This window comes from Aristolochia californica, unplaced genomic scaffold (genome assembly GCF_029961685.1).
Source record: "Aristolochia californica isolate CCGP_79_NKW_82.1479 unplaced genomic scaffold, dmAriCali1.0.hap1 SCAF_4, whole genome shotgun sequence".
NCBI classification, from domain to species: domain Eukaryota; kingdom Viridiplantae; phylum Streptophyta; class Magnoliopsida; order Piperales; family Aristolochiaceae; genus Aristolochia; species Aristolochia californica.
This window is the reverse complement of record NW_027182103.1, coordinates 22,104,842-22,176,930: the sequence shown is the minus strand read 5'-3', so window position 1 is coordinate 22,176,930 and position 72,089 is coordinate 22,104,842. Positions and strand designations below refer to the sequence as shown.

Genomic DNA, 72,089 nt, shown 5'->3' with positions numbered 1-72,089 from the left:
TGTTTCCTGGAAGCATTTTTCAAGCTGAAAATTCAAACAAGAAAATTTTGGCTGAAACTAATTTTTTTCAACAACTATATGTCCATGTTAGTGCATTTTCTCAAGAAACGTTGGGAAAATATTTTTAGTAAAAATACGTATGCATGGACCATTAGTGCATCTTGTTTCCTGGAAAACACATTTCAGGCAGAAAATTCTCACTTGGAAAACTTTGTTGAAACAAATTATTTTCTATATCTATGAGGCTTTGTTAGTGATTTGTTTGTAGGAAATGTTGGAAAAGTATTTCTAGTAAAAATACGTCTGCAAGGACCACTAGTGCCTCAAGTTTTTTGGAAAAACTTTTCTACCTAAAAATTCTTATCAAAATTCTTTTTTTGGTAAAGCAATGGTTGCCAAAAAAATTGCTTTTTGCAATTATAAGGCCTTGTTAGTGTATTTTTTTAGCAAACGCTGGAAAAGTATTTCTACTAAAAAATCATCTCCATGGACCATCAGTGCCTCATATTTTCATCACATTTCAAGCTGAAAATTCTTACCAGGAAAATGTTGTAAAAGGCAAATTTTGTTGAAAATAAATAAGTTTTACTGCTATAAAGCTTTCTTAATGAATTTTTTAGAAAAAAGTTAGAAAATTATTTCTAGAAAAAAAAAATCATGTCCAGGACCATTAAAGCCTCATGTTTTCATGAATAACTTTTCTTGTCGAAATTTTTTGTTTTAAGGAATATTTTGCTTAAACAGATTACTTTTAACAACTACAAGGCCTTGTTAGTACATTTTTTTCAGGAAATGATGGAAAAGTATTTCTTGTAAAATTTCATGTCTAGGGACCATTAGTGCCTCATATTTCTTAGAATCACTTTTCTCGCTGAAAATTCATTCCAGGAAAATTTTGAGGTAAGGCATTTTTTGCGAAAACAAATTACTTTCTACAACCACAATGCCTAGTTAGTGCAATTTTTCAGAAAATATTTGAAAAGTATTTTTAGTAAAAATACGTCTCGAGGGACCATTAGTGCCTCATGTTTCCTAGCAAAACGTTTTTAGCTAAAAATTCTTACCAAGAAACTATTGTGGGAAAGCAATTTTTGCTAAAACAAATTACTTTTTACAACTATAAGACCTTGTTAGTGCATTTTCTTAGGAAGATAGGAAAAATATGACCCTTGGGACCATTATTGCCTCATGTTTCCTAGAAATATTTTTCAAGTTGAAAATTCTTACCTGAGAAATTTTGTGGTAAAGATATTTTTTTTTATGAAACAAATTACTTACTACAACTATAAGGCCTTGTTAATGGATTTTTTTGGAAACACTAGAAATGTATTTCTAGTAAAAATATGTCTCCAGGGACCATTAGTGCCTCATGTTTCCTAGAAACACTTTTCAAGCCAAAAATTCTTACTAGAAAAAATTTTCTGAAACAAAATACTTTCTACAACTATATGACCTTGTTAGTGCATTTTTTCATGAGACATTGGGAAAGTATTTCTTGTAAAAATACATCTCCATGAGCCATTACTGTGTCATGTTTCCTAGAGAAAACTTTTGAGGCAGAAAATTCTTACCTGGATAACTTTCCTGAAACAAATTATTTTCTACAACTATAAGGTTTTGTTAGAGATTTTTTTTTTCAAGAAAAATTGGAAAAGTATTTATTGTAAAAATACATCTCCATGAGCCATTAGTGTGTCATGTTTCCTAGAAAACACTTTTGAGGCAAAAAATTCTTACTTGGATAACTTTCCTGAAACAAATTATTTTCTACAACTATAAGGTTTTGTTAGAGATTTTTTTTTTCAAGAAATTTTGGAAAAGTATTTCTAGTAAAAATACATCTCCAAGGACCATTAGTGCCTCATGTTTTCTGGAAACACTTTTCTACCAGAAAATTCTTACCAACAATCTTTTTTGGTAAAGCAATTTTTGCTAAAAAAATTGCTTTATGCGACTATAAGACCTTGTTAGTGTGTTTTTTAGGAAACGTTGGAAAATTATTTCTAATAAAAATAAGTCTCCATGGACCGTCAATGCCTCATATTTCCATGAAACTTTCATGAAACACATTTCATGCTGAAAATTCTTACTAGGAAAATTTTGTGATAAGGCTTTTTGTCTAGAAAAAATGACATTTTACTACTATAAAGCCTTGTTAATGCCTTTTTTTAAGAAAATTTTGGAAAGGTATTTCTAGTAAAAATACATGTCCATGGACCATTAGTGCCTCATTTTTCTAGAAATCACTTTTATTGTTGATAATTCTTATCAAGAAAATTTTGGTGTAAGGAAATTGTTTTCTGAAACAAATAACTTTTTACATCATTAAGGCCTTGTTACTGCCTTTTTTAGGAAACTTTGGGAATGTATTTCTAGTAAAAATATGTGTCTAGGGTCCATTAATGTCTCATGTTTCTTGGAAACACTATTCAAGCTAAAAATTCTTACCTGGAAAATTTTGTTGTAAGACAATTTTTGCTGAAACAAATTACTTTCTACAAATCTAAGGTCTTGTTAGTTCCATTATTTAGGAGACATCAGAAAAGTATTTCTAGTAAAAATACGTTTCTAGTGACTATTATTGCCTTATGTTTCTAGGAAACACTTTTTAAGCTGAAAAATTGTTACCAGGAAAATTTTGAGGTAAGGCAATTGATGCTAAAACAAATTACTTTCTAAAACCAAAAGGCCATGTTAGCACATTTTTTCAGGAAATATTTGTTTAATTTATGTCCCCATGAATAATACTTCAAGCAAGGGGAGAGAGAAATAAATAAGAGAAAAACAAGAAAGATTCTTGGGTTGAGAGAGAAGAAGGTAAAAATAGAAGAGGTTTGGAGAGAGAGAGCTTCACACGATAGAAGAGAACTAAGAGACTTGCTTGCTTGATTTCTGAGTTACAATCACCTCTTTTTATAGTTGAGGAGGTGATAAAGTCCATGTACAAGTAATCTTATGACTCCTAATTACATTCCAACAAGAACTCTCTATGTTAAGCCTATCATGATAATATTACATTATCTATCTAAGAGACTAATTTAACTCAACTTATAACTCTTCTTTAAGCATGCGAAACAAGATAGATAGCCAGCTCGTGGTATCTTTGTGGGTCCCACTTGATCCTCAAATCTTCTATTTAATTCCAGCTCATGTTCCTCACTCTCAGCTCGAGGCAATGTTAAGCGCCTAGCCAAAACTACCCAAAAGATCAACCTGTTAGGAGCGGAAGACATAGGTACTTAACCCTAGGACAATAACAATACAACCCGCCTACCTGAGCTGACGACCACGACGGCAATAACATAGCAATGAGAGCCGGGTCAGGATCCCATAATCCCTTACTGCCCAACGCCAGAGGAGTGCGGTCACCCTGCGCATGCGGGGACTCAAATGCGGGATGTAGTGCTTGCTCTGATACCAAATGTTAAGCACCTATCCAATACTACCCAAAAGAGCGGCCTGTTAGGAGCGGAAGGCATAGGTACTTAACCCCAGGACCATAATAGCCAACTTGTATGAGGGCCCTTGTTGACATCTCTTGATCTCATGGTGGATCACACCAGCTAGTGTAGCTATGGTGGGTTCCACATTGTAACACCCCCTCAAGCGGGGGGTGACAAAACATCATAGATACCTAACTTGTTGTACAGGGTGGACAAATTTTTATGAGTGACTGGTTTGGTGAGAATGTTTGCAACCTAATTCTATGAAGATACATGCTTAAGAGATAAGATGCCTGTAGTGAATTTTTCTCGTATGAAGTGACAGTTTATTTCTATATGATTTATTCTCTCATGGAAGACTGGATTAGATGTTATGTGTATTGCAGCTTGATTATCGCAATATAGGGTCATAGGAGCTTCTTTGTAAAATCCCAGTTTAGTAAGAAGAAATTTAATTCATAGGAGTTCATTGACTGTGTGCCATGGCTTTGTACTCTACTTCTACACTAGATCATGCAAATACATTATGTTTCTTGCTCCTCCATCTAACCAGGTTTCCTCCAACCATCGTACAATATCCTGAAGTAGATTTCCTATCATCCGGCGATCCAGCCTAGTCTACATCTAAAAAACCTTTAATGTTGAAGTGTCCATGATTTTTGTAGAGAAGCCCTCTTCCTAGTGCTCATTTGAGATATCGTAATATTCGTTCTACTGCTTGCCAATGGCTAAGTTGTGGATTGTGCATATATTGACTTACCACACTGATTGCATATGAAATTTTTGGCCTCATTACGCAGAGGTAAATGAGTCTTCCCACCAATCTTTGATATTTGCCGACATCTACCTCTTCTCCGGTACCTCCACTAATTTTGTGTTCGAGTCCATGGGAGTTTCTGTTGGTCTGCCTCCCAGCATTTTGGTCTCCTCCAGTAGGTCAAGGACATACTTCCTTTGATATATTATGATTCCATGTCTCGATTGTAGTACTTCAATGACCAAAATATATTTGAGCAGTCCGAGATCCTTTGTCTTGAATTCAGCACATATCCATTCTTTTGTCTTCTGGATGCCCTCGGGATCATTGCCGGTTATAATAATGTCCTCAACATATACAGCTAGAAACACCTTGCCCTTCGGTGTGTCTTTAACAAATACAGAGTGTTCTTGAGAGCATCTGTGAAATCCGGCCCATATGAGTGCTTGGTTAAAATTTTTAAACCATGCACAAGGCGACTGTTTCAGACCATAAAGATATTTTTTTTAATTGACATACGGACTCCCCCTCAACCACATACCCAGGTGGTTGCTGTATATAAATTTCATCCATGATATCCCCATTAAGAAAAGCATTTTTTACATCAAGTTGATACTACCATGAAGAGTTAGCTGCCAGAGATAATAACATATGTACCGAATTCAATTTGGCCACTGGAGAGAAGGTTTCTTCATAATTAATGTCATAACATTGTATATAGCCTTTAGCAATAAGACGAGCTTTCAACTGAGCTATGGACCCATCCGGATTGTGTTTCACAGTAAACACCCATTTGCAATTGAAAGGTTTCTTATCTAATGAAAGTGGGACTATAGTCCATGTCTGATTTTCATAAAAGGGTTGCATTTCTTCATCCATAGCTGCCTTCCACCTTGGATGTTTGAGAGCCTCCTGATAGGATTGTGGAACAGGTATGGAGGAAATAGCAGACAAAACTTAACAACAAATAGGGGATAGATGATGATGAAACACAAAGTTTGTTATTGTTGAATTTATGTAAAAGATAAATACTTCATAGACTTCATTAACTTATTATAATCAGAGTACATGAACCTCTATATATAATATAGGACGGTAGTAGAGTCCAATTACAATAAAACTTCCTTTGTACCAATTACACCCAAACACTAACACTTGAAAATAAGTCCTAGCATAATTAAATAAATCAATATAGATAAAAGACAAACATAAGTCAAACTAGAACTCTTCTAAGAAGTGACCATAAGATAAAGATGTCTTTGTGAGTCCTTCTTGATATTCCAACTTATGTGGTTAGGATACCAGCTTGTGGTAATCATGGTGGGTCCTACTTCCTATGTTCTCAGGCCCATCTTGTGGGCCTTCCTTGGTTGTGTGATCCATCTTATAATACTCTAGGATATGTGGGCCTCCCTTGGTCATGTGGGCTTGGGCCTATCTTCCAACACTCCCCCTCAAGCTGAGGGTGAGAGAACAACATGATCTCCTAACTTACTACAAATGATGTATAGAATCTTTTTGTATAAAATGACACATCTTCCAATATGCCTTTGTTTTCCAACACTCCCCCTCACGCTATTGTGCCCTTCCATGAGGCCCTGATAGCATAATATAATGAGAGTAAAAATCACTCCTAGCTGGTAAGACATTGCTCCATACTCCAATCCTAATGCTGGATGTAGGGCACACTCCACCTTCTGTAGGTAGTGTGTCTATCGACATTGCTCTGAAGTGTCCACCATCGTGTCCATCCACAAGACAACGACACTCAAGTGGTAGGAGTAATAAAAGCCATTACAGGGGGTAGTGGGTTTATTTATAATGGTCTCCCAATCCGGACACAGACTCTCATGGTATCCCAACTGTGATATTTTTTAGAGTTAAATTTATCATAGTGTCCCAATCCGGGCACCGACTCTCATGGTGTCCCAATCGTAATATTTTTGAGAGTCAAATAAATTATGGTATGAGAAAAAGGTACTGAGGTCACCTATTCTTCAATGATAATCTCTCATCCAAAGAGACATAATAGCAATAGCTGTAATGTTACATGACCATCTTCCAACGCATATAGCACGAAACAAAATAATAAACCTTGTAGAAGGACCCATGAAATAATCATAATCTGATATACAAATTTTTTCTTAGTTGCATAAGCTTCATCTTTTTTGCTCCCCCTTTCTTCAATATTTTTGTCACATAAACTCATCCACAACATATGGAATAAATTACCTCTTTCTTGTACTTTTTCTACTTCTCCCCTACCAGCTGGGATGTAATGGCAGTGATCCCAGCTTGAACCAAATATCATAGATGTAGAAATAAGCACAAATAACAGAGATATATAAATAATACCACATACTAGGGAGAAGTAATAAATTTTTATGATATATCAACTCAAAAAGTGTTGCAAAACAATGGGCATAAATTCAGATTTTTTTATGCAACAACATACTTGCATGACCTTTGACTCTTCCAATGTGAATATATCCTTAAAAATAGATCATATTGACATGAAATTTTCTCCTTATGAAACTATAATTAAATACCTTTCATCCAAGTATAACTTCTCTTCACAAAATATAATTATCAGAAGATAAATAATCTAATAGATTTTGGTCTCTTTCATCTGGCCGAACTAAGCATTGTTTCTGTTAAAAGGATAGTCCCACATACATTAGTGAGTATAAAGATCTTGTATTTATTAGATGGGAAAAAAAGGTTTCCTAAGTGGCTAATCATTTTAGGATAAGGCCTTGGACCCAATTTAACATGGTATCAGAGCAAGGTTCTCATATGTGGGCATCCACCCAAATTATCCATGTGCCACCATGTGAGGGCCTCTACCCAAATTATCCACGTGCCTACACGTGAGGGGGAATGTTAAAAGGATAGTCCCACATACATTAGTGAGTATAAAGATCTTGTATTTATTATATGGGAAAAAAAGGTTTTCTAAGTGGCTAGTCTTTTTAGGATAATGCCTTGGACCCAATTTAATTGTTTATCCTTTTTTTCCAGAATGACCATTGACTCTTCCAAGATCAATATCTCCTTATACAAACATCATACAGAGAATTGGTTAAATAGGTAATAAAATATACTTACTTATATTTATTTTTATATATAGTTCCCCATATAAAGTCTCTTTCTTTATAGCATAAAATACCTTGGAGGTTGAAGCTTTCTACTGCTGCTAGAACCTCTTTTTCAATCTGACCTTTGCTGCTTCAAATATCGATATATCTTTGTAGATAACTAGGATAAAAAATTGGTTGAATAGGTAAAAGAATAGACTTACAGATATTTATTTGGATATATATTTCTCCATTTAAAATCTAGTTCTTGATAGCATAAAATACCTAGGAAGTGGAAGCTTGCTGCTGCTGCTCGAACCTAGACTTATGGAATTTATAGAAAAGAGAAATATTTCATAGACTTCATTAACTTATTATAATCAGAGTACATTATAATAGAAGAAGGTAGTAGAGTTCAATTACAATAAAACTTCCATTGTCCCAATTACACCCAAACACTAACACTTAAAGATAAGTCCAAGCATAATTAAATAACTCAGTATAGAAAAAAGACAAACATAACTCAAACTAGAACTCTTCTATAAAGATGTCTTTGTGAGTCTTTCTTGATCTTCCAACTTATGTGATAAGGATGCCAGATCGAGGTAATCATGGTGAGTCCTACTTCTTATGTGCTTGGGCCTATCTTGTGGGCCTTCCTTGCTTGTGTGGCCCATCTTATAATACTCTTAGATATGTGAGCCTTCCTTGGTCGTGTGGGATTGGGCCTATCTTCCAACAGTTATGGGATGAGAAGTAGAGGGCATGGTGCACGATCTAGGCTCTTTCCAAATTTCAATAAGACGAGTATCATATTGTGGGACAAAAATAACTGGAGAAGATGGACTAACCTCAATAGGATCCAAAAACTCAGCAGGTGTGGAGTCAGCCAGTGTTTCTGGGGGCTGAGTTGTTTCTATAGCACGGGCACACCCGGTAGAGGATGTTGTGGACTCAATAGTAGAATGAGTAATCCAGAGATGACATGGACGAGTCAGTGACTCAGTGGAGTAGTGAAGTACCTTAGCCAGTTTATGTTCTTTTAAATTCATGAATGTCAAGTAGGGAGCCCACGAGGGCAGTATTGTAATAATCTTAAACACTATGCTCGAGCCTTTGCCTTAAGAGGTCATCGAGAAGACAGGAAAGGGAAGAAGAAAGTTACAAGGGATCTGCGTTCTCCTTCAACAAACCAGGGTCAACATTCCCTTGGAAACCACGGTGCAGACTCCCTTTGACGAGCCTGGTTATCCTCATTCTATATCATCCATCTATCCTCTTCTCTCACGTTAGCCATTCCATTCCGTGTTCCTCACAAACCCGTCACCATAGGTAGACCAAAAAGGTCTCGGCGTCCTAGTTCTACCCTTGATTTACAAGAAGACCTCTCCCATCGTCGAATTACTCGATCCATGGTCAAAGACTATAACATCTTGGTATCAAAGCAGGTCAATATGGGAGAATCATCCAACAACGCCGAGTTGATAGCTAACATCAGAGAAATGATGCATGTTGAGAGAGAACAGAGCGACGCCAAAGCAACAGCAAGACAAGAGGAATCCGAAGAGCGTTTGGTCACATTGTTGGACAGTAGGGTCACCCAATAGGTACAATTAAAAATTGACAATTTATCTAATAGACTATTTGATATAATTGGGGGAAGAAGTTCCAACCCACGGGAGGGGGAAAGGAGCCCTACGGCCAGGAAGGGGTACCAGTATGTTGGACGCATAGAACCACTAGCGTCAAGGGGGAATTTGAGTCCCAGAGGGGGGACCATCCCTAGATACACCAAATTGGAATTCCCAATTTTAAGGGATCAGAGGACCCACTGATATGGCTCTACATGTGTGAGAAATTGTTTTCTCACCAACGAACTGCTGACAGTGACAAAGTGGGATGGGCGCCTTCCACATGCTCAACAAAGCACAGCTATGGGGTCATCAATTAGAATTGGCGTATCTCGAATTAAATTGGCAGGAATTTAAAGATTTATGCTCCATCCGGTTTCGGCGTCCGACTCAAAACAATCCCCTAGGGGACTTGGTGTTGCTACATCGAATTGGCACGGTAGAACTGTACCAAAAAGCCTTCCAGAAGAAATTGGTTAGGGCTAGCAAGGTAGTCAGGGTGGACCAGCAAATCAGCTTGTTTATAGCCGGCTTGACAGAGGCCCTTCATCTAGAAGTGGAGCTCCTTGCTCCTATGGATTTGGCTAGAGCAATGAATTTGGCGAGAGCACTTGAAGCCAAACAAAAATTCCAGGCAAGCAAACCTCCATGACGGGGAGGAAGACAATCTACAAGCACCCTACACACAGCAACCCCATGGTACAACTCAGTACCTTCCAATTCTCCTGAAGCTTCCAAGACAAGTCCATCTCAATTGGCATTCATTAGAAAATTGAACAGGGCAGAGATGGAAGATAGAAGGTCCCGAGGCTTATGTTATAATTGTGATGAAAAATATACCTTTGGACATCAATGCCTGAAATTGTTTTGGTTATAAGTAGAGGATGAGGAGGAAGCCCTTGACAACACCGACCCAGTGGAGGAAGAAAACGAACCTGAAATTTCTCTCCATACCAGTACTGGCCTTCAATCCACCAAAACAATGCAACTATTTGCCTTCGTCAATGAAAAACCACTCCTTAGTTTGGTTGGCTCTGGCAGTACTCATAATCTCATAAGCTTCAAAACGGCTTAGCAGTTACAATTTCCAGCGTAGCCTCATCCAACAGCTTCAATTTCAATGGCTAATGGAGAAAAACTTCCAAGTTATGGGATCAGTAAGGCAGTGTTGTTTTCCATTGAAGGTCATCCATTTGAGGCAAAATTTCTGATCATACCACTAGCAGGATTTGATATGGTTCTCGGAATTAAATGGCTGCAAGCTTTGGGGCCCATTTTGTGGGATTTCGCAGCCTTGACCATGAGCTTTGAGATGGCAGGCCAGAAGTACACTTTCCAGGGTAGTAAGACTGAAATTCCTCCACACTTACATGTACTCCAGCAGCAGCAGCCCTCGGCCACGAAGTTAAAAAATTTGTTGGAGGATTATGACGAGGTCTTTCAGCAACCAAAGGGTCTCCCACCTCTGAGACAGTGTGAACATATAATTTCACTGAAGGATAGTTCTGATGTTGTTGTGGTGCGCCCCTATCGATATCCCATCTCCAAAAAAATGAAATAGAAAAACAATGCAAATTGATGCTTGAGCAAGGCCACATCCAAAGAAGTACATCCCCTTTTTCTTCGCCGGTCTTGTTAGTCAAGAAACAAAACAACACTTGGAGATTTTGCATGGAATATAGGGAATTGAACTCCAAGAATATCAAAGACAAGCTCCCTATTCCAGTTGTGGATGAGTTATTGGATGAATTTCATGGAGCACAAATTTTCACCAAGCTCGATTTGCGCTCAAGCTACCATCAGGTTCGTATGTATTCTCCAGATATTCACAAGACAGCATTTCAAACACATCATGGCCACTTTGAATTTTTGTCATGCCCTTTGGTCTCTCCAATGCTCCATCAACATTTCAGGCTTTAATGAACGAGGTATTTACCGATTATCTCTACAAATTTGTGTTAGTATTCTTTGATGACATACTAATTTTCAGCAAGTCTTGGCCTCAACACTTAGAGCATTTGCAACTGGTTTTTCAATTGATTCAATCCCACCGGCTTTATTTAAAGAAGACCAAGTGTACATTTGGGAGAAAACAAGTAGTTTATTTGGGGCATATTATTACAGCGTCAAGGGTGACAGTGGACCCAAAAAAAATTACAGCTGTTACACAGTGGCCTCCACCAACCAATGTCTCAGCTTTACGGGGGTTTTTAGGCTTGGCTGTATATTATAGGAAGTTCATTGCCAACTACGTGAGCATAGCAGCACCCTTGTCCAACCTGCTACGTTGCAATGCAAGTTTGGCATGAGGAGGCCAGCACAGCCTTCCAAACGTTAAAAACAGCCCTTGCCACAACACCGGTCTTACAATTGCCTAATTTTAAAGAGCCTTTCGTGGTTGAATGTGATGCATCAGAAGGTGGTATCACGGCATTGCCGCAATAATCCAACCATCCCATTGCCTATTTCAGCCAACAACTGTCACCACATCAACACAAGTTACCAGCATACGAGCGTGAACTGATTGGCTTAGCAAAGGCAGTCCACCATTGGCGTCCCTATTTATGGGTTAAATATTTTCTTATCCGTATAGACCACTACAGTTTGAAATATTTGCTAGATCAACTTATTTCTACATCACCTCAGCAGTAGTGGATCAGTAAATTGTTGGGCTTTGACTTTATGGTGGAACACAAGGCAGGTAAATTGATTATAGCAGCGGATGCTTTGTCACGCAGATCAGAAGACTCACTACAATTATCTGCCATAAGTCATCCCATGCCAGTCCTCTTGGACACCATCAAGGAGGCCCATAGGAGCTCATCAGAACTACAAGACCTCAGTCAGCAAATTATAACTGGCAACATGCCATCCGATTTGACACTTCTTGACACCCTCATTCTCTATAAGAGCCACATCTATTTGCCCCATTCTTCTCCTCTCATTGCTACAGTGGTATCTTCTTATCGTGAAAGCTACCAAGAAGGCATTCAGAAGACACTCATGCGGTTTCGCCATGATCTTTATTGGGCTGGTATGAAGATCTCCATTACCTCCTATGTAGCTGCTTGTCAGGTGTGTTAGAGGAATAAGGCGGAGAATTTATCACCAGCAGGGGTACTACAACCGATCCAGCTTACCACTCAGGTATGGGTGGACTTATCCATGGATTTTATTGAGGGACTCCCGAGGTCTTTCAAGAAATCTATTATTTTGGTGGTCGTAGACAGATTATCCAAATACGGTCATTTCATTCCATTGGAACACCCATACACGACAGCGTCAGTAGCACAAGTCTTTTTTACACACATTGTGCGCCTACCGGGCATTCTGGAGTCCATTGTCAGTGATCGGTATGTTTTTTTTACTAGTCAATTCTGGCGGGATCTCTTCAAATTCGGCGGCACCAAACTCAATTTTTCCTCAGCATATCACCCCAAACTGATGGCCAGACCGAAGTACTTAACCATACCATTGCCATGTATTTTCGGTGCTTGGTTGGTGATAGACCCAAAAGATAAGTGGACTGCATTCTGTGGGTAGAATATTCGTACAACACCTCTTTCTACACGACTTTACAAGACACCCCATTTCGTATAGTGTATGGCAGAGACCCTCCCAATCTACTTTTATATGATCATGGCTCCACCAGAGTCGATGCAGTGGACAAGGCACACATTGATCGAGATCAGTTGTTGGCCATTATTCGCCAGTGCCTCAACCAAGCCCAAGCTCATATAAAAGACTACAATGACCAGGGTCACCATGACATTCAGTACAACACAGGTGACTTTGTTTGGCTCAAACTCCAACATTACAAATAGGCTTCCGTAGCTGGACACAGGCACAAGCTCTCGCCCAAATATTTTGGGCCATTCAAAATTACTCAGAGTGTCGGGGAAGTCACATATAGGCTCCAATTGCCTCAAGAAGCCAAGATCCATGATCTATTCCATGTGTCCCTCCTAAAGCCCTTCATAGGCAGTGCCTCACCCACACTCCTGCTCTCCCACCCATGGAGGATTACCAAATATCTCTCTTGCCATTCAAAATTCTGTAGGCTTGCCAGAATCCACACAGATGAGAGGTGTTAGTTCAATGGTCTCCCATAGATGCACCCCGCAGTATTCCATCAGGTCAACCACACATTCAAGCTTGCGGACTACCTCATTTTTCAGGAAGGCAGTGATATTGTGGACTCGATAGCAGAACGAGTAATCCAGATACAACGCTGACAAGTGAGTGACTCAGTGGACTAGTGAAGTACCATAGCCAGTCCATGCTCTTTTAAATTCATGAATGTCAAGTAGGGAGCGCACGAGGGCAGTATTGTAATAATCTTAAACACTATGCTCGAGCCTTTGCCTTAAGAGGTCATCGAGAAGAAAGGAAAGGCAAGAAGAAATTTACAAGGGATCTGTATTCTCCTTCAACGAACCAGGGTCGGCATTCCCTTGGAACCCAAGGTGCAGACTCCCTTTGACGAACCTGGTATCCTCATTCTCGCCAATCTATCTCTCCTCTTCTCTCACATTAGCCAGTCCATTTCATGTTCCTCACAAACCTGTCACCATAGGTAGACCAAAAAGGTCTCGTCATCCTGGTTCTACCCTCGATTTACAAGAAGACCTCTCCCATCGTCGAATCACTCGATCCATGGTAGGAGACCATAACAGAGGAGAACCTGGTATGGAAGATAAACCTGGAGGAGCATTATTAGAACAATATGGATAGTCTTCAAAGAATTTGACATCCCTAGACACAAGTAAATGCTGAAGAGTGAGATTATAGAAAACATAACCCTTTTGTGTGTGAGAGTATCCTTCATAGATTTTGGATCAAGTTTACCGTGTCTTGGGGAGGAAATATGAACAAAACATTGAAAGCCGAAGACTCTCAAGGGCAGTGAAAAAAGATCATCATTAGGTAATAAGTGAGAGTAGGGAAATTTTTTTCCAACAACGGAAGAGGGTAACCGGTTTATAAGAAAACATGTGGTAAGGACTGCATGTGGCCAATAAAAGTATGGAACTTTCATGGCATATATTAATCCACGAGCTGCCTCATGAATATGAAGGTTCTTCTGTTCGGCTACACCATTTTTTTGAGGGGTGTAGGCACATGATGTCTAGTGAATAATGCCATTTTCAAGACAAAACAAGTGAAGATCTTTGGATGTGTATTCTTTAGCATTATCCAACCGAAGGACTTTAATTTTCTGCCCAAACCGAGTGAGTACCATTGCATGAAAAGATTTAAATATCAATGGTATTTTAGAGCGCTCTTTAAAAAAAATAACCAAGTAGTACGAGTGAGGTCATCAATAAATGCAATGAAATATTTCACTTGTGAAATGTTGGAGACACTCAAGGGTCCCCACATAGTATGAATTAATGAAAAAGGAGAGACACTTTAATTTATGGACAAGGTGAGTATGTAGACCTCTAATTTTTACACATTTTACATGCTTCACAATGAAGGTCTGACCTTGCTTTAGGAAAACTATGATGAAGAGATTGGGTTGACGGATGTCCCAACCGGTTGTGCCATAACTTGGTTTTAGTGTCACAGGTGGATGTAGTATTTATTTTTGGCACATCTAGGTAGACGAACCCCCCCTCCCCCCCTTGTTCACAAAATCCACCAATCACCCACTTCGTTGTAAGATCCTGAAACACACATGAAGTGGGTGAGAAAGTGATAGAGAAATTAAAATGTTTGGTGAGCTAACTAACTGATAAAATATTAAAAGGGAAAGTGGGAACAAAAAGGATATCAGTGAGCGGAAGTGATGATGTAACAGAAGTGGATCCTTGCCCTTTAACATTAATCTGTGAACCGTTAGCAATGGTAACAAATTTATATTAAAGACAAGGAGAAACTAAGTATAGTAGATGTCTGTTACATGTAAGATGCCCGGAGGCTCCTGAGTCAATTATCTAGGAAGAACAAGAGGCAGAAAATATACCTGAAGCGAAGGTGGTAGCGGTCGGTGAAGAAGTACTTGGGGAGGACCCATTCATGGTCTTAAATTTCTAGAATAGTTCATAGTTTTCATCAGTAAGTGTATTCTTTACAGTTGTTGTGGTAGACTGCTCCACTTTTGTATCACTTACTTTTTGGAAGATAAGCTCAAGCCCACACGACCAAGGAAGGCCCACATATCTAAGATTATTATAACATAGGCTACACGACCAAAGAAGGCCCACAAGATTGGCCATGATTACCATGAGCTGGCATCCTTATCACATCAGTTGGAAGATCAAGAAGGACTCACAAAAGTATCTTATCTTATGGTCACGTCAAAAAAGAGTTTGAGTTTGAGTTATTTTTTTCTTTTATCGATATTGAGTTATTAATTTTGTTAGGACTTACCTTTAAATGTCAGAGTTTGGGTGTAATTGGGACAAGGGTAGTTTTATTATAATTGGACTCTACTACCTTCCTCTATTATAAATAGAGGTTCATGTACTCTAATTAAAACAAATTATTGATGACAATGAAGTATTTCACTTTTCCATAAATTCAACATGGTATCAGAGCAGGTTCTGTGAGTTGACTTGGTCAACTCACGGAGGTAATGTGATCCTTTTCTCTAAACCCTAAACCCTAAATCTAGGTTCGTAGTTATTTTTTTAAGTCCCTATACCTATAGTTTTCTTTGTATTTTTTTAACTTGATATGGAGTTTTTAATACTAAAATATATATATTGAAGGAAAGATAATTTAGTCTAATTTCCAAAGAAAAATTATTTGTTCCAATTGGAGTTATCTACAGAACGATATCAACATTTGAATGAGTGAAGGTCAGATTGAAAAAAGGTTCTAGCAACAATAGCAATCTTTAGATTTCTAGGTATTTTTTGCTATCAAGAACTAGAATTTATATGGAGAAATATATGTCAAAATAAATATCTATAATTTGTTTCTTTTACCTATTCAACCAATTGTTTTATCTGAGTTATCTACAAAGAGAAATCGATATTTGAGGCAGTAAAGGTCAGAATTAAAAAGAGGTTAGAGCTACAGCAGAAAGCCTCAATTTCCAAGGTATTTTATGCTATCATGAAAGAGACTTTATAAGGAGAATTATATATAAAAATAAATATACGTAAGTCTATTTTCTTACCTATTCAACCAATTCTTGGTACGATTTTTTTATAAGGAGATATTATACTTGGAAGAGTCGATGGTCATTCTGGAAAAAAAGGAGAAACATTACTTTGTTCGGCCAGATGACAGAGACCAAAATCTATCAGATTATTTATCTTTTGATAATTATATTTTATAAAGTGAAGTTACACTTTTATGAAAGGTATTTAAGTCTACTTTTATACTGAGAAAATTTCATGTTAATCTGATCTATATTTAAAGAAATATTTCCATTGGAAGAATCAAAGGTCATGCTGGTATTCTGTTACATTGATAATCCGAATTTAAGCCAATTATTTTGTGCCACTTTTTGAGTTGATATATCAGAAAATATGTCACTTCTCCTTGGTTTGAGGGCTTATTTATACATCTCTATTATTTGGGCCTATTGCTACATCTATGATATTTGGTTCAAGCTGGGATCACTGTCATTACCTCCCAGCTCTAGGGGCTATAATTTATTCCATATGTTGTGGGTGAGTTTATGTGACCAAAATATTCAACAAAAGGGGAGCACAAAATTTGAAGCTTTTGCATCTAAGAAAAAATATTTATATCAGATTATGATTATTTCATGGGTCGTACAAGTTTTATTATTTTGGTTCATGTTATATGTGTTGGAAGATGGTCGTGTTATATTCACCTGCAACTATTATGTCTCTTGGGGGACATTATTATTGAAGAAGTGGTGGACTCATATCATCATTTATTTTACCCCGTCAAAAATATCAAAATTATTTTTGGTTGGGAGTCCATGACGGAGGAACTTCATCCCGTAAAAAATATCAAAATTATTTGTGGTTGGGAGTCCATGACGGAGGAACTTATTATTACATCTATGTTATCCTCCCCCCCCCCCCCCCCCCCCCCCCCCCCTATACTGGCTTTTATTACTCCTACCACTTGAGTGTCGTTGACCTATGGAAGGACACGGTGGTGGACACCTCAGAGCAATGCCGATAGACACACTACCGATAGAAGATGGAGTGTGCCCTACATCCAGCATTAGGACTGGAGTATGAAACAATGGCTTACCAGCTAGGAGTGATTTTTAATCTCACTTATATTATGCTAGTAGGGCCTCATGGAAGGATGCAACAGCGTGAGAGGGAATATTGGAAGATGTGCCATTTTATACAAAAATATTCTATACATCATTTGCAGCAAACTGGGAGTTCATGTTGTTCTCTCACCCCCAGCTTGAGGGGTAGTGTTCAAAGATAAGCTCAAGCCCACACGACCAAGGAAGGCCCACAAGATGGGTCCAAGCCTATAAGAAGTAGGACCCACAATGATTACCTTGAGCTAGCATCCTTATCACATCAGTTGGAAGATCAAGAAGGACTCACAAAAGTATGTCATCTTATGGTCACGTCAAAGAAGAGTTTTAGTTTGAGTTATGTTTGTCTTTTATCTATATTGAGTTATTTAATTATGTTAGGACTTATCTTTAAGTGTTAGAGTTTGGGTGTAATTGGGACATGGGTAGTTTTATTGTAATTGGACTCTACTACCTTCCTCTATTATAAATAGAAATTCATATACTTTGATTACAACAAGTTATTGATGTCAATGAAGTATTTCACTTTTACATAAATTCAACATTACTATGGCTTGGTTAGCCTTATTCTAATTAGCCTTAAAACATATTTCTCGAGAGTGACCCAATCTACCACATATAGAGCATTCCTTTAGGTGAAAGCATGTGTCTCTAGTGTGGCCATATTCCTTACAATGGGTGCATTCCTTCCCATCTATTCGGTCAAAACCAGTAATTCCACCTCTTCCTCTTCCTCCTCTATAAAATCTGCCTCGGCCTCAGCCTTGGTCATATGGTGTTCCCCTTTGTCCAGAGTACATAGCGAATGGTATTTCAGTAGTAGAGGGAGAAGCGTCTGGAATACAGAGAAGTGTAGCACATACATCATCAAAAGTGGGAACCGCGGAAGAGCTAAGAAGGTGAGTCTTAGCAACTTCAATATTTTTTTAATGTTAACAGTGCATATGGCAGTTATTAATGCCTCTTTCTGTTTATCTTGGCCAAAGATATTTGTAGAGGTTGGTTGGGCCAAATTCCATTCTTGAAGAAAACCTCGAAAGCGGGCCATATATTAATGTATATTGTCTCCTTGTTTGGTGTCCTTCTTTTTGGCATATCCAACATTTACGCTCGGGGACTTCCCCTTCTAGCAATATGCATTTGACCCTTTACTGGATGTGGTTGGGCCAGAGTTTTTTCTTTTCCTAAAGTATCTTTTTTTTGGAGTATACCTAGATTTTGAACTACTTTGTATCCTAAATTTTTTCTTATGAAATTTTTTAGGATATTTTCTTTGCTTTTGGTTATAGGTTTTCCAACCATAAGCTCCTACATTTTTGTTCTGGTTGGAACAACATAATGTTTTCTTATAAGTTTTACTACTTTTCTTTTGTATTTTTTGAGTTTCACAGAGATTTGCCAACATGTCTCGTACAAACTTGTGTCTTCTTCCAAAAGTATAAAAACCTAGGAAAGCGTCCATGGTTAAAGCAGGAAACTCTGGGTTGTTTTACCAATATTTTGCAATGTAGTCTTTTTCGAAAATAGTTGCAAAAGGTTCTAGCAATTTTGAATAAAAGATGGGCAGATAGGGTTTTTTATCATCTTTTTGTAGTTTATAGAAGTAACTTGCAAATTTGTAGTAATACTTCTCATAAAAATAGATGTTACAAATCTGTAACTTATTTAGTTTTTGAAGAGTTTCAAAACGTTTTCTTTGTTTAATATACTCATTACGAGCTTCTAGGGCTGGATGTATTCCTAAAATTATTTTCATATCTTAGCCACTAATCCTTTTAGTATTGAGGCTATAGATGTTGATGTAGCTATTTTTTGGTCTTCGAGAAGATTGTCCCACCAATGAGCTACATGACCCTGTAGGGCATGGGTAATAAGTTAAATGGAGAATCTTTGTCCCATGATTCATGCTTATTAGCAGCATTGCTGATACTTCTTTCCCATTCTTTGAGGACTTTTTTTCCATCCTTGGAACAATCCAAGTTGAGATAAAATCCCAATGGGTTTATGCTATCTATGGATTGATGTCCTTTAGTAGCATGGGAAGGATCGACATTTGTGTATTTTATCGAATACCTTTGTTCTCCCAACAAGATTTTAGAGTGGGAAAAACTTTCTCTTTCTCAAGAATAATCCGTTGTTTTGTGGTGGAAATTGTTTGTCATATAGGTATCTTGTACCCTTGATGTTTCTACTTCATGTTGGTTGGTGTTGCCTCTTCGAAGCACCTTAAATCTTTTACAAAGATAATTTTCCTTTTTGTCTTTAGCAGAGTAGTCTTTTTTCTTGGTATTTTCTATTGCAACTTTGTCAGAGTCCCATGCCTCTGGTTCACTATCTTGTTGTTCTTTTTGTTTACTAGAGGAAGGTTTTTTCCTCTTGAACATAATAAATCGATTGGCGACTGAAAGTATTATATTATGCATAAACTTCATCATCAGTAGAGGAAGATGCTTTTGAAGCAATCCTAAAGGCAAATGGTTCTAGATCTTTTCTTCTACTTGCTATGCAAGGTGCAATGTACACTAGGTTTTTAAGCCACCGGTAATGTCAGAAAGGCCTAAAGGTAATGGAGTTTCGATATCAGTTACATAGAAAAAATCATTCATTTTTAAAGAGATATTTCTTGAAGCTCTCTTTGTATTCTCAAGATTATGCATTGTAGTGTATGAGCTCTGTTGTTGATTCTTGTCCATTCAGAATGAAACTCGATGTGAGCAATCATTGTATCTTCTGTTGGTCGAAGATTATCTCTATTTTGCAGAGCGTGAATTCTTTCTACTCATGCTATTCTTAAACGATCTAATAGTCTTTCTCTATTGATCATTTTTATAAAGCTTTTTTTTAATTATTTTGATCTTGCGTCTAAATTTTTAGACGCAATCATTATATCTCATCCACCAATAATGATACATCACTTGGGATGGGAATGTGTCATCTTCAGGTTGAAGAGTATCTCTTTGTTGTAGAGCGAGAGCTAGGCTTTCTCTACAAAATTCTAGGCGATCTAATAGTTTCCACCTATAGATCATTCTGGTGTCCAAGGTGTAAAAGGGGTTTTATACGTTGATGGACTAGAAGAAGAACCTAAATGTTCTTTTAATGCTAAGACTTCGCTTAGGAGTTCTTGCATTTTATCTTTGTTTAGATTATCTAAATTTTTTTTTAGTTCTGTTAATTCTTTAAAGAAAATAGGACTATTTCCATTGTCAATTTTTTCTACAATATTTTCTAGGATAGTTTGACATTTTATTATTTCTCTATGTCTATGTTCATTATAGAGGAAATTAACTTTTTGTTGTAGATTGTCAATAGCATTTTCTAACCTGGTAATGGTCTTTCCATAAGACTCTAAGGTTTGGTTGGGCCTTGGGTTGCCTATTCCTTCGAATTGGGAGCTGGTGGAGGTTCTACTAGAAGAGGTAGAGGGCCTATCCTGTTCGAGGGAAAAGTTGGGCTTAGTGTTTGTAATCACTAGCTTTCCTTCTATCTCCCTTATGGTTTTTCAGGAGAGGGGAAGGTGTCTAGGAGCCATAGGTTGGACTACCCATTCTGTTGACCATGTTAACTCCCTAGGGTCGAGTTCTTCTATGGTCAAATTTCAGAATATCCAATATTTTTGGATAGTTCCATGATTTTCTTTGAATCCTTAACTGGAACCTTTCTTGTATTGATTTCTCTTGCAACTACACATATGCATTACTCTTCTTCCTGGTTGAATGCCATTTTTCTACTAGTTATCTGTGTAGATTTTTAGGGACAAGGTATCTTGGATATGCTTGTCATCAAAATCTATTTGTAGATTGGGCCAAGTTGTAAAGGAGACTGGGCCTAATCCTAAGTTGGTTCCAACTCCTCCGAGTAGGGCCTTTTCAAAATTATTCCTCACTGACTTATCTACGATAGCTACTATGAAAGGTAAACTTTGGTTGATTCGTATCAAGGGGTCTAATCCTATACGAACTAATCCATAATTGGGACTACATTGATGCACGGTTCAATACATTCTATTATCAAAACCCCAATCATAGGCATTCCAGGTTTTTCCAAAGGGCCAAGGATGTTCTGAGAAGGTATTTAATTGGTGGACAAAATTTGGGCCACCCATTGAGGTTCTCCCAGAGCCCATTCAGGCTCAATTTAAATTTTGGACTAAATCCAATCCTGAGCATAAAGATTTGGGGAAAATCCCAATAGATGCAGATTTGTTCATATTATTTATGACTTTCACCATCCCCTAGATTTTGTGATGGGACTGTAACACATCCTTCATTCAAGAAGGACTGCCAATTTTATAGAGAATCTTCCATGTAAGGTAGTGGAACATTTTTCCATAAATTGATACAAAGTTCGCAAAAATTAAGTCTAATATTCTCCATAATGAGAATTTATTGGGACAAAAAATCTCAAAGGTTTATTATGAACCCAAGAATATGTTCAACAATTACAAATTAAGGGCCAAACTTCTATCAATGCCCAAAACAATCCAGCTGTCCTCAATAATGGAGGATTTGTTCAGCCACCTCAATTATAGAGACATCTTTCATAGTTTCTATTGGTGGATTTTAAATGTTATCAAATTCGTCTTGTACTTTTCCATCTTGCTCTTTCTATATAAGGAGTTATGTATTGTTTTGTAAGGCATTACTTTGAGTTTGCGCTTGTGTCCAAGGTTGCTCGATGTTTGGATATTATTTAGTGTGTTTTTTTAAATTTAAGTATAATATTTCAATTTGAATATATTTTATATTTCCTCTATTTTTTATTCTCTTTTGTTGTAAATAGACCATTAGTGCCTCATGTTTCCTCGAAAAAACTTTTCTAGCTAAAAATTCTTTCCAGGAAACTATTGTGGTAAAGTTATTTTTGCTTAAACAAATTACTTTCTACAACTATAAGGACTTGTTAATGCTTTTTTTAGGGACGTTGGAAAAGTATTTCTAATAAAAATATGATCCTTGGGACCATTACTACCTCATGTTTCCTAGAACATTTTTCAAGTTGAAAATTCTTACCGGGGAAATTTCGTCGTATGGATATTTTTTATGAAACAAATTACTATCTACAACTATAAGGCCTTGTTATTGCATTTTCTTTGGAAACGATGGAAATATATTTCTTGTAAAAAATACATCTCTAGAAACCATTCCTGCCTCTTGTTTCCTGGAAACACTTTTTAAACAGAAATTTCTTTCAAGAATTTTTTTGTTGGAACAAATTACTTTCTACAACTATATAACCTTGATAGTGCATTTTTCTTGGAAACTATAGGCAATTATTTATAGTAAAAATAAATCTCCATATACCATTAGTGCCTCATGTTTCCTGGAAAACATTTTTAAGGCAGAAAATTCTTACTTGGAAAACTTTGCTGAAAAAATTATAATTTATCACTATCACGCCTTGTTAATGCCTTTTTTAAGGAAACATTGGAAAAGTATTTATTTTTAAAATACATGTCCAGGGGCCATTAGTTCCTCATGTTTCCAAGAATCTCTTTTCTTTTTGAAAAATCTTACCAGGGAAATTTTTTGGTAAGGATAATTTTTGTGAAATAAATTACTTTCTACAACTTTAAGGCTTTGTTAGTGCATTTTTTGGACACGCTGGAAATGTATTTGGAGCAAAAATACGTCTCCAAGGACCATTAGTGCCTCAAGTTTCTTGGAAACACTTTTTAAGCGAAAAATGTTTACTAAAATTTTTTGCTGAAACAAATTACATTTTACAACGATATGACCTTGTTAGTGCCTTTTTTCAGGAAACGCGGGGAAAATATTTCTAGTACAAATACATCTCCATGGACCATTAGTGCTTCATGTTTCCTGGAAAAAACTTTTTATGCAAAAAATTCTTTCGGGGAAAACTTCGAAAAAACAAATTATTTTCTATAACTATAAGGTTTTTTCAGTGACTTGTTTTCAAGAAACGTTGAAAAAGTATTTCTAGTAAAAATACGTCTCTAAGGACCATTAGTGCCTGATGTTTTGTGGAAAAATATTTCTACCTAAAAATTCTTTCCAGGAATCATTTTAAGTGAAGCATTTTTTGCTGAAACAAAATAATTTTTGCAACTATAAGGCCTTGTTAGTATTTGTTTTTTAGAAAATGTTGGAAATGTATTTCTACTAAAAATGCATCTCCAAGGACTATGAGTACCTCATATTTCCATGAAACTCTTTTTAAGCTGAAAATTCATTCCAAGAAAATTTTGTGAGAAGGCAATTTTTGCTGAAAAAATTACATTTTACTAGTATAAGGCCTTGTTAATGGCTTTTATAAGGAAACGTTGGAAAAGTATGTCTAGTAAAAATACATGTCCAGGGACCATTAGTGCCTCATGTTTCCAAGAATCACTTTTCTTGTTGATAATTCTTACCAAGAAAATTTTGGTGTAAGGCAATTTTTTTTTTAAAAAAATAACTTTATACATCATTAAGGCCTTGTTACTGCCTTTTTTGGAAAAATATGTCTCCAGGGACCATTAGTTCCTCATGTTTCTAGGAAACAAATTTTAAGCTAAAAATTGTTATAGGGAAAATTTTGAGGTAAGACAATTTTTTCTATGACAATTACTTTCTACAACCACAAGGCCTTGTTTGCGCATTTTTTTCCAAAATGTTTGAAAAATATTTCTAGTAAAAATATGTCGCGAGGGACCATTAGTTCCTCATGTTTCCAAGAAACAAATTTTAAGCTAAAAATTGTTACAGGGAAAATTTTTAGGTAAGACAATTTTTGCTTAAGACAATTACTTTCTACAACCACAAGGCCTTGTTTGCGCATTTTTTCCAAAAATGTTTGAAAAATATTTCTAGTAAATATATGTCGCGAGGGACCTTTAGTGCTTCATAGTTCCTAAAATAATATTTCTAGCTAAAAATTCTTACCAGGAAACTCTTGCGTTACAGTAATTTTTGTTGAATTAAATTACTTTCTACAACTATAAGTCCTTGTTATTGAATTTTTTAGGAAATTTTAACAAAGTATTTCTTATAAAAATACAACCCTTGGGACCATTACTGTCTCATGTTTCCTAGAAACATTTTCCATGCTTAAAATTCTTTCCATGGAAATTATGTGGTAAGGATATTTTTTATGAAACAAATTACTTTTTGAAACTATATGGCATGTTGTTCATTTTTTTTTCTAAAATTTTGTAAATGTATTTCTAGTAAAAATATGTCTCTAGGGAATATTAGTGCCTCATGTTTCCTGGAAACACTTTTCAAGCAGAAAATTCTTACTACAAATTTTTTTGTGAAACAAATTACATTCTACTACTATATGAACTTGTTAGTGCATTTTCAAAAAACATTGGGAAAGTATTTCTAGTAAAAAATTTGGCTTCATGGACCATTAGTGCCTCATGTTTCCTAGAAAACACTTATCAAACAGAAAATTCTTACTTGGAAAACTTTGTTGAAACAAATTATTTTGTATCACTATAAGGTTTTGTTAGTGTTTCTTTCAGGAAATGTTGGAAAAATATTACAAATAACAATACATCTCCAAGGACCATTACTGCCTCATATTTTCTGGAAACACTTTTCTACCTGAAAATTCTTACTTAGAATATTTTTTTTAAATCAATTTTTGAAGAAACAAACTGCTTTCTACAACTATAACGCCTATTTAGTGTATTTTTTACGGAAATATTGGAAATTTATTTTTAATAGAAATACATCTCCATGGACCATCAGTGCCTCATATTTCAATGAAACACTTTTCAAGCTGAAAATTCTTTCTAGGAAAATTTTGTAATAAGGCAATTTTTTATGGAAAAGTTACATTTTAATACTATAAAGCCTTGTTACTGTCTTTTTTTTTGGAAACATTGGAAAAGTATTTCTAGTAAAAATATGTGTCGAGGGACCATTAGTCCCTCATGTTTCCAGGAATCACTTTTCTTGTTGAAAATTCTTACCAAGAAAATTTTGGTGTAAGAATATTTTATTCTGAAACAAATAACTTTTTACATTATTAAGGCCTTATTACTGCCTTTTTTAGGAAATTTGGAAATGTATTTCTTTTATGCACGTAATAACATTGCTAAGTTATTTAGAGTTTAATTAATTGTTTTTCTTTACTTTCTTTATTTTATTACAGTTAAAGAATTAATTGGCCACAAGAACATTTTTGTAATATTTTATCTTGAACCTTGTAAGGGTGAACCCTATTTAGGGGGTAAGAGTAATGAGAAAAGGAAGCATTGATTTAGGTTAAACAAGGGTTTTGAGTTCTCCTCAACGAGATCAGGGGTGTGCGTTCTCCTTAATGAATGTAGGGTTTTCAAGCTTCCCTTCGGCTTGACTTTCGTTTTTCTATTCTTCTTCCATACGAATCACTGTGTTAGATCTGTGACCATAACAATTGGTATCATAGTTAACATGGGGAATTCCAACAATGGAGAGTTAAGAGAGTTGCTGATTAGAAGGCAGAATATGCTCGTAGAGCCACAGGCAGAAAATGAGACAAGGTTCGCTCAGATCATGCAACAGTTGGATCAAATCCCAATGCTAAACCAGAAACTCGATAGACTTGAAAGGGAAATCGTTACTGCAGAAAAGAAGACCATACAACCTAAACTCAGCGAGCAAGAAAAATTTATAGCACACAATGGTCGAACAGACACTGTTTCAGATGGGAAGAAAGGCCATGGGCCAAATAAATTCAAAGAGAAAATATGCCGAGCATGGAAATCAGCCATCAGGGACACATAAATTCCAAAATTGGAGGGGTATTCAACAACCCCCTTCTCACGGGATGCAAAATGTCTCCCAAAATAGGAGACGCAAAAAATCCGAGAGACCTCTATCTCGAAAAATCTCCAAGCGAGGAAGCCCCAAAGGGGTGCTGTTCACCATCAAAAAAAGGTCTGGTGGGCTTTGGCTTTAGGACTCTCCCTCTCAATCTCGCCCTTGACAGCCTAGCGGAAAAAAATCTTCAACGTATTTAGGGGTAAGTTTCTGAAACACCCTCGATTTTATGTCAAAACAATTCTTCCATAGGGTTGATGGGGCTCAAATGGGCTGATTTTGGGGATGGGGGTTTTCTGTTCCATGAAGCAGAGCAATTTTGATGGAATTTGGGTTTTTTGTTTGCAATTCGAGATGAAATTTTTTGCGTATGCTGGGAATGGTAGAAAAATTTCATTGGGTAATTTATTTTTCTATTGATGAGAATAGCACCAGTATATCTGTTCTTTGTCAAATTGAAAATGTTGTGCTTAAAGTTTCTTGTGATATGTATGCTGATCGGCCATTGTTCATGTCATTTCTTCAATCAGGTGTGAGTTCAGGAAATGAGAAGGTAGAAAAAGTGGGAAAAACTGGAGAGACTGGTGGGTTGAACAATCTGACGAATTTTCAACTTGCTGCTGCTATTGTAGTGCAAAAAGGGGCTCAAGTAGATAGACTGGTTGGAGCTAATCCAGAGGAGAGAAGGAAAATGGAAGATGATGGGCAGCTGTTTGTTGAAATGCCTGCAAGAAAGGTGGAGAACTGGATTTCTATGCTTAGCAATTTGGGTTTTTCTGGAAATGGTGGAGAATATGCTATGGGGGGTGATTTTTATTACTGTTGAGGGTAAAAAATTCAAATTCTGAGTGGAGACTGGACAAAGTATAGGTGCTATAGTTTTGGACACTATTCCAAGTGAAAACAAAAAGGAGTCAAAGGGTGTGGACAATATTTCCGATGTACACATCCGGCAGATTGTCATATTAAGGAGTCTTTCATGGTCACCCCACAAACTGTATTTGCAGAAGTTAAGGCCAATGCTTGCAATGAATCGATTGTTGTAACTTCTCACACTAATGAAGTGTCCGATGATTCCTGTAATATGCTTCCAAGCCATAACCAAAAACCTTCAATAAATGGCATTGACATAATTGGGGTGTCACAGGAAAATGAATCATCAATCCAAGAAGAAGGGCCTTCAAATGTCGAGCCTGCTGCATTGGAAATACAACTAGAATTATATTATGGTCCCAGATCAACACGAAGATTCACCGGGGAGGACGAGGTGATAATGAAGAAGAAGGGAGTGAAAGGGGACAAAATCATAGAGAAGAACGGAGAGGGATAACCCGCCTCTGAGGGAGTCCATAACCTACGGCCCTGAGGGAGACCGCAACCTAGGGTTCCAGGGGAACACTGACCCTAAGCTCAAAGAGGAGACCTCAAATCCTGTTTTAGATTAACTTTTTATTTCCCCATTCATTACCATACGTTGCATACAAATAGTTCACGCCAACAAGAGTTTAGGCAAAAATTACAAAAAAGCCCCTGAGGCATATTTAAACCCAAATAGCATAAAATAGAAAATAAACTAAATAACTACTTAACTGACTCAGCCATGGTGTCTTAGCCTGACTCGGCTCACTATTTGGTCCATAAAAAATTATCTTTTGTACCATCTGCTATCAAAATACATAACAAATTATCTTTTGTACCATCCGCTGTCAAAATACATAATCTGGGTGCTGGCCAGTGTGAGGAACTTGGACTGGCTCCAACGAGTGAAAACTGTGACTGCAGGGTGGCTATTCTCATTACAGCCGGGTATGCACATAACAGGCCACTTGAAGAGGCTTATGGGTCCTTCAACAAAATGATGTCTATTGTGCCAATGCAAAAAATAGTGCTGCCAGACAGCCAAGAAAACAGTGTTGCTGTGGTAATGCAGAAAATAATGGTAGTGTAGAAAATAGTGCTGCAAATTGAGATGGGAGGTGCAAAGAAAAATTTTCACTCTATTTCAATGGGAAGGCTTCCACTTGCCTAGGCTGTGAGTGCCAACTTCACTATTGCTGCTACAGTAATTCACCAAAGCGCACTAATTGCTCTTCATGAGTCCTCTCAGTCGAATTACAACAATATTGATGCTACCAACTCTAGAGGCGACCGGGGCTTCCTAGAGGATATTGTTTATACATTATGTATGTAGAATGAGGAGACAGTGATAGTCCTGAGTTTAGATGCAATAGTGGCAAGGGGTGCAAATCTCAAATGTAGGACTTATGCAGCAAAATTATCTATAGTAGTGGGCAATGCATATAGTTCTGTGCAGGATGTTGCTGATTCTTTCTACACCGGGAGACCAATAAATGTAATTTGGGATCTTGCTGCAACCTTGGTTTTGGGTTTGGATAATAATGGATCCATAGAGGAAGCTTCTGGTTTTGCAGCACATGGGTTATGCAGAGCTTCACTAGAAATGTTTGGACTGCTTCCAAATACTGAAAAAAAATCCTGCTGGGTGGTTGTTCTCAGAGCAGGTTAGTCCCAGCATATGCCAGCTGATGAGGCTTTTGCGTTCTTCAAAAATATGAGGTTTGTAGGTGTTAATCTTGAGGGTATTGCTATTCTTTTTTCCTCTCCACTTCTGCCCAATTGAAGGACTCCGAGAGTGGTCTGTAGATTCTTGACTTGGTTCATACAAACCATATTCCTATGAGTAGAAATTTAATAGTCACAGTGGTTGCCAGGCATGCCAAATATACAACAATCATATTTTATGAAGTTAAGTTATACTTGGATGAAAGGTATTTAAGTCTACTATCATAAGGAGAGATTTCATGTCAATCTAGTCTATGTTTAAAGAAATATTCACATTGGAAGAATCAAAGATCGTGATGGTATTCTATTGTATTGAAAAATCCGAATTTATGCCCATTGTTTTGAGTCACTTTTTGAGTTGATATATCAGAAAAATATCTCACTTCTCCCTGGTTTGAGGGATTATCTATGCATCTCTGTTATATGGGCTTATTTCTACATCTATGATATTTGGTTCAAGCTGGGATCACTGCCATTACCTCCCAGCTTGAGGGGGAGAAGTACAAGAAAGAGGTATTTTATTCCATATGTTGTGGATGAGTTAATGTGACCAAAATATTCAAGAAAAGGGGAACACAAAAGATGAAACTTCTGCATCTAAGAAAAAATATTTATATCAGATTATGATTATTTCATGGGTCCTTCTACAAGGTTTATTATTTTGGTTCATGTTATATGTGTTGTAAGATGGTCGTTTTATATTCAGTTGCAGCTATTATGTCTCTTTGGGGACATTATTATTGAAGAAGAAGTGGCCTCATATCATCATTTATTTTACCCGGTAAAAAAAAACATCACGGTTGGGAAACATTGATGGGGGATACCCTGTAAAAAAATATCACGGTTGGGAAACCATGATGAGGGATACCCTGTCAAAAAATATCAAAGTTGGGAAAACATGATGGGCCCTGTCAAAAAATATCATGGTTGGAAAACCATGACGGAGGAACTTATTATTGCATCCATGTTTTACCCCCCCCCCCCCCCCCCCCCCCCCCCCCCCCTGAATTGGCCAGTTGGGTCTCAAGGAAGAGAGCACCAATGTGAGGGGAGTGCTAGAAGATTGGAGGACTACCATTTTATACAAAAAAATCTTATACGTCATTTGCAGCATACTGGGAGATCTTGATGTTCTCTCCCCCCAACTTGAGGGGGAGTGTTTGAAGATAGGGCTCAAGCACACATGAACAAGGAAGGCCCACATATCTAAGAGTCTTATAAGATGAACCAAACAACCAAAGAAGGCCCACAAGATGAACCCAAGCCCATAAGAAGTGGGACCCACAATGATTACCATGAGCTGGCATCCTTATCACATCAGTTGGAAGATCAAGGACTCAAGAAAGTATCTTTATCTAATGGTTACATCCTAGAAGAGTTTTAGTTTGAGTTATGTTTGCCTTTTATCTATATTAAGTTATTAAATTATGCTAGGACTTATCTTTAAGCGTATGAGTTTGGGTGTAATTGGGACAAAGGTAGTTTTATTGTAATTGGACTCTACTACCTTCCTCTATTATAAATAGAGGTTCATGTACTTTGATGATAATACTTCAATATAGGTTTTCTCTTTCCCATAAATTCAACACCTGTATGGTCTAATAACCACCACATCTAATCCGGAGTTTAAACAAATTCTATGATCACAGTGCCTCAATGGAGGCAGCCCTGAAAGCTCCTAAAACAAGTCTATGAACTCTTCCAGTAACTTTTCTAACGTGCTGCCCGGTGGTTCCTGTTTGTGTAGTAGGTGGATATGATGTGCCGCTTCAGCTTGACTGCCCTTTAGCATTACTTGGCTTCCTTTCGACTAAAAACTCATTGTTAAAGCAGAGAAATCCCACAAATTGGGCCCAAGGTTTGTAACCATTTGATTCCATGTACCATATCAAATCCAGCTAATGGTATGACAAAAAATTAAATGGTAAAATGAGTGTTACCAATAGAAAACTTTACCGCCTTGCTGACCCCATAGCTAGGGACTTTCTCACCATTGGCAACTGAAACCATGGCAATTGGGTGAGGCTGGATCCCAAGTTGAAGATGTTTAGCAGCCATTAAGCTTAAGAAATTGTGGGTACTTTCAGAGTCCACTAACCCCACAAGTTCTTGGTCTAGAACCCTTGCCCGTACTTGCATAGTTTTGGCTGACTTCTATCTTGTAATTGCATTCAAAGAAATTTCTGGTTCGTCCTCCTCTTGAGGACCTTCTTTCGGTTCTTCTTCTCCCAATGCATCTAACTCCAACCTCAACAATCTTTAACATTGGTGGCCTGCTCTATAAGGTTCATCACAGTTATAACATAGGTTTTTTGCCTTGTGGTCAGCCATGTCTAAACCAGTTAATGTTCATATATATTGGGGTGGTGGGTTGCTTGTCCTTGTATCTGCTGCCACAGTATTAATCGGAGTAGTTTTGGGTGGCCACACTATTGGCAAGGTCACCTAAGGCGTATAGTTCCTCCCCCCTTACCAACCAGTCCTCTGAATTTGAACTTTCTGTCTTGCTTCCAGTGCTCGAGCGAAATTCATTGCTCGTGCCAAATTAGTAGGTGCAAGGAGTGCCACCTCTAACCTCAAAGACTCATTAAGGCCTACTGTAAACAAATTTACCTGTTAGTCGACTCTAACCATCCTGCTTGCTTGACCCAATTTTTCTTGGAATTATTTTTTATTATTTATCCACAGACACGGTTTGTCTTAATAGGACCAACCCCCCCCCCCCCCCCCCCCCCCCCCCCCCCCCCCCCCCAATGGGTTGCTGTTTGCTAGAGGGCTGAATCTCATAGTACATAGCTCTTTAAATTCTTCCCAATCTAGCACCAATCTCTCAAATTTTACTTGATGAAACCATAGATACACTTCATCAAGCTTGTGGAAGGCGGCCAGTCCCACCTTCTCAAATTCAGGTATCCTTTGATTGGAAATAAATTCTCACATCTATGCAACCGAATTAAGGGGTTGTCAGACGTAGTAAAAGTGGGAAAATCCAATTTTGTATACTTGGGTACTGTACCTCCACCCTATTGTGAATGGACACCAGTACGCTTTACAAGCTGCTCCACCCTTCTACTGTGCGATTTGTCCTCCCCCCTTTGGCCTGGGGTTGGGTTTCTAGCAGCCAAAAGATCTGAAACCATACCTGAGAGTCTCTCAAGTTGCAGGATAATACTTGGAATTTGTTCCAACCACTGGCAAAAATTTGTCATTCTCACCTCTTGTTCGGCCTGTGCGTCCTGCGCCTTTATGACTATGGCTCTCAGCTCTTCATTGTTGGACGTATCACCCATGTTACCCTGCTCTAATACCAAGTTGTTATGTTCCTGGGTCATGGATCTTGTAACATGGCACTGGAAAGGGTAATCCAGAGTTTTGGGGACGAGTTCTGCACTGCTAAGGTAACTCTTGGTTTTGGAAAAGGGAAAAGAGCAAGAAGAAAAGAGAAGAAAATAAAATTCGTAAGGGAACCTGAACCTTTGGGTTCATTGAGGATAACTCCAACCCTAGAGCTCGTTGAAGAGAACTCTAAATCCCTATTTAGGCTAAAATCAGAATTGTCTTTTCCCATTCCTCTTTCCCCCCTAAGTAGGGTTGGCGCTAACAAGAGTTCAAGAGAAAGAATTACAATAAAACTCTTCAATTGAAATAAAATGAATTAAAAGGAAAATGAAAAAAAAACAATAAACTGAATAACTAAATGACTCAACCGCAGCGCCTTTGAATGACTCGGCCTGCTCTTGAGTCCATAAAAAAATCCTTAAGTTTGAAACATAGGAGGGGTAATGTTTCTTCTTGTATGTGAGCTTATTAAATTTCTCCAACAAGGATTCTAGGATGGTATAACCTTACCTCACTTGGTATTTCTTGTTTAAGGCCTCCAATGAAGCTACCAACTTGAACCAATGGACTCAGTTGACTATGCATTCAAACTTTGTTTGGTACTCTTTGATGGAGCCACTTTGCTTGAGCTTTATGAGAAGAGAATCATAATCTTGATATTGGTTGGCCCAAACCATATGCATAGATCTTGTACAAACACATGCCAAGTGATAAGAGGGCCGGTGTGGTTGTGCTATTGGAACAACACACATATCCCCTTTTAGATGGAAAGAAGCTAGAAGCCTTTTTTGGTTTTCATCAGTTTATTGATGTTGATTTTCAGGACTCCATAGATTTAGCTCATGGAGAAAATGAGAGATGACATAGTGGAGAAAGTAGGAGGAAGAAGAGGTTATGGACTTGTATCCTAACCCTTCCCCTGAAGCTCAACCTATAGATTAATAATCCTACAATATTATAATTATGCCCCTGGTACATAAACTAATTATATTAGTGCCATCTCTATGAGATGCCTCTTTATTTACCATCCTACCATCACTGTGTGGGCTTGTGGGCCTTATCCTTGGTCTACTGGCCTTGAGCCCATCTTCCACATCTCTTGGATGTGTGGTTTGGGCCCATCTTCCAACACTCCCCCTCATGTTGGGGGTGAGAGAACATAATGAAATCCCAACTTATAGTAAATGGTGCATGGGATCTTTTGTATAAAATGGCAGTCCACCATATCTTCCAACACTCCCCCTCATGTTGGGGGTGAGAGAACATAATGAAATCCCAACTTATAGTAAATGGTGCATGGGATCTTCTATATAAAATGGCAGTCCACCATATCTTCCAACACTCCCCCTCAAGCTTGTCGTCTCTTCCAAGAGGCCCAACTATCATAATATAAGTGTGAGTAAAATCTATTATGAACTCAATAGCTGGTTGAGTCATTCAAAGGCGATGTGGCAATGTCAATTACTTTGGCTGAGTCAGTTACTTAGTCGTTAAGTTACTTAGTTTTTCAGTTACTTAGTTATTAAGTTAAGTCATTAAGCTTGTTTACTTTTCAAATTGAATGCCATGGAGGGGCAGTTCTATAATTTTGTACTCTTGAACCCTACTTAAGGGGTTAAATTAATGGGAAAGAGAAGTCTTGATTCTAGGTTAAACAAAGGATTTTTGAGTTCTCCTAAATGAGCTTAAGGGTGTGCGTTCTCCCCAACGAACCTAGGGTCTCAAGCTTCCCTTTGTCTTGATTTTCTTCTTCCTTCATCTTCTCCCCTTGTGAATCGCCATGTGAGATCTGGAATCATAACAACTTGGTATAAAATCTTGAACATGGGTGATTCGTCCAGGAGTGACAAGCTGCAACCAATTGCTAGAGAGGTACGATTGGCAGCAATGGGGGCAGAAAATGCAGCAACGCTGACAAAAAAGTGGGGCATGAATGAAAAGAATTGACCAACAAATCAGTAGGATGTGGGATATGATGTTTGGAAGAAATCCACCCCTAGATTGAAGGATGGAAGACTTGAGATTGGCCGAAACCGAGAAGCATCGCGTTGAGTTAGAGGGGAAGGTTGCCGCTCCAAACGATGACCAGTTGCTGCCCATCATTTGACCTCAAATCGCATCAAAACAGCCAGATTTGGGTTTGACCTCAAATCTCCCCTGTTCACAGCAACCAAAACTTCTCCCAGAATTGAAGAAGGAAAATTTTCAAGTGGAGAAGCCCCATGTTGCTGTTGTTCACCATCGGCAATAGGTCAGGCTCTACTTCATCATGGGGCATAAAAATTTTCTACCCAACAGCTTCAATTTTCCTCTGTTAGCGGTTTATGCAAAAAGAAAGGTAAAAAAATCTAGAGATTTTGATTTCAAAGTGGAAATAGTTGCCTTGGCAGAAGATGAGAAGTCTGGACTAGTGGATTTCAATCTGAAATTGTGACCATCGTGTTTCAGCCTCTCACTCTCGGTCTCCACCTCCAAGCTGGAAACCGACTTGATCGAATTTTGTGGTCAGTTTTTTAGCAGATTTTCTCTGAATTTTGTTTTGTCCATTCTCATGTCCCTCGACTTTGTAAGAAAAAACTCTACAATGCTGTTGAGGGTGTTTAGTTGCACTGTGAACCAGAAAGGTTACTCGCATAAGCTAGAACATTATGTGTTGTTTGTTGATATATTGGCTTCCGCTGGTGATTTGGAAGGAGTTCTGGCTCTAGTGTTAGAAATTCGCGATGGGGATATTTCGGGTCACATGTATTCAGCCTGTGGAGATGTAGTGTCCGCTCGAACACTGTTTGTAGAAATTCTTTGACCAGGTGGGGGTTCTGGGAATTCTATTGTGGACGATTATGAAATGTGTGGAGATGTGTTCGTGGGCACTTCTTTGATGCATATGTATTCTAAGTTCGGGGATATTCCTGGTGCTTACCAAACAATTGATGAAATGCAATTTCGAGATGTGGGTACTTGGCACACCATGATAGCCGGATTCTGCCAAAAATATGTGATTTCATGGAACACTATCCTCACTGGTTTTGCACGAAATAGGCTTCCTGATGAGGCAATTAAGCATTTCCATGTTCTGGGTAAGTCTGGTGGCATACTAGTAGATCAGGGTACTAATATAAGCCTTCTCCCTGGTTTATCCCATGTAGGATCTATGCAACAAGGAATGGTAATTCCTGGAAGAACTATACGGACTGGTTTGTTATATGAGGTGTTTGATGTAACATGTCTTATTGACATGTATGCCAAATGTGGATAAATCAAGATTGTTCATTTTGTACTTGATAGCATGGACCAGAAAGTTCTACCGCCATGGAACACCTATGGTAATGCAAATTGGAGGATCCTAGGGCAGTAGTTTATGCAAAACAAAGAGATGCTACACTGGAAGAACTAGAGCAGACAGAAGTAATTATGAATTAGTTGAATCCTATTTGGATTTCAAAAATTGGACTGGTGTCTGAATTTGAAACTGCCCAACGACTGGTATGTAGGGTGTATGATGTTGCTACCCAGTTTCATGACATGCCTGTCAAGGCACTTTAGGTGGATGATACTAGAAGAGTTTTTTACCAAATCTCACAGAGGAATTTAAATTTTTGGAATACAATGATGTTGGAACACTGTATTCATGGATGTCTTGCAACAATGGTGGGACAAAGTTCTAGTAACAAAATGGGTGACAGGGCAACATCAAAAGAAAACGTGTTGATCGAGGAAATTACCTTTATTGGTATGTTTTGTGCTTATATTCATGCAGGATTAATATCAAAGGGCCACAAGTATTGTAATGAAATGTTGACTATATCTGACATAAGTCCCACGTTTGCACACTTTTGGTGCATGGCTAATCTTTATGCTAATCTTGACCCACATGCTGCTACATAGTCCAACAAGCATGGAAGCATGTAAAAATGGTTTTCCCAAGCTGTGGAAGATGACATCCACCAACTTTCTGCAGATGAGCAACATCATAATATTCACAACATCAAACAAGATGAGGAACAAAATCTCCCAGCAGATGACACAGATGACACAGCTGGACTAGAGGAGGACGTGGAGACCCTCCGCCAAGCCTACCCTACCATTGAACTTGAGCACAAGTTATTTCTCCAGGGAGGGAGTAATGTTATGGACTCAATAGCAGGCCGAGTCATTCAGAGGCGACGTGGCTGAGTCAATTACTTTGGCTGAGTCAGTTACTTAGTTGTTAAGTTACTTAGTTATTAATTTAAGTCATTAATTTTATTTACTTTTCAAGTTGAATGTCTTGGAGGGGCATATTTTTAATTTTGTACTCTTGAACCCTACTTAAGGGTGAAAGGAATGGGAAAGAGAAGTCTTGATTTTAGGTTAAACAAAGGATTTTTGAGTTTCTCCTAAATGAGCTGAGGGATGTGCGATCTCGTCAATGAACCTAGGGTCTCAAGCTTCCCTTCGACTTTATTTTCTTCTTCCTTCATCTTCTCCCCTATGAATCGCTTTGTGAGATCTGGGACCGTAACAAAATCACTCCTAGCTATAAGACATCGCTCCATACTCCAGTCAAATAACTCATGTTGGATGTTGGGTACACTCCTATCTTTTGTAGGTAGTGGGTCTATAGGCATTGCTCTGAAGTGTAATAAAACTCTTCATTCACCGTATCCCTCCACAAAACACCGACTCTCAAATGGTATGAATAATAAAGGCCAAGTAAGGAGGGGAAACGAGTAATCACCCAGAAAATAATATTTTTGGGGCCACCATGTGAGCCAAAGAGACATAATAACATCAGATGAAAATGGGCTTGGGCCTAATAACACGTACCATATATAAAAAATGCTTAAAAAATGATCCTTAAAATAATCCGTTGCGAGTCTGTGCACAAAATAATATGCTTACTAAGGAATAAGCTGCCAATACTTGAAAATAATAATCCAGCCAAAGACAAGGAACCAAGTTGAGCCGAGTCGGATATCAAACCAATATTACTAAGTCGCAAGAGTAATCAATAGAGAACTCATGACCCGAACACATATAACATAGGAAAATAAACAAGTGGGCCAAGTCGAGTTGACCCGGACCTAGTTGACCCAGTTCAAGTTGACCCAACCCACTGAGTTGACCCAAACGGAACAAAATGGGTCTGCCACTCCCTCGTTGGGTTTACCATGTGGAACAAAACAAACCCAGTTTGGGTCACTCGGCAGAATAAAATCTCTGCAGCACCTTGTTGATTTTTAGGACTCCATGGATTTAGCTCATGGAGAAAAGGAGAGATGACATATTGGGAGAAACTAGGAGCAAGAAAGGGGTTATGGACGTGTGTCCTAACCCTTTCCCTGAAGCTCAATTTAGCAATTAGTGAAACTATGATATTACAATTATGCCCCTAAAACTTAACCTAATTCCATCAATGCCATTTCTATTAGATGACTCTTTATTTACCATCTTGTCATCACTATATAGGCCTATGGACCTTCTCCTTGGTCTAGGAGCTTTGAGCTCATCTTCCACATCTCTTGATTGGGTGGGTCTTCCTTGGTCTTATGGGCTTGAGCCCATCTTCTAACACACTTGGATGTGTGGGCCTTCCTTGGTTGTGTGGGCTTGGGCCCATCTTCCAACTCTCCCACTCAAGCTGGGGGTGAGAGAACATCATGAATGCCTAGCTTGCTGCAAATGGTGTATAGGATCTTCTCATATAAAATGGTAGTCTACCATATCCTCCAACACTCCCCCTCAAGCCGATGGTCTCTTCCAAGAGGCCCAATTGGCATAGTATAAGTGAGAGTAAAATTACTCCTAGCCATAAGACATCGCTCCATACTCCAGTTGGCTTATATTGGATGTTGGGCAAACTCCTATCTTCTGTAGGTAGTGGGTTTATAGGCATTGCATAGAAGTGTAATCAAACTCCTCCATCAATGTGTCCCTCCATAGGACACTAACTCTCAAATGGCAAGAGTAATAAATGCCAATTAAGGGGTGTAATAGGTAATCACCTAGAAGATTATATTTTGGGGCCACCATATGCTTTCTATTTTATCAAATAACCAATACTGACAACAATCAACAATTGACAAGTCTTTCAATAATAATGTCTCAGCCAAAGAGATACAATAGTAGCAGATGAAATGGGCATGGGCCCAATAACGTGTACCAAATTATGAAAATCCAAGGACCCATAAAATAATCCGTTACGAGACCATCAGAAGGTTGAGCACCAAATAATATGTTGATCAAGGAATAAGTTGTCAATTAATTCCACATAATATCATGCTAGAGCCAAGGGACCTAGTCAAGTTGAGTTAAGTAGTAGACCAACGTAGTTGAAGCATGAAAGAAATAGGTATAGCACTTAGGACCCAGACCTGTATAATCAAGGCAGGAAAACAAATGGGCCAAGTCAGGTTGATCTGAACTGAGTTGACTCACTCTAAGTTGACCCGACCCACTAGGTTAAACTGAGCAGCACACTATGAGTCTCTGGTTGGTGGGTTGACCTAACATGGTCTGGTCTGAGTTGGGCTAGAAGCTGAATCGGCGCTGGATGAAAAATAGTGTCCTAACTTAGTAATCATTTAATTTTTCAAGAAGTCATCGTCCCTAAAAATCACAAAGAAACAGTCGTCTCCCTGAAATAGCGTGGAAAATCTTCAAACCGTGCTTGAAGCTCGGTATATCATATGGCGAGATACCTACGAGACTTGATGGTGAAATCAATCTGGCTATCGTCTTCATCCTCCCAAATGGAAACCAAGCTGAAGCGGGAAAGGCTAGCAAAAAAAAACTATATCTTCGAAAGTTACTTAAATAGGAGAGGACCAACAAGGAGATTCTGAAATCAGTAGAGTTGTCATCCAGAAATGGCAACACAATGGAATACAGTCACGAGACATTCCAAAAAATAGATATAACAACAACAACTGATGAGTCTATGTAAATGGCAATGGACTTGGAACAAGGAGATGAGCCAAGGAATTTTTCAAAAAAGCAAATAGCATCAAGAGAAAATTTATTCTCGGCATAAACTTAATTTTATGATAGAGAAAAATAATCTAGTGCAGAATAGTTGTTCAGCTGACAACTGGTGTCACGTGATACGATGACAAAGGCAGTTGCTTTTGTTGGAAGATAAGATCAAGCCCAAACGACCAAGGAAGGCCCACATATGTAAGATTATTATAAGATGGGCCACATGACCAAGGAAGGTCCACAAGATGGGCGCAAACCCATAAGAAGTAGGACCCACAATGATTACCAAGAGTTGGCATCCATATCACATCAGTTGGAAGATCAAGAAGGACTCACAAAAGTATCTTTATCATAGGGTCACGACCAAGAAGAGTTTTACTTTGAGTTATGTTTGTCTTTTATGAATATTGAGTTATTTAATTATGTTGGGACTTATCTTTAACTGTTAGAGTTTGGGTGTAATTGGGACAAGGGTAGTTTTATTGTAATTGGACTCTACTACCTTCTACTATTATAAATAGAAGTTCATGTACTCAGATTACAACAAGTTATTGATATCAATGAAGTATTTCACTTTTCCATAAATTCAACATGGTATCAGAGCAGGTTCTATGAGTTTACTTGGTCAACTCATGGAGGTAATGTGATCTTTTTCTCTAAACCCTAAACCCTAGGTCTAGGTTCGAAGTTTTTTTTTCAGTCCCTACAATTGTAGTTTTCATTGCGATTTTCACCTTTATAATTAGTTTTCATATTTCAAGATATATATTGACGGAAAGATATTTTAGTCTAATTTCCAAAGAAGAATGATTTGTTCCAATCGGAGTTATCTATAGAGAGATATCGATGTTTGAATGAGCAAAGGTCAGATTGAAAAAAGGTTCGAGTAGTAGCAACAATCTTCAGATTCTGAGGTATTTTTTGCTATCAAGAACTAGACTTTATATGGAGAAATATATATCAAACAAAATATATTTAAGTCTATTCTTTTACCTATTCAACCAATTTTTTATCTGATTTATTTATAAAGAGAAATCGATATTTGAAGCAGCAAACGTTAGATTGAAAAAGAGGTTCGAGCGGCAGCAGAAAGCCTCAACTTCTGAGGTATTTAAACTATCAAGAAAGAGACTTTATATGGATAATTATATATAAAGAGAAAGGTATGTAAGTATATTTTCTGACCTATTAAACCAATTATCGGTATGATTTTTTATAAGGAGATGTTGATCTTGGAAGAGTCAATGGTCGTTCTAGAAAAATAGGAGAAATAGAACTTAGTTCGGCCAGATGACAGAGACCGAAACCTATCAGATTATTTATCTTCTGATAATTATATTTTAAGAAGAGATGTTATACTTGGATGAAATTTATTTAAGTCTACTTTCAGAAGGAAAAAATTTCATGTCAATCAGATCTATATTGAAAGATATATTCGAATTGAAAGAATCAAAGGTAATGTTGGTATTCTGTTGGATTGAAAAATCCGAATTTATGCCAATGGTTTTGCATCACTTTTTGAGTTGATCAGGAAAATATCTCACTTCTCTCTGGTTTGAGGGCTTATTTATAAATATCTGTTATTTTGGTTTATTGCTACATCTATGATATTGGTTTCAAGCTGGGATCATTGCCATTACCTTCCAGCTTGAGGGGGAGAAGTAGAAGAAGAATAAGAAAGATGTATTTTATTCCTTATGTTGTGGATAAGTTTATGTGACCAAAATATTCAAAAAAGGGAGAGCACAAAAGATGAAGCTTGTGCATCAAAGAAGAAATTTTTATATCGAATTATTTCATGGGTTCTTTGACAAAGTTTACTATTTGGTTCGTGTTATATGTGTTGGAAGATGGTCATGTTATATTTAGCTGCAGCTATTATATCTCTTTGGGGACATTATTATTGAATAAGAGGTGGCTTCATGTCATCATTTATTTTACCCCATCAAAAAGATCAATTTTTTTTGTGGTTGGGACTCCATGACGGAGGAACTTCATCCCCGTCAAAAAGATGAAAATTATTTGTGGTTGGGAGTCCATGACAGAGGCACTTCATCCCCATCAAAAAGATGAAAATTATTTGTGGTTGGAAGTCCATGATGGAGGAACTTCATCCCTGTCAAAAAGATGAAAATTATTTGTGGTTGGGAGTCCACGATGGAGGAAGTTCAAAAAGATGAAAATTATATGTGGTTGGGAGTCCACGATGGAGGAACTTCATCCCCGTCAAAAAGATGAAAACTATTTGTGGTTGGAAGTCCATGACGGAAGAACTTATGACTACATCTATGTTATCCCCCCCTGTAATGGCTTTTATGTCTCCTACCACTAGAGAGTCGTTGTCCTGTGTAGGGACACGGTGGTGGACACTTCAGAGCAATGCCGAGAGACACACTACCGGTAACAGTGGAGTGTGCCCTACATCCAGCATTAAGACTGGCTAGGAGTGATTTTTACTCTCACTTATAATGCCGCAGGGCCTCATGGAAGGACGCAACAGCGTGAGGGGGAATGTTGGAAGATAAAGGCATATTGGAAGATGTGCCATTTTATACAAAAATATTATATACATCATTTGCAGCAAGCAGGGAGTTCATGTTGTTCTCTTACCCCCAGCTTGAGGGGGAGTGTTGGAAGATAATATCAAACCCAAACGACCAAGGAAGGACCACATATGTAAGATTATTATAAGATGGGCCACATGACCAAGGAAGGCCCACAAGATAGGCGCAAACCCATAAGAAGTAGGACCCACAATGATTACCAAGAGTTGGCATCCATATCACATCAGTTGGAAGATCAAGAAGGACTCACAAAAGTATCTTTATCTTAGGGTCACGACCAAGAAGAGTTTTAGTTTGAGTTATGTTTGTCTTTTATAAATATTGAGTTATTTAATTATGTTAGGATTTATCTTTAAGTGTTAGAGTTTGGGTGTAATTGGGACAAGGGTAGTTTTATTGTAATTGGACTCTACTACCTTCTACTATTATAAATAGAAGTTCATGTACTATGATTACAACAAGTTATTGATATCAATGAAGTATTTCACTTTTCTATAAATTCAACAGCTATATGAGGAAAGCATGCAACAGGACAACAACTAAACAAGTAGAGTCTGCTATTCATCGCCTCCATCACTGGTGCTTGAATCGCAGCTGTTGCAAACGCCATGGCACCCCTCTTCTTCTACTTTTCGGCGACGAAGATTTCTACTTTCTCCTTTTCTGAGCCAATTACTCTAGTTTAGATGAATTGACAAGCGTGGTGGAAAATGCATGTGGATGTGGACTGGATGGGGACAGAGATGACGGCAATTTATTTCATGTAGAATCAGTGCCCAAGATGAAGGATGTACAACACTTGCACCTCCTTCCCTGCCTTCTTCATCGCCTCCTCGCACTCCATATCCCTATCATAGATCAGATATTGCTTCTCGATAGGGACCAAAGGTGTAATAGTAATACCATATACGACTCTGATATAAAGACCACAATAAAAGTTTCTTTTTAGTCTTCTCGGCATCACAAACATCTCTTCATTTTTTGACATTGGTACTACTCTTTTCAGTAATAAAACTATCACTATATGGCTAGCGACTAATGACTGATCTAGAGCCAAGTGATGTCGGAAGGAAAAGGATTCAACACTCAGATGGTGGAGACTCTCCTCTCAGGAATGATGCAAAGAAAGCCAAAGAACTAAAATAATCATAGAGCTGAAGGAGATGACAAAGCCTTGATCTGTTGCTGAAGGGCTTCGTATCTCCTGCTAATGAGATGCAGTTATCCAAACAGAAATCCAAACCAAAAATTATGCTTCTTAAAAGGATGCATATTTTCTGTTAATGAGATGTCCAAACAGAAATACCAGCGGGAAATCTGGAATAGAAATTCCAAACCGAAATTCTTTGTTGTAACAATCCTTAAACAAAAGCAATGACACAGACCAGAGATTGTGATATGGAATCCGAATGGGTCGCTAATTGCTTCACCAATGTGGGCAAGTTTCCTCAGAGACAGATGTGTCTGAGCTTGCCACTTCCATTCTTGCCTTTGCAGCAGCAAGGAATGACTTCAATGATGATGATTCAATGCTTCCTCTGCTCTGATTACATCAAGACCACCACATACCAGACTACAAAAAAATTAATGCTCCCTCTACCGAGATTACTGCTCCCTCTGCTTTGTTACATGGAGACTACAGCAGCAGATGAATAACGAGTACCATACACACTCTAATGCAGACAAGCATTTCACAATATAATTAGCAGCAGATGAATACGTGGAGACTAACTACTTTAGAAACATTCTCTTACTCTACTGGTATCCAATGACAGATGCACAGAATAACAAAATCAGCAACCAGAATCAGTAAGGATTCTTAGGAGCCAATAATCAGAAACAACGACTGCCAAGGATTCCCAAAAACCATCAATCCTATCTGCATCATGTGGAGGCCCAATATTGTAGCACAACGATTCTCTAGCTTCCAGTTGAAGTGGTTACGTCGATTAACAAAGACTCAAAAATATTTATGTTACCAAGCAACCGGTAACCAGCGAAAAACAATGGAAAGGAGCCAAGAGATATCCAATATTAAATCACACAAATAAAAATATGAACCTTGCCTAAATAGGATCAAGGCAGAGAATTATCAGCAGTAAAGACAAACAACAACAGACTTTGAATAATCATGTAAGGGAAAAAACCCATAGAGTAAATAAGATCGAGAAATTTTAAAATAAAAAAAGGAGAAGACACAGAATCACGCACCCAAATAAATCGAGAATTCTAAAAACTACAAATACGAGTCCTAAAAATCATGTTTTGATACCATGTTTATTTTCAGGACTCCATAGATTTAGCTCATGGAGAAAAGGAGAGACGCGTAATTGGAGAAAATAGGAGGAAGAAGAGGTTATGGACTTGTCTCCTAACTCTTCCCCTAAATCTCAATTTATAGATTAATAATCCTACATTATTACAATTATGTCCCTGGTACTTAAACTAATTACACCAGTTCCATCTCTAAGAGACGACTCTTTATTTACCATCCTTCCAACATTTTATGGGTCTGTGGGCCTTCTCCTTGGTCTATGGGCCTTGAGCCATCTTCCACATCTTTTGGATGTGTGGGCCTTCCTTGGTCGGGTGGGTTTGGACCCATCTTTTGACAGTTGAAAAAGAAAAAAAATTAGACATATAAGCTCCCACTCCATCGGGTCATCTCTAGGCCTATATTTTGAAGAATCTTTCATGACCTGCATGTTAAGTTGTGGAGCCTAATTAAATCTTACCCTCTGACACGATATATTGATTGATGTGTCATTAAGGGTAGTGTGGGGATTTCACACTTGTAATCCAATTCCCTTATTTTATTTTTATTTATGGGGGCACCGTTGTTAGGGTTTTATCATTTTGATGAGTATCATCATCCTGAGGAGCATTTGGAGTTGTAGCCCTAGATGTTAGAGAAAAGCACCTGTAAGTGTGTGTGGTTTCTCTTTGTAAACTATTTCATCTTCATAGTAGATTATTGTAGCGGGGGAAGCAAGGATGTAGTCTAACCTCAAGGCGAACCTATATAAATCTTGTTGTTATTTTTTGTTGCTTGCTTTTATTTCTTTCATGTTTGTTATTATTGATCTCATTAGTTTGAAATTAGAGCATCTAATTCCTAATAATTGGTATGAGAGTTTTGGTTTGTGATTGAAAGAAATGGCTGGCGGAGAAGGATTGACACTTGGAATCAACAAGTTTGATGGTATGGATTTTGAGTTCAGGAGGATGCAGATCAAAGATTATATATACCGTAAAAAGCTGAACGCACCACTTTTGGATATGAAAACAAAAGGTATAAAGGATGATGAGTGGAATCTCATCAATAGATAGGTGTTGGGAGTATTCTCATTAACATTGTTAAAGAACGTTGCTCACAACATGGGGTCAGAGAAAACTACAGCGGGGATGATGAAGATTCTGTTTGACATGTATAAGCAACCTTCCACAAATAATAAGGTACATCTCACAAAAAAAAATCTTCAATTTAAAGATGATAGAGAAAACATCAGTAGCATAACATTTGAATGAGTTTAGCATAATTGTCAATCAATTGATATCCGTTCAAATTAAATTTGATGATGAGGTTCATGCATTAATTCTTTTGGCATCTCTGCCAAATTGTTGGGAGCTTATGAGGGTTGCTGTTAGCAACTATGTAGGCAATGGGAAATTGATCTTTAATGATGTTCGGGATACCATTCTTGTGGGGGAAACTGTTATGATCCCGGATCTAACACAACGATTAGTAGGGAAGAAGAAGAAAAGAAAAGAAAATCAAGCCAAAGGGAAGCTTGAAAACCCTCAGTTCGTTAAGGAGAACGCACACCCCTGAGCTCGTTTAGGAGAACTCAAAACCCTCTGCTTAACCTAAATTCAGACTTGTCTCTTTTCCATTCCTTACACCCTAAATAGTGATCATGTCAACAATGTTCAAGAGAAAATTACAGATTGCCCCTCCACGGAATTTAATGTAAATAAACTTAATGACTAAGTAATTGACTTAACTTACTAACTAAGTAACTTAATGACTAAGTAATTGACTCAGCCAAAGTAATTGACTCAGCCATGGCGTCTTTAAATGACTCGGCCTGCTAACATTACACCCCTCCTGGAGAAAGAGCTTGTCCTCAAGCTTGAAGGTAGGGATGCTTGCCAAAACGTTGCCATATCTCCCCAAGTAGCATCTGTGGCATCCACGTCAACCCATTGGATAACACAAGCGGTGTAAGCGCTGCAATGTAACACCCCGGAAGGAGAGATTTTGGTATCTAAAATCCTCCACACTTTCCCCCAGTTGGCAAAAAGTTTCCTCTGAAAGTTAACAATTTTTTTATCCAACTACTCTACTATGGTAGAAGCACCAATAGTATTCAACATATATTCTCCACCTCGGAGTGCATTTGTTGCTCCTTTCCTTTCTGCTTCAGCCTCCTTTTCACGTTCTTTCCAGCTCTCATATGCATGGTCATCTATTTGTTGCTCATGCCTACAGATCGGGCACGAATTATGCTCATCCAGCCATGGCTTGAGGCAATTTGGGTGAAATAAATGCTTGCAAGGCAACTCCTACATCTTGTCATCTATAACCAAGTTCTCCCTGCAAACTGCACATTCTGTCTCTCTCCCTAGCTTCACCCAGATTTCATGTGTGATTGTGATGATTGGAAGCCTTGCAACCATCTCTTTTGAGGCTGGAGGTGGCTTCTTTTGTCAACACCAATTTCCTGTAGTGAAGCTTCAATGACAGAATCAAGGTCCTGCAAACCACTGATTTCTAGCTTAGTATTTACCAACTTTTCCAGCATTGCAGAAGCAGCATCAGGACCAAAATTGTTTGTTCTATTACTCTCCCCATGGGATTGAGAAGACTTAGAAGCACTAACCTGCTCTTGTGTGGTACCAAGAGTTGTAAGTAAATTCTATGCCACAAGCCATGCAGGTGGCCGGGGCTCAGGTCCAACTGTTAAATGTCCTTCAAATAGAAATCTAGAATCTTTGTACGGAGTATTTGGTGGAGTCTGAGGCCCGGGGTCCATTCTCTACCTCATCTAAATGTTCAAGAGCCCTAGCAGTGCATGCTCCTAGGTGCTCCTTCAGTGAAGACTCAACAAAAATGCGTTATGCATCTTCAAAAAGCCTCAAACCTGCATGCCAGAATCCTGGTGCTATATATCTAGTCTGCAAGATCGTTGCAGCCCAAAAAATTATAGAATAAATGCATTTACAAAGTGAGGAAGAAGCATAAGAATAGGTTTCAAGAAGAATGGATTGGATCAAAGACCCGGCTTCTTCAAACGTATGTTTCTTCCCTAGCCGTTTCTGCAGCTCTTGCAATTTTTGCTTCATAGAATCTTCGAACACCATTAGTTTTAGCTCGCTTTTCCTTCTTTCCTGTAGCTTCTCTAGTGTCTTAGAAAGGGAAGTGAAATTCCAGAGAATAAGAATTGAATTTCCCACTCTTCATGGTCATGGCAAAGAACCAGTATGGAAGCATTGCACCCACAATCAACCCAATGAAAACTTTAGGTGTCAAAACATCCACTGTGGAAATTTCCGCACAGCTCACAAAGGCACCAAAGAGAGTCAAACACACCAGGGTGGCTGAACCAATGGCAAACCCCCTTCCAATAGCAGCAGTAGTGGTTCCAGTGCCCTCAAGGGCATCAGTTATTTGGCTCACAAAGGCACCAAAGAGAGCCAAAGACACCAAGGCGGCTGAACCAAAGGCAAACCCTCTTCCAATAGCTGTAGTAGTGGTTCCAGTGGGCTCAAGGGCATCAGTTATTTCGCATATCCTGTGACTCATGTCAGCCATCTCAGCAATACCTCCGGCGTTGTTACTAAAGGGACAATATGCATCAATGGCCACACCAGTAGCAATGGTGTACAACATTCCGAAAGCTGCCACTGCAATGCCATACATGGCAGCAAGGCTAAATCTGACAAAAACGCTGACAGCAATAGCCTCATTGAAACAATTAACAAGTATGTACACCTTTAATTGGGCACAAGTTGAGAGGACTGAAACAACTACAACCCCATCTAGCTTAACACCTTCAACTAGCCATAAGCCTCTTTGCTTGTTCTAAGCATACCCTGCAATCCTCCTAATCCAAGAACCCACATTTCTTTTAGGCATTTCATCAAACATAATAGTTAAAACTTCTTTGATCCCATTATCAACGTCATTCAGATCCCTCCAACACATTCCAGAAATTCCAACAAAATTTCCAGTAAAAGGCATACTGTGCAAACTCGTATAGACCTCGGTATACAGAAAAACCAGGGATATTCTCCATCACTAAAACCCAATCTCTTGAGAAGCATGTATTGTCAAAAAAAAAAAAAATTGAAATAGAAAGCTTCCCAGGACTCCTAATCCAAAGACCCACACATAGCCAATAACTGAATCAGATTTTACCTTTGAGAAAACATTCACCGCCAGAAACCCAAATGCAATTTGTAATTTTATGGAATTCTTTAATTCTTGGCTGTTCATCCTACTATCGACATCATTTCTCCAATTTTTTATCCACTCTACAGTCAGCTGGAATAAGAGAAACCGGCGGGTGTCCTAGAAGTTTGGGAAGGAGCTTCACTATTGCTTCATATAAGTCGCGATATGAGGTACCCCTGAAGCCAATAGGGCTTTTGAAATTCAATCTCTGATTATTTTGGAAAGCAAAGTCAATGTCCCAGTCCTGAATGACAGAGACCTCACGGAGGATTCTTGGAACCATGGTGATCTCATCCAAGCTCTTCCATCCGATGACCTTGACGACAAACATTGAGCCATCAACGACGGACTTGGCATAGTAAACCTTGGCGAAGGGTCCCTGGCTGATGAGCCTGTTGAGCTTGTATTTTCTGAACAAATCGGGTGTGCCGACGTCAAGGACATGACGGTCTCCATGGGTAACAAAATCAATCAACCCCAAGGAAAGTCTCGAGTCCTGAGGCTCTTCGCCTGTGCTCTTGCTCTCAAGCTTGCTTCAGACTCTCCTTCTGCCACGGTAACAATTTCCACTTCGAAATGAAAATCTCTGGATTTTTTTACCTTCTTGTTCGCATAAACCTCTAACGACGGACAATAAAAAATGTTGGGTAGAAGATATTTATGCCTCATGACGAAGGAGAGCCTGGCCTATTTTCGACAGTTAGCAGCAACAAGTCGTGGCCAAAATTTAGCATGGGGTTCCTCTGCTCGGAAATTTCTAGTCTCAATTTCTGGAAGAAGGTTAGGTTTTCATGCACAGGGGAGATTTGAGGTCAAACTCAAATCTGGCTGTTCTGACACAATTTGAGCTCGAATGATGGGCATCAACTGTTCATATTCTAGAGCGGCGACTTCCCCTCTGAGGCCATAACGTGATGTTTCTCAATTTATAGCAATGTCTCAGACATTATAGTGCAATACTCACACATTCCATTACGCAATGCTAAAACCCATGTGTGTATTTCTCCCGATAGATCGAGTATGGCAAGCCATTTTTTCTCGGGACAAAGCATCACTCATTGTGTTCCCACTCTGATACCACATTGTTAAGATCCTGAATCTAACAAAGCTATTCATAGGGAAGAAGAAGAGAAGAAAATAAAATCAAGCCAAAGGGAAGCTTGAAAACCCTAGATTCGTTAAAGAGAACGCACACCCATGAGCTCGTTTAGGAGAAATCAAAACCCTTTAACCTAAACTCATACATGTCTCTTTTCCATTTCTTGCACCCCTAAATAAGGATCACATCAATAAGGTTCAAGAGAAAATTATAGATTTGCCCCTCCACGGCATTTAATGTAAATAAACTTAATGACTAAGTAATTGACTTAATCTACTAACTACATAACTTAAAAACTAAGTAACTTAATGACTAAGTAACTGACTCAGCCAAAGTATTTGACTCAGCCATGGGGACTCTGCATGACTCGGCCTACTATAGAGTTCATAATAGAAGTTCGTAGAAAGCTCCGAAGAATCGTTGACATCTAATTTTGCCTTAAGTGTCGATACTAGGGGTATGAACTTCGAGAGAAATTCCAACAAGGACAATAGTAGCAGGAAATTAAGGAATGGAAGAAGAAAGTCCAAATTTAGAAGGAATGTGGAGTGCTGGAATTTTAGCAAGTTAAGTGACATAAAGAAAAATTGCAGAGCACCAAAGAAGATGAAAAGAAAAAAAATGCTGCAAATTTGATAACTGAATAAGTACAAGATGCTTTATTCTTGCTGGTTGATAGCCCTATTGACTCTTGGGTGTTTGATTCAGGAGTTTCTTTTCACACCACCACACATTGTGAGATCATGGAGAATTATGTTGTTGGAGATCACGGGAAGTTATATCTTGCTAATTGAAAACCTTTGGATATTGTTGGTATTGGTAATGTCAGTTTGAGGATGTGAAATGGGATAGTGTGGAAAATTCACAAGGTGAGACATGTGCCAAAACTTATGCATAAACTGATTTCAGTAAGGGCAACTTGATGATGAAGGTCATAATGTGAATTTTAATGGTGTTGCTTGGAAAGCCACTAAGGAAGTCATGGTTGTTGTACGAGGAGTTAAAACTGGAACTCTTTACATAACTTCCAATTGCAGAGACACGGTTGCAGTTGCTAATGCTGTTACTAATTCTAACTTGTGCCATGATAGGCTCGATCACATGAGTGAGAAGGGAATGAAAGTGCTTCAGTCCAAAGGGAAGCTACCAAGGTTGAAAACTGTAAATAACAGTATTTCTGAAGGTTGTATTTTGGCAAGCAGAAAAGGGTTAGCTTTTCTAAGTCTAGAAATGAGCAAAAGACAGTAAAGTTGGAGTTGGTTCACACAGATGTATGGGGGCCTTTAACTGTTACTTCCCTTGGTGGTTTTCACTACTATGTGACATTTATTAATGATGCAAGTAGAAAGGCATGGGTTTATTTCCTAAAAAAGAAATCTGATGTCTTTGATACCTTCAAGAGATTGAGAGCAATGATTGAGAATGAGACATATTTGAAGGTGAAGTATCTGCAGTCAGATAATGGGGAAGAATACATAGATGATGATTTCAAATGGTATTATGTCGATAATGATACCAAGATGAAGAAGAACATTCCTGGAAAAACTCAAAAGAATGGTGTGGGTAAGAGGATGAGCAGAACTCTGAACGAGAGTGCTAGGTGCATGAGATTACATTCGGGATTGCCAAAGATGTTTTGTTCTAAAGCTATTAGCACCATTGCCTATTTGATCAACAAATGTCCCTTGTTGGGAGATGGGCTCAATCCCACAAGCTCAAGGCAAGTAAGCCCACACGTCTAAGCGGTGGCATATGGGTAAAATAGGATGTTTTTCATAAAGATGGCGTAAAAATGTAAATATGTGTTCCTTTTATGTCTCCTCTTTTATCATTTTACTGTCCTAAGGGCATTGTAAAGCTATAAATAAAGGTATTGGCTAAGAGGTAGAGCATTGAAGCTCTCCCCTTTTTTTCCAGAAATTCATCTAGCCTCCGTCCTCCTTGGTCAGTGGTCCCTATTCTCTCCTTAATCCTGTTGGAATACAGGGCCAGAGCCCACACGACCAAGGAAGGCCCACATATCAAAGTGTATAAGAAGATGGGCCCAAGCCCATAAGACTAAGGAAGACCCATGAATCCAAGAGAGATTCAAGATGGGCTCAAGGCCCATATATCAAGGAGAAGGTCCATAGGCCCACATACATTGATGGCAGGATGGTAAATAAAGGGTCATCTCATAGGGATGGCATTGATGTAATTATGTTAAAGTTCCAAGGTTAAAACCCTAACCATTAAACCCTTAGTTCAGGGGTATTATTATAATATTGTAGTTTCATAAATCTATAAATAGAGCTTCAGGGGGAGGGTTAGGAAGAATCAATTCCATAACCCTTCTTTCTCCAGTTTTATCCCAATGGGTTTCTTTTTCCTTTTTTCCATGAGCTAAATTCATGTAACCCTGAAAATCAACAAATCCAAACTCTCTCCATCTATGTTCTTCTCCTTCTCTTTCTCCTTCTCCTTCTCCTCTCCTTTCTCTCTTCTTCTTCTTTGATCTAAAGTCCTTCACATGAGATCCTAAATTCTACATGGTATTAGAGCAAGGAGTTTAGGGTCCCCCTTGATGAAGTATACAAAGAAGTATTTATGAAGTCTGTCCAATAATTTGTTCATGAAAGGAGTCCAGCCATGAAGAGATAAGTCAATTATGGCCTCTATTTACATACTCTTTCTTTAATTGTTGAACTCTTGATTTTTGAATCACATAAAGTCAAGATAATCATCATATGAGAGGTTGTAAATATTTATCTCTTATGACTAAGATGATGTTATAGTCTTGATCTTCTTGTCGCTAAATTAAAAGTTTGATCAAGATTAGTTGCTGCAAGTGTCTTATCAAGATTGATAAATTGATGATTTGCGATTTGGTTACCTTTATGTCACTTGGATAAATTTTCTTTGAGAACTAATTTCAGCACATGTTGCTGTAAATTCTCTCACTTGACAATGCTTTTGGGATCTTCTTATGTTGTTGGATGACCATTATATGGTTAAAATTTCAGCACTTACGTATCTCGATTACTTTTCTGCTCTTGAACTTCAACGATTTTTTGCCACTTTTTTTATGTTGGAGTGTTCCCATGAGCTGAGGAAAATTTGTTTCCAAGAGTCCTGATTTGCCTCTAAGTTTCTCTAAAATGTTTTCTCTCGTTTTGTGTTGGAGTTTGGATTAAGACATTAGAGTTTGCATGTATACTCTCCTCTTTTTTTTTTCTATAAGAATATAAGAGGAATTGAGTGATGGTTGGATGTTGCCCCCATTTGACAAAAGCACAAATTCCTTGATGATTTGGTGCTTGCTCTTTTGAAAAATGTCTATTCCCTCTATTGTTGGTGACTAATTTGGTCCACAATTTCTTCAAATTGTATTCAGTAATTTTTATTTGAAAAAGGCCCTTGCAATTGACCTCAACATTTGAATTGCCTCATGAAGAAGAGTGGACATACAAGTAAAAAGAGTGACATACTCCACATTACTACAATTCCATTAAGAGGTCTTTCCAATTACCTTAGCTGGTCACAATCGGTACGATGGGTTCTCATTACTCTTGACCTGCTCAATCACGTTATCAAACTCCCTCCTCCGATTGATGAAGAAAATATAGCTTACCACAAGTGGATTAAAAATGATAACATGGTTATTAGTTGGATCATAAATAGCTTGGAAGAGCATGTAGCAAACAATGTGATCAACTTGGAAACAGCCAAACACATTTGGGACACGTGTTAAGCTATACTCCAGTACTACCTCCTTAAAAAAATTATTCAATATCTTACAAAGTATGTTGAATACTAAACAAGGATATAACATTCATGAGTTTTTGGCTTGGTTTTGGGGCCTTCTCTAAGAATGGAAAATAGCTCAGCCATATTCCATAGACATTGAAATTCAAGAAAGGCAACGAGAGGCCTTGGTAGCAGCTATTTGCTTGAGAAATATCAAGCCTTACCTTGAGGTGTCTAAGACCCAGCTTCTTAGCTCCTCTACTCTTCCATCCTTCAATGACATCAGTGCAACGTTGTTATGGATCCCTGATCCATCTCCTACTTCCCCCATTGATGCTCCATCTGCTATAAACTCCAGCAATAGGGGTACATCATCCTCATACCGAGGACGCGACAACAATATGAGAGGGGTTTGTAATAGAGGCTGTCAAACATGTCCAACCCATTCCCGCACTGAGCCTTATCTTTGCATTTACTGTGGTGGTCAAAACCATCTGGTGGGAACTGGCTAGAAAATTCATGGCAAGCCTAATTGGGCCATGATTAACCCAACTTTTGTTAATATTGATAAACGGGAAGAAAAGGTTGACTCCCACTCGGGAAATGTGACTCTCACTGCTGAAGACTATGCCACATTTCAGAAGATGAAGTCTCTAATGGAGTCCTCCGTTCCTCCGCTACCTACTACTGCTACCACCATTACCTTAGTTATGGTTTCTTCCTCTTCATCCTCTTCCTTTTGGATCATCAACTTTGGGGCCTCCGAACATCTGTCAGGTAACAAACACTTGCTTCATTCCTTATCTCCGTGTCTTCCTCAAAAATTTATTACTATTGCTAATGGTACCCAAACCAAGGTACTTCACAAGGGTTCTTCCTCTCTTACATCTTCTATTCCACTTCAAAATGTTTTGTTTGTCCCTCAATATCCTTTAAATTTGCTTTCGGTTAGTCAAATAACAAAAAATTGAATTGCTCTATCACCTTCTCACCCTCTTCTTGTACATTTCAGTATCTAACTACGAAATGGGTGATTGGTGGCGGCCATGAAAAAGGGGGCGTGTACTACTTCTTTCTTCCACCATTAGCAGCCTTATCATCCACTACATCTGAGGCACAACTTTGGCACAACAGGCTTGGCCATCCGTCAACCTCTTCACTTCGTTATTTACTTCCTTCATTAAAACCACTTTCTACTTTCAATTGTGAGGTTTGTCAAAAAGTAAACACCATAGGAGTTCATATTCTCCTCGCCTTACAACTACAAGTATTTCTCCTTTTGCTTTAATACACTCTGATGTATGGGGACTTTTGTGTGTCTCTAATATTTCTCAAGTTAAATACTTTGTTACTTTTGTTGATGAATTTTCCCGAGTCACTTGGTTATATTTATTTAAAGAATGATCATAAATTCTTCCTATCTTTAAAACCTTTCTTGTTATGGTGTTGACTCAATTTTAAAGAAAATTCAAATCCTAAGGTCTGATAATGATAAAGAGTATTTATCTAATGAGTTCAAATCATTTTGTGAGGGTAATGGGTTTATCCATCAAACATCATGTGCCTATACCCCTCAAAAAAATGGTTTTTATGAAAGAAAGAATCATCACCTTCTTGAAGTTGCTCAGGGCCTCCTCTACTCCATGACGGTACCCTACTTTTATTGGCATCCTGCTATACTTACAACCTGTTTTCTTATCAATAGGTTATCTTCATCTATTCTTAGTAGTAAAACTCCTTGCTCTGTTTTATTTCATGGTGAAAATCCCTTTTCTCTTCCTCTTAAAGTTTTTGGATGTACATGTTTTGTTCATGTCACTTCAGCACAAAAGATTAAACTTGATCCTCGTTCTTTGAGGTGTATTTTTTTGGGTACTCTCACACCCAGAAAGGATATTCCTGTTACAATCCTTCCATTTGGAAGATGCTTGTATCTCAGGATGTCACCTTTTTTGAGGACACCTCCTTCTACTCCTCACATGATGCTCCTCCAGGGTTGACATTTCCTCCTACCACTCCTTGTCCACTTGTGCCTTTCAATGTTGATATTACTCAACCCCCTGAAGCACCGATTGTCAACTTACCTGTGGAGTTGTCGGATCTACCAGAGGTAAGTCTTTCTCCACCTATGTTTGGGCCAAAATTTGATACTCAACTAGATTTAAGAAAGGAATATCATTCATGTACTACTTCTCATCTTATCTCCAGCTTTATTTCTCACCATCACTTGTCTTCCAATTTCTCTTAGTTCCTTTCATATCTTTCTTCTGATTCCATTCTACAATCCTATCAATTGCTCTTAGTTCCTTTCATATCTTTCTTCTGATTCCATTCTACAATCCTATCAAGATGCCTTGAAGCATCCAGTATGGAAATTAGCTATGGATGAAAAAATGCACACCTTATATGAGAATCAAACCTGGTACTTAGAATTGCTCCCAAAAGGAAAAAGATTGGTCAGTTAAATGGGTTTTTTTAGTGAAACATCACCTGGATGGCTCCGTTGCTAGCCTTAAATCCCAAATCATTGATAAAGGTTACACTCAGTGCTATGGGATAGATTATGAGGATACCTTCTCTTCTATTGCCAAATTAAATTTGGTACGTATCATCTTTTCTCTTCCTGCTATACTCATCATGGCCCGTATATCAACTCGATGTAAAGAATGCCTTCTTAAATGGTGATGTACATGAGGAAATTTATATGGTTCAAACACTAGGTTATGTGGTTGAGTGGGAGTTGGTATGTCGGTTACAAAAATCCTTATATGGGCTTAAATAGTCCCCTCGAGCTTTTAGCCAAATCCTTCTACGGTTTGGTTTTCATCGGTGCTCGGTAGATCATTTGGTATATTTTAAAGTTACTATCAAAGGAAAAATATTATTAGCTGTATATGTTGATGATATTATCTTAACTGGTGATGATCCGATGATGCCCATATCATACAGGAAGTGAAAAATATGATATGTCATGAATTCAAAACTAAAGATATGGGAGTGCTTAAGTATTTTTTGGGTATAGAAGTTCTTCAATCCAAACATGGGATAATATTGTCTCAGCAGAAACATATCTTGGACCTCCTGAAATAAATAGGCATGAAGGGATGTCAACTAGTTGACACACCTATGGATACAAATGTAAAATTATGTGCAATGATTGGAGAAGATATTGATATTGGCTAATATCAAAGACTTGTGGGAAAACTAATCTATCTCATGATAACTAGGCCAGACATATCATATGTCGTAAGCGTGGTGAGTAAATTCATGTAAAAGCCACAAATTACCCACTGGCAGGGCTTATAGAGAATATTACGATACCTAAATGGAGCTCCGGGAAGAGGATTGGTTTATAAAAAATATGGGCTCTTCAACATTGAAGGCTCCTCATATGATCTAGGTATGGATATTGCACACTTGTTGGAGGGAACTTGGTTACATCTAAAAGTAAGAAGCGAAATGTGGTTGCAAGATCTAGCGCTGAAGCAGAATATAGAGGTATGGCCCACATAGTTAGTGAACTCTTAAGGATCAAGACCCTTCTTACCGAATTAGGATTTTATAAAAGAGGTCCTATGGGTCTACATTGTGATAATCAAGCAGCCATTCATATTACTTCCAATCCAATCATCAATGAAAGGACTAAACACATTGAGGTGGATTGGTCACTTTATACGGGAGAAGTTTCAAGCAGGAATAATCTCCCTCAAACATGTTTCATCTCAAGAGCAAGTGGTTGATATCCTCACTAAACAGTTTAAATCTAAAATCATGTCCTCCAACTTGATGGGAGAGTTGGAAGATGGGCTCAAGCCCACAAGCTCAAGGCTAGTAAGCCAACACTTATAAGTGGTGGCATATAAGTAAAATAGAATGCTTTACATAAAGATGTAAATACATGTTCCTTTTATGTCTCTTCTTTTATCAAGTTGTAGCCCTAAGGGTATTGTAAAGCTATAAATAAAGGCATTGGCTAAGAGGTAGAGCATTGAAGTTATTGAATTTAGGATCCCTTTTACAATATTCTGAGCAAGGGAAGAGAGAAAGAAAAAAAGAGAAAAGGGGAAGAAGGCTCTCAGGTAGAGAGAAGAAGAGAAGAGGAACAAGGTGTGCGCCAAGGAAAGAGAAAGAGATTTACTCAAGAGAGAATTGTAGAACTTGATTAATTCTGAATTTCAGCACCTCTATTTATAGTGGAGGAAGTGATAGAGTCCTTTTACAATTAACCTTTAAATCTCTTAATTACATTCCAAATCTAACTCTCTAAGATAAGTCTATCTTGAAAGGATAACACAATCTAATTGAGTTCTAATTTAAGTTGAACTATAACTCTTCTTCAATAACGTGGAAATAAGGGAGGAGTGAGCTTGTGGCCTTTCCTTGCGGGTCCCACGTGATCTTCCAGCTCGTGGTATCTTTTGGGTCCCACGTGATCTTCCAGCTCGTGGTATCTTTTGGGTCCCACTTGATCTTCAAGTCTTCTAACTCATTTCATCTTGTGCTTCTTATCTTCTTAACTCATGCTAGCTTGGGTGAGGACTCTTCTTGGCATCCCACGTCCTCATGGTGGGTCCCACATTGTAACACTCCCCCTCAAGCTAGGGGTGAGAAAACATCATAGATGCCTAGCTTGTTGCAGATGGTAGACATATTCTTGTGAGGGACCGACTTGGTGAGAATATCTGCAACTTGACTTTGTGATGATATATGCTTTAGAGATAAAAGACTCGCTAGGAACTTTTCTCGTATAAAATGGTAGTCCATTTCAATATGCTTTATTCTTTCATAGAAGTTTGGATTTGATATAATGTGTATTGCTGCTTGATTATCACAATATAGATCTATCGCAGCTTCTTTGTATAATCCCAACTCAGTGAGAAAAGATCTTATCCATAGGATTTCACTAACAATGTGGGCCATGGCTCTATATAATGCTTCTGCCCTAGACTGTGCTACTACATTTTGCTTTTTGCTTTTTCATGTAACCAAATTCCCTCCAACCACTGTACAAAATCCCGAAGTAGATTTTTTACCATCCAGGGATCCGGCTCAGTCTGCATCTAAGAATCCTTCGATGTTGAAGTGACCATGGTTTTTATATAGAAGCCCTCTTCCTGGAGCTCCTTTTAGATATCGTAGTATCCTTTCAGGTGCTTGCCAATGACTAAGTTGTGGCTTGTGCATGTATTGACTTACCACACGTACTGCATATGATATATCCGGCCTTGTTATGCACAGGTAAATAAGTCTTCCCACTAGTCTTTGATATTTTCCCATATCTACATCTTCTCTAGTGCCTCCACATAATTTTGTATTTGAATCCATAGGAGTGTCTGCTGGTTTGCATCCCATCATTCATGTCTCCTCTAGTAGATCAAAGGCATACTTCCTTTGGGATAGCACAATCCCATGTCTGGATTATAATACTTCAATAACCAGAAAATATTTGAGTAGTCAAAGATCCTTTGTCTTGAATTCAGCACATATTTTTTCTTTTGTTTCCTGGATGCCCTCAGAATTACTACCAATGACAATGATATCATCAACATATACTGCCATAATTACCTTGCCTCTAGGTATGTTTTTAATAAAAACTGAGTGATCTCTAGAGCATTTGTAAAATCCTACCCGTATGAGGGACTTGACTAAATTTCTCAAACCATGCACGAGGGGGCTATTTTAGACCATACAGTGATTTTTTTAGTCGACATACTGACTCCCCCTCAACCACATACCCATGTGGTTGTTGCATATAAATTTCTTCTTTGATGTCCCCATTCAGAAAGGCATTTTTCACATCAAGTTGATATACCTGTTAGGAAGAGTTAGCTGCCAGAGATAATAACACACATATCGAGTTCATTTTTGCCACTCGAGAGAAGGTTTCCTCATAATCAATCCCATAACATTGTGTATAGCCCGTGGCCACGGGACGAGCCTTTAGTCGAGCCATAGACCCATCCAGATTGTGTTTCACAATAAACACTCATTTGCAACCAACGGGTTTCTTATATGATGGAAGTGGGACTAGAGCCCATGTTTGATTTTCATAAAGGGCCTGCATTTCTTCATCCATTGCTGCCTTCCACCCTAGATGTTTGAGAGCCTCCTGATAGGACTGTGGTACAGATATGGAAGAAATAACAGAAAGAAATTGACAACATGCAGGGGAGAGACGATGATGAGACACAAAATTTGACATGGGATGAAACGTAGAGGGTATGGTGCATGATATGGGTTCTTTTCTTTGTGCGTTAGGATGAGTATCATATTGTGGGAAAAAAACAACTGGGTAAGATGGACTTACCTAGGTGGGATTTGTAAACTTAGCAGGTGTGGTGTCAGCCGGTGTTTCTAGGGGCTGAAAATTTTATGTAGCAAGGGGCACAACCGGTCGAGGGGAACCTGGTATTGAAGATAAACCTGGAGGTGCATTGTCAAAATAGTATGAAGAGTCTTCAAAAAATGTGATATCCCTGGACACAAGTAAACGCTGAAGAGTGGGATTATAACAAACATAACCCTTTTGTGTATGAGAGTGTCCTAGAAAGATACACTAGATAGATTTAGGATCAAATTTACTATGTTTTGGGGAGGAAATATGGACAAAACATTGACACCTGGAGATTTTCAAGGGCAGTGAAAACGGATCATCATTTGGTAACAATATAGAGTAAGGAGATTTATTACCAAGAACGGAAGATAGTAGACGATTAATAAGAAAACATGTGGTAAGGATTACATGAGGCTAATAAAAGTATTGGACTTTCATGGCATATAATAAACCTCGAGCAACCTCAAGAATATGACAATTTTCTATTTGGCTAGACCATTTTTTTGAGGAGTGTAGGCACATGATGTTTGATGGATAATGTCATTTTTTTACAAAAAGACCAACTTCTTTGGAAATGTATTCTTTGGCATTATCAGACCAAAGTATTTTTATGTTTTGACCAAACTGAGTGAGTACCATAGCATGAAAAGTCTTAAAAATCAATGGTATCTCAGACGCTCCATAAATAGAAACAACCAAGTGATACGAGTGAAGTCATCAATTAATGTAATAAAATACCTGACTTTAGAAATATTTGAGATGCTCAAGGGTCCCCATACAACAGTATGAATTATTGAAAATAGAGTAATACTTTTGACTTCTGGTCGAGGTGAGTATGTACTCCTTTGATGCTTACTCAGTTGACAAACTTCACAATGAAACTCGGACTTGACTTTAAGAGTAGGAAACATATAATGAAGAGATTGTGAAGATGGAAAGATGGATGTCCGAGCCGATAGCCTTGTCTCATTTCACTACTGGAAACAATATTTAGTTTTGGCACATCCAGGAATTATAGCCCCCCTTGTTCACGACCTCCACCAATCACTTGCTTCATTATAAGATCATGAAATACAAACAAAGTGGGTGAGAAGGTGACAAAGCAATTAAAATACTTTGTCAGCTGACTAACAAATAACAGATTCAAAGGGAAGGTAGGAACAAATAGAATATCAGTGAGCAGAACTGATGGTGTAATGGAAGTGGATCCTTTCCCTTGAACCTTGGTTTGAGAACAGTCAGCTATGGTAACAAACTTATGTGAAAGACATGGAGATACAGAATGTAATAAATTTTTGTTACCTGTATGATGCTCAGAGGCTCTTGTGTCAATTATCCAGGATGAAGATGAAGCAGATAGCATACCTGAAGCAGTGGTGGCAGCGGTATTTAATGAGGAACTTTGAGAAGAACCCATCATTTTCTGAAACAACTCATATTCTTCATCAGTAAAAATTTTTTTTTCAGTTGTTTTTGTGGGTTGATCCTCCTTTGTATCACCTACCAAAGCTTGATTAGCCTTTGTCAAGTCTAAGTAGTCATCGACATTATAACGTATTTCTCCATAGTGACCATTTTTTCCACAGTAACTCCTTTCCTTGTAATAGCATGTATCTATAGTGTGGCCATATCTCCCACAATGAGTGCATTCTTTCCACAATTTTTTCATGCTTTTGATTAGCTAACTAATCACAATGGTATAATTTTTTAACCATTTGTTATAAAAAATATCTTCTTGATCAATAGGTGGTCCACGGTTGGTGAGATGACCAAGTAGGTCCTTTGTTATAAGAAACCTTTGAACCGATGTGGACCAACTCATAAAATTTGATACCCTTCTTAAGGGTATTATGGTAATTCTGAGTATACCACCTTTGCTACTCACATTTTCTTTAGCCATAATTGGCACTTCAACAAAAATAATTCTCCAAAAAATTCTAATCAAAATATCCAAGTAGTATTCTTCAAACAACTTGGGGCCTGGAGGAATTTAGCATTGATGTTAAATGATCATTATTCTGATTTTTTTTCTGAGTAAATAACCACTCATAATAGACTCAATATCAATCTTCTATATCAAGGGAATCTTTTTCCAACGAATTTTTTTTCAACAATCTGATCATGGACTGGTCTCAGTTAACAAAAATTCCAAACTGACAAAACTGCTTTGATAGCTTCTTCTAGATTGAGAGGCATTCATATCCACAATCTCATCAAATGAAAATCATTCACATACTCATCTTTAAATTATCTTCTAAATCTAGAAACTAGTAACATGAAGTAATAAAAAAAAAAAAAATGAAGGAACTTATCTCAAGCTTTTTGATCTTCCTTCACAAGTAGCTTTCTATGAGTGGTGTTGATCATATTAATGCTTTGATACCATGTTAAATTTAGGATCCCTTTTCCAATATTCTGAGAAAGGGAAGAGAGAAAGAAAAAAGGAGAAAAGGGGAAGAAGGTTCTCGGGTAGAGAGAAGAAGAGAAGAGGAACAAGGTGTGCACCAAACAAAGAGAAAGAGATTTACTCAAGAGAGAATTGTAGAACTTGATAAATTTTGAATTAATGCACCTCTATTTATAGTAGAGGAAGTGATAGAGTCCTTATACAACCTTTAAATCTCCTAATTACATTCCAACTCTAACTCTCTAAGATAAGTCAATCTTGAAAGGATAAAAAAATCTAATAGAGTTCTAATATAAGTTGAACTATAACTCTTCTTCAATAACGTGGAAATAAGGGAGGAGGTGAGCTTGTGGCCTTATCCTTGTGGGTCCCATGTGGTCTTCTAGATCATAATGATAAGATTCCAGCTTGTGGTATCTTTGTGGGTCACATTTGATCTTCAAGTCTTATAACTCATTTCAGCTTGTGCTTCTTATCTTCTTAACTCATGCTAGATGGGGTGAGGACTCTTCTTGGCATGCCACGTCCTCATGGTGGGTCCCACCAGATCGTGCACCAAGGTTGTAACAGAAGCTCTTCCCTCTTTTTCCAGAAATTTGGCCAGGCTCCCTCCTTGGTCGACACTCCCTCTTCTCTTCTTAATCCAAACTCTCTCCATCTAGGTTCTTCTCCTTTTCCTTCTCCTTCTCCTTTCATTTCTCTCTTCTTCTTCTTTTTCTTCTTCTTCTTTGTTGATCTAAAGTCCTTCACATGGGATCCTAAACTCTACATCCCTCAATACCATTGGATTGCAAAATACCATAAGAGGTCTGGAGTAGCAAAGAGGTAAGTCTTTTTTTCTAGAAAGTTTTTGGTTGTGTCTCTTATATTCATATTGATTCTGTTGTTAGAAATAAACTTGTTGCTAAATCTAAGATATGTTTCTTTATTGGCTATAGTGGTACCAAGTTTGGTTATCGCTTCTGGGATGACCAAAGCCGTAAGGTTTTCAAAAGCCAGGATGTGAAATTCAATGAAGGTGCCATGTATAAGGAGAGATTGAGAACAAAGTCTGAGAGCACAAGTGATGAAGCCAAGAAGTCAAAAGTGATTCACTTGAGAGATCTTCTAGTTATTGAGATGGAGAATGTCTCTCAAGAAGACAAAGAAAACATACCCCTATAAGTAAATCAAGACATTCCTGTGTCTGAATTCAAGAGATCTGATAGAACTAGGGAAAACATACCCCTAGAAGTAAATCAAGACATTCCTGTGTCTGAATTCAATAGATCTGATAGAACTAGCATACCACCACAAAGGTACTCCCTACACTGAATTATATTTTGTTGATTGATAAAGGTGAACTAGAGAGTTATGAGGAAACCGTGCAAGTTGATGAATCAACCAAGTGGGAGTTGGCCATGAAGGATGAGATGGATTCAATGTTATCCAACCAGACATGACAACAAACCAAGTTACCAAAAGGGATGAAGGCCTTGAAAAATAAATGGGTTTACCGAATAACAAATGAACATGATGGTAGCAAGTGGTACAAGGCAAGATTGGTGGTAAAAGGCTTTCAAAAAAAGAAGGCATTGAATACACTCAAATTTTCACTCCAGTAGTAAAATTTGACTACTATTAGAATGGTGCTTGAACTAGTGGAAAATGAAGACTTGTACTTAGAGCAGTTGGATGTAAAGACAACCGTTCTTCAAGGTGATTTTGAGGAAGAAAGTTACATGATGCAGCCACATGGTTTCATAGCACAAGGAAAGGAGAAAATGGTGTGCAAACTTCAAAAGAGCATGTATGGTCTTAAAAATGCTCCAAGATAGTGGTATAAGAAGTTTGACACCTTTATGAGTAGTAATGGTTTCTTGAGGTGTCAGGCAAATCATTGTTGTTATTTGAAGAAGCTTTATGACTCCTATATCATTCTACTATTATATGTTGATGACATGTTGACAACAGGTGTTTGCAAACAAGAAATATAAATTTTGAAAAGGGAGTTGTCCAAAAATGAAGGATTTGGGTGCTGCAAAACAAATCCTTGGGATGAGAATTATTAGGGACATTGATGTCTTGAAACTATCAAAATAATAATATGTGAAGGATGTGTTGAGCAGATTCAGCATGAAAGATGCAAAACCAGTAAGTACTCATTTGGCAAAATACTTTAGGAAATCTAAGGAGTGAGCCAACATGACCAATGTTCCTTATGCTTCTGCTATTGGCAATCTCATGTATGCCATGGTGTGCATTAGACTAGACATAGCTCATGCAGTGGGAGTTGTGAGCAGATATATGAGCAACCCAGTAAGCAACATTGGGAAGCAGTGAAGTGGATTCTTAGGTAATTGAGAGGCACTACAGACTCAGCCTTGTTGGAGGATGGGCTCAAGCCCACAAGCTCAAGGCAAGAAACTCACACTACAAAGGAGTTGCACATGTGTGAATTATGATACTTCACTTAAAGATGGCATAGAAGTGTAAATATGTGTTCTTTTTATGTCTTTTCTTTCATCAAGTTGTAGCCCTAAGGGCATTGTAAAGACTATAAATAAAGGCATTGGCTAAGAGGTAGAGCATTGAAGCACTCTCCTCTCTTTCCACAAATTCGTCCAGCCCTCATTTTCACTTTGTCGTAAACCTCTTCTCCCTTAATCAAAACTCTCTCCTTCCACATTCTTCTTCTTCGCCTCTCCTTCTCTCTTCTTCTTCTTCTTCCTCGTTGATCTAAACTTTCTTTCATGAGATCCTAAATTCTACATGGTATCAAAACAAGGAGTTTAGGATCCCTCTTGATGAAGTTATTATGAATCTGTTCAAGAAGTTGTAAAAGAAGGAGTTCAGTCATGAAGAGATAAGTTCATTCTCTTCTTATTTACATTTTGTTTCCCTTCCTTATTTACATACTTCTCTTTACTATGTTTCTACTTCTTGAACTTTGAATCACATCAAGTCAAGATAAATCTTTATATGTTGTGAAGATTTATTTTTATGACTAAATTGATATTATAATCTTGATCTTCTAGTAAATCAATTACAAGTGTGATCAAGATCATTTGTTGTTTGCGTCTTATTAAGATTGATGAGTGAGATTCAATTACCTTTATGTAACTTGGATCAATCTCATTTGAGGTAGAATTCCAGCACATGTTGCGGCAACTTCTCGTACTTAATGTTGTTCATGGGCTTGTGTTATGTTGTTGGATGCCCATTATATGTTTGGTGAAATTCCAGCAGTCATTTACCCTTTGTAGTTTCTTTTGAACTTCAACAATTGAATTTTTTTTTATGTTGAAGTATCCCATGAGCTGAAGATAAATTTTTTCCAAGTATCTTGATTTTATTTTAAATATTCTCTAAATATTTTTTTCTAACTCTCGGTTTGTATTGGAGTTTGGATTAAGGCCTAATCAGTTGCATCTACCTTCTTCTTTTTGTTTTAAAGAATACAAGAGGAGTTGAGTGATGACTGGATTTTATTCTCACTTGCTAAAGGCACAAATTTGTTGATAGTTTGGTGTTTGCTCTCGTGAAAGAAATTGGTTCTTGTTCTTTTTTTTTGGTGACTGATTTGGTCCACGGGTTTTTCAAATTACATTGAGTAATTGTTATTTGAAGAAGGCCCCTTCCCTTGACCTCCACATTTGACTTGCCTCATCATGGATAGTGGACACAAAAGTAATAAGAGTGATATACTCCGTATTACTACGATTCCACTAAGAGGTCTCTCCAATTACATGAGCTGGTCACAATCGGTCCGGAGGGTTCTTATTACTCGTGACCTCTTAAGCCACGTTATTAAATTTCCTCCTCCGTTGATGAAGAAGATGAGACCTACCACAAGTGGGTTAAAAATGATAACATGGTGATAAGTTGGCTCATTAATAGCATGGAAGAGCATGTGGCCAACAATGTGGTCCACTTTGAAACTACCAAGAACATATGGGACACTTGTGCTAAGCTTTACTCAAGTACTGCCTCATTACAAAAAATATATGATGTCTTACAAAATATGCTGGATATCAAACATGGAGACAATATTCATGAATTTTTGGCCCGGTTTTGAGGCCTTCTCCAAGAATGGAAAATAGCTCAGCCATACTCCACTGATATTTCTGTTCAAGAATGACAACGAGAAGCTTTGGTAGCAGTCATTTGCTTATTGAATATTAAACCTTTCCTTGAGGTTGTAAAAACTCAGCTTCTAAGTTCTTCCGCTCTTCCATCCTTCGATGACATTAGTACTACATTACTTTGGAGACCTGATCCATCCCCTCCTTCTCCTATTGATGCCCATCAGTGATGTTCTCCGGCAATCAGGGTACATCTTCATCATATCGAGGACGGGGCAGAAATATGAGAGGGGGTCGAACTATGAGAGGGGCTAAAATAGAGGTGGTCGAACGGGTCTGAATAATTCCCGTACTGAGCATCGACTTTGCACTTACTGTGGTGGTCAGAACCACAACATGTTGGAAACTTCATGGCCAGCCTGATTGGGCCATGACTAACCCAGTCTCTATTAGCATTGAGAAACATGAAGATAAGGCTGAATCATCCTTCGAAAATGTGACTCTTTCTGCTGAAGACTATGTTGCATTTCAGAAAATGAAGTCCTTCATGGAATCCTCTATTCCCTCATCATCTACTGTTGCTACTAGTATTGCATCGGGTATGCTTTCTTCCTCTTCTTCCTCTTCTTCCTCTTCCTCTTGGATCATCGACTCCGGGGCCTCCAAACATCTATCAGGTAACAAACACTTGTTGCAGTCCTTATCTCCTTGTTATCCTCAAAAATTCGTTACTATTGCTAATGGCACCCAAACCAAGGTCCTTGGCAAAGGTTCCTCCTCTCTTACCTCATCTATTCCCCTTCAAGATATTTTGTTTGTCCCTCAATTTTCTTTAAATTTGCTCTCGGTTAGTAAATTAACCAAACAATTAAATTGCTCTATCACCTTCTCACCGTCTTCTTGTGTATTTTAGGATCTCACTACGAAGCAGGTGATTGGTGGTAGCCATGAAAAGGAGGGTTTTTACTACTTCACTCTTCCACCATTAGCTGCATTATCATCCATTACATCTGAACCCAACTTTGGCACAATCGATTTGTTATCCGTCTACCCATTCACTTTATTCTTTGCTTCTGTCCTTAAAAGAACTTTCTAATTTCAGTTGTGAGGTTTGTCGATGAAGTAAACATATTAGGAGTACATATTCTCCTCATCTTACAACTACAAGTACTGCTCCTTTTGAGCTAATACATTTTGATGTATGGGGACCTTTATGTGTCTCAAATATTTCCCAAGTTAAATACTTTGTCATTTTTGTTGATGATTTTACCTGTGTGACTTAGTTATATTTATTTAAAGAGTGTTCAGAAATTCTTCCTTTGTTTAAAAATTTTCATGCTATGGTCTTGACAATATTTGGGAAGAAAATTCATATCCTTAGATCTGATAATGCTAAGGAATACTTGTCTAATGAATTCAAATCATTTTGTGAGAGTAATGGGCTTATTCATCAAACATCATGTGCCTATACTCCTCAACAAAATGGTGTTGTTGAAAGGAAGAATCGTCATCTTCTTGAAGTTGCTCGGGGCCTCCTCTACTCCATGAAGGTACCTTATTTCTATTGGCCTCATGCTATACTTACAACATGTTTTCTTATTAATAGGTTACCTTCATCAGTTCTTCATCATAAAACACCTTACTCTTAGTTATTTAATGGTGAAAATCCATTTTTGCTTCCTTTGAAAGTATTTGGATGTACGTGTTTTGTTCATGTTACATCTCCACATAAAAATAAACTTGATCCACGGTGTATGAGGTGCATTTTTTTGGGATACTCTCGCACCAAGAAAGGTTATGTCTGTTACAATCCTACCCTTTAGAGGATGCTTATCTCTAGGGATGTGACTTTCTTTGAGGACACATCCTTCTACTCCTCCCATGATGCTCCTCCAGGATGGACTTGTCCTTCTACCACTCCTTGTCCGCTTGTACACGGGTTTTTTCGGTAAAACATAATCCGGATGGATCGATTGCTTGTCTTAAAGCTTGACTCATTGCTAAGGGCTATACACAATGGTATGGGATAGATTATGAGGAGACCTTCTCTCCTTTTTCAAAATTGAATTCAGTACGCATCATCTTATCTATTGCTGCTAACTCATCATGGCCTGTCTATCAATTGGATGTTAAAAATATTTTTTTTAAATGGTGATATAAGTGAGGAAATTTATATGATTCAACCATTTGGTTATGTGGTTGAAGGGGAGTCAGTATGCCGGTTAAAAAAATCTTTATATGGGTTTAAGCTATCCCCTTGGGCTTGGTTTGATAAATTTAGTCAAACACTTCTACAGTTTGGTTTTCATCGGTGCTCGATAGATCATTCCGTATATTATAAAGATACTGTCAAAGGAACATATTATTGGCCGTATATGTGGATGATATTATCTTAACCGGTGATGATTCTCTTAGCATATAAGAGGTGAAAAAGATGTTATGTCAGAAATTCAAGACTAAAGATCTTGGTATGCTTAAATATTTTTTGGGTATAGAAGTTCTTCAATCCAAACATGGGATAATATTGTCTCAAAGGAATTATATCTTGGATCTCCTTGAAGAAACAAGAATGAAGGGTTGTAGACCAGTCAACACACCTATGGATACAAATGTAAAATTATGTGCCACAAATGAAGAAGATATTGATATTAGCAAATATCAAAGACTCGTGGGAAATAGATTTAACTCACGGTAACTAGGTCAGACATATCATATGTTGTAAGTATGGTGAGTCAATTCATGCACAAACCACAAATTATACACTAGCAGGCTTTAGAGAGAATATTATGTTACCTAAAAGGAGCTCCAGGAAGAGGATTGATGTATAAAAAACATAGGCACTTCAACATATAAGGGTTCTCAGATGCAGATTGGGCTGGATCACCTGATGATAGAAAATCTACATCATGATATTGTACTCTAGTTGGAGGAAACTTGGTTACATGGAAAAGTAAGATGCAAAATGTGGTTGCAAGATCTAGCATCGAAGCAGAATACAGAGCTATGGCCCATACCTTCTTACCAAATTAGGTTTTTATAAAAAAGGGTCCATGGGTCTGTATTGTGATAATCAAACAGCCATTCATATTACTTCAAATCCAGTTTTTCATGAAAGAACTAAACATATTGAGGCGGATTGTCATTTTATATAGGAGAAGTTTCAAGCAGGAATAATCTCTCTCAAACATGTGTAAGAGCAAGTAGTTGATATTCTCACTAAACCCGTTACATCTAAAATCCTATCGTTTATATGTGGCAAGCTGGGTATTTATGATGTCTTTTCTCCTCCAGTTTGAGGGGGAGTGTTGGAAGATGAGCTCAAGCCCACAAACTCAAGGCAAAAAACTCACACGATAAAGGAGTTGCACATGTGTGAATTATGATACTTCACTTAAAGATGGCATAGAGGTGTAAATATGTGTTTTTTTTATGTCTTTTATTTCATCAAGTTGTAGCCCTAAGGGCATTGTAAAGACTATAAATAAAGGCATTGGCTAAGAGGTAGAGCATTGAAGCACTCTCCTCTCTTTCCACAAATTCGTCCAGCCTTAATTTTCACTTTGACGCAAACCTCTTCTCCCTTAATCCAAACTCTCTCCTTCCATTTTCTTCTTCTTCGCCTCTCCTTCTCTCTTCTTCTTCTTCTTCCTCGTTGATCTAAAGTTCCTTTCACGAGATCCTAAATTCGACAAGCCTTATGTTTCAAAAAGACAGACTTGGAATTACAAGGCTATGTAGATGCTGACATGGTTGGAGACATTAATGACAGGAAGAGTACCACTGGATATGTATACACAGTGGGTCATACAACAGTTAGTCGGGTCTCTATGTTGGAAAAGATAGTTGCTCTTTCCACTACTGAAGAAAACTATGTCACCGTGACTGAAGCCAGCAAAGAGATGGTATGGCTGCAGTCCTTCTGGGAAGAATTGGATCTCAAGCATGGGAAGAATGTGTTGCATGGTGACAGTCAGAGTGCTATTCATTTAGCAAAAAATCCTATTTATTATGTCAATAAAAAGCACATACGGGTGTGTTATCACTTTATCATATCGACTTTGAAGGATGGAGTCCTAGAACTTGAGAAGATTCAAGAAAGTCAGAATCCGACTGATATGTTGACAAAGACTGTTATGATTGAGAAACTGAAGTTTTGTTCAACTTCAATTGGACTTCTCTCAAAGTGGGAGATTGTAAAGTTGTGGAACCTAATTAACATCTTACCCTCAGAATCGAGTTGACCTTTGCGGTAAGGTCACTGTTGGGGTTGGAAGGGGGCAAGAAGACCACCTCCAGGCAGTTTGGAGGTGGAGACCCTGGTGGGTCCACGATATATTAATTGTTGTGTCATTAAGTGTAGTGTGGGGATTTCACACTTGTAATCGGGTTGTCTTAATTTTCTCTTTATATATGGGGCCATCATTGTTAGGGTTTTATCACCTTGATGAGTATCATCATCTCAAGGAGTATATAGATTTGCAACTTGAGAGGTTAAAGAAAAAGCACTTGTAAGTGTGTGTGGTTTATCTTTGTAAACTATTTCATCTTCATAGTGGATTACTCCTACAAAAGAAGACAAGACATAGTCTCACCTTGAGGCGAACTTATATAAATCTTGTTGTTATTTTTCATTGCTTAATTTTCTTTCTTCTACATTTATTATTATTCCTTTTGTTAGTTTTGAATTTGTTGAATTTATGGAAAATAGAAATACTTCATTGACTTCAATAACTTGTTGTAATCAGAGTACATGGACCTCAATTTATAATAGAGGAAGGTCGTGGAGTCCAATTACAATAAAACTACTCTTGTCCCAATTACACCCAAACTCTAACACTTAAAGATAAGTCCTAACATAATTAAATAACTCAATGTAGGTAAAAGACAAAGATAACTCAAACTAAAACTCTTCTTTGACATGACCATAATATAAGATACTTTTGTGAGTCCTTCTTGATCTTCCAACTGATGTGATAAGGATGCTAGCTCAATGTAATCATTGTGGGTCCTACTTCTTATGGGCTTGGGCCCATCTAGTGGGCCTTCCTTGGTCGTGTGGCCCATCTTATCATAATCTTTCATATGTCGGTCTTCCTTGGTCGTGTGGACTTGAGCTTATATTCCAACACTTCCCCTCAAGCTGGGGGTGAGAGAACAACATGAACTCCCAACTTACTGAAAATAATGTATAGAATATTTTTGTATAAAATATCACATCTTCCAATATACTTTCATCCTCCAACATTCCCCCTCACGCTATTGCGTCCTTCCATGAGGCCCTATTGGAATAATATACGTGAGAGTAAAAATCACTCCTAGCCGGTAGTGTGTCTATCGGCATTACTCTGAAGTGTCCACTACCATGTCCCTCCACAGGACAACGACTCTCAAATGGTAGGAGTCATAAAAATCATTATAGGGGGGGATAACATATATGTAATAATAAGTTCCTCCGTTATGGTTTCCCAACCGTGATATTTTTTTGACAGGGTATCCTCCGTCATAGTTTCCCAATCGTGATTTTTTTTGACAGGGTATCCCCCATCATGGTTTCCCAATCGTGATTTTTTTTTACAAGGCCCATCATGGTTTCCCAACCGTGATATTTTTTGATAGGGTATCCTCCATCATGGTTTCCCAATAGTGATTTTTTTACGAGGTAAAATAAATGATGATATGAGGCCACCTCTTCTTCAATAATAATGTCCCCAAAGAGACATAATAGCAACAATTGTATATAACACAACCATCTTCCAACACATATAACACGAACCAAATAATAAACTTTGTAAAAGAACCCATGAAATAATCCGATATAAAAATTTCTTCTTAGATGCACAAACTTCATCTTTTGTGCACCCCTTTCTTGAATATTTTGGTAACATAAACTTATCCACAACATAAGGAATAAAATACCCCTTTCTTGTACTTCTACTTCTCCCCCTCAAGCTGGGAAGTAATGGTAGTGATCCCAGCTTGAACCAAATATCATAGATGTAGCACTAAGCCCAAATAAAAGAGATATATAAATAAGTCCTCAAACCAGGGAGAAGTGAGATATTTTCCTGATATATCAACTCAAAAAGTGACACAAAACAATTGGCTTAAATTCGGATTGTCAATGTAATAGAATACCAACATGACCTTTGATTTTTCCAATGAGAATATTTCTTTAAATATAGATCATATTAATATGAAATTTTCTCATTATGAAATTAAACTTAAATAAATTTCATCCAAGTATAAGTTCTCTCCATAAAATATAATTATCAGAAGATAAATAATCTGATAGATTTCGGTCTCTGTCATCTGGCCGATCTAAGTATTGTTTCTCGTTTTTTTCCTGAATGACCATTGATACTTCCAAGAACAATATCTCCTTATAAAAAAATAATAACAAGAATTAGTTAAATAGGTAAGAAACTAGACTTAAGTATATTTCTTTTGATTTATAATTCTTCATATAAAATCTCTTTATTGATAGCATAAAATACCTCAGAAGTTGAGGTTTTTTGCTACCACTTGAACCTCTTTTTCAATCTGACCTTTGCTGCTTCAAATATCAATTTCTCTTTGTAGATAACTCAGATAAAAAATTGTTTGAATAGGTAAATTAATAGAATTACATATATTTATTTTGATATATATTTCTCCATTTAAAGTCTAGTTCTTGATAGCAAAAA

At 37.9% G+C, this 72,089-nt stretch overlaps 1 pseudogene; it reads right to left on the bottom strand.

Moving 5' to 3' along the window:
* Positions 1-45,657: 45,657 nt before the first annotated feature.
* On the bottom strand, positions 45,658-46,683 carry LOC137963142 (E3 ubiquitin-protein ligase AIP2-like; annotated as a pseudogene).
* Between the last annotated feature and the right edge of the window lie 25,406 nt (positions 46,684-72,089).